General features: G+C 39.8%; 1 protein-coding gene across 2 annotated transcripts; it reads right to left on the bottom strand.

Annotated features, from left to right (window-relative positions):
• Positions 1-52,385: 52,385 nt before the first annotated feature.
• LOC126163103 (cofilin/actin-depolymerizing factor homolog) lies at positions 52,386-70,277 on the bottom strand. Of its 2 annotated transcripts, XM_049920022.1 has the most exons (6): positions 70,121-70,258; positions 64,373-64,441; positions 62,290-62,413; positions 61,131-61,249; positions 53,645-53,776; positions 52,386-52,851 (listed from the first exon to the last, which is right to left on the bottom strand). In XM_049920022.1, exons 2-6 carry the CDS (start codon positions 64,376-64,378, stop codon positions 52,783-52,785), a joined length of 450 nt encoding a protein of 149 aa, XP_049775979.1. In that variant the 5' UTR covers positions 64,379-64,441; positions 70,121-70,258; the 3' UTR covers positions 52,386-52,782. The 2 variants fall into 2 exon arrangements, with proteins under 2 accessions (XP_049775979.1, XP_049775980.1); XM_049920023.1 differs by lacking the exon at positions 64,373-64,441 and having other exon boundaries at positions 70,121-70,277.
• Positions 70,278-72,089: the final 1,812 nt, after the last annotated feature.

Raw genomic sequence — 72,089 nt, 5'->3', positions numbered from 1 at the left:
CTTAAATAAAGTTACTGGTAAAATAGTAAACTGTTCATTAAATAAATACACAAATATGACAAAATACAAGGTATTCATGCTCTATTTATTTGCTGTATAACTGTGGAAAATATTACGTTCTGACAAACTTTTGCGTGATGGAAAGGATGTTGTAAATCGGAAAAAAAAAGAAAAAAAAAGTAGATACAGGTATGTAGCTTCCAGGTATGATTGCTACAGTGCAATGCTATCATCTGAGACACCATATGTTGAAATCACATGTAGCATTTAAAAATTGTTAATTCAGAGGTACACTGTGAAAATGTTTATTCACTGTGAAATATAGCGCAAAGACTGTGCAAGTTACAGCAGTCAAATTTACCCATACTGAGATTATCCCTATTTATAGTGATGGTGCTAGTCTTTGCACCTGGTCTCACTTGTACCAGTCACCTAGCAGGAAGCCAGAACTGCCGTGGTGTGCCGTGAGACCTGGGCCCACTAGCACTCATCCACACAACAAACTCATCTTACCTCCTACCAATAGTGGGTGGTTGATTACCTCACCTAAATATGCATAATGTTACAAGATACTTTAGCCTCTCTCTTCCTCCACAGTTTCCACACATTACAGCTACCTTGAGCATCACCGAAGTTATTTCCTGATGTCTTAATAGATGTCCTTACATCCTGTCCCATCTTCTTGTCAGTATTTTCCATATGTTTCTTTCTGCACTGATTCTGTGGAGAACTTCTTCATTCTTACTTTACCAGTTCAACTAATTTCAATTTATTCTGTAGAAAAACACCACAAATTCTTCAATTCTCTTCATTTTTGGGTGAGAATGTGGAAGGAACAATGTTCTAGTAAACACAAGTCTATAAATGAGTCATTTGTGAATATGACTTCAGTATGAAATATTTTTTATTTATTTATTCCATGTGATCTGATAGTACGCAGCATGCTACAGATGTCAGACATTATATTTACAATCATTAGATTTTGATTTACAATAATGTAGTAGGTTTATATAAGGTTTGCTTCGTGTATTACATTTAAATACAACTAGCAAGTTTATTGTTCTAGTTAGTACAATTTTCATTCAAGTCTCCATCTAATTGAGCTCAGATTTCACCATCACACAGAGTGTAAGGAATTTGCTAGATGTATGATGAGACAGAGGCACATTTTGCTGCTGATGTATGTCTAATGCACCAATAAATAGATTGCACAGGATCTGTACCTAGGTCTCCGAGATCACCCGACTTCAATTCTATCAATTTTACTGTCTGAGCTCATCTGTAAAGTGAAGTGAACAGTTGGAATACTGGTGCAGCAAACTGTACAGTCATATCACCACTTACAAGATGATCTGAGTATGTTTGATGGAATATGTACCTCACTGCAGAGATGAGGACAGTCTCTTATTCAAATGGGAGAACAACACGTGGAACACCTACTTTACCTGGTACTGACTCTGCCGTAAACTTCAACATGTAATGTGATGAACCAATATTCCACTAATTGATAAGAGCTAAAGAGTGGTTATTTGTACCTCCAAAGGATGTAAGTCTTACAGTGCTGTGCAGTGATAATGAACCCACTGATGTAGTTATTTGTGATACAGGCAAGCTAGAACTTTCCTGGATATACCGTATTTACTCGAATCTAAGCCGCACTCGAATCTAAGCCGCACCTGAAAAATGAGACTCGAAATAAAGGAAAAATAATTTCCCGAATCTAAGCCGCACCTGAAATTTGAGACTCGAAATTCAAGGGGAGAGAAAAGTTTTAGGCCGCATCTCCAAATCGAAACAAAGTTAGTCCATTGTAATATGATAGACAATTTAGGTCGAATGAATGACGATACAGCTACAGTAGTTTGGTTCGAGTTGTAAGCTTAGCAGTTAAGCTTTACCACGTAGCCATTGCTATGCGTCAGGAGCTCCGTATTTATACGGATACCCTTCCTTTTTCATGTGCTTCGTCTGGTTTGAATCGATTGCTTATTTTGCTTTGATCTGATAAATGCCGTTTTCTTTGTTATAGGTGTTTGCGTCACTCTTAAGCTGAAAATGCATTACTGCACTGTGTCATGCATTGTTTGTCGCATTCTGATAGTGCGTGTTTACGGCCAGTCACGGCTCGCGGCATGGCTTGCTTTTGTGCACGCTACCGCCGCGTACAATTAAAAAAAAAAAAAAGAGAGAGAGAGAGGAATCGTCTCATTAGCGAAACAATGGCAAGAGATTGCTATTTGTTGTTACTTACACTGCTGCTTTCTTTGATAATGATCAACAAAAATCAAATAATAGACTGCGTATGATAGAACATGTTCTGAATGAGAGTTTGTGAAAATTTTTCTCCGTTTGAATATCTTTGCGGCCGGTTCTTTATTACATCAAATTCTGCACAGAAATTACAGTCATCTTAGATTTAAAAATCTAGTCACTTGCCGTGCTTCATTTCTGACTGTATCACTATTAGACATAAGAATAATACGAATATAAACATGACATGATATGTATATTCTTCCACGTTTGCTGTTGTCTCACTCTATAGTTTCGTAGTTTATTAGGCAGACAGGATTTAAATGAGATAGCAGCAAACATGAAAGAATACATGGCAAAATGTTTATATTCGTATTATTCTTATGGTGAAGAGAATACTGTATGTGATTCAAATTTCATCAGGTTCCTATTAGCAACCATCTCTTCTCACAGATAGGAAAAAATTCAGAACGTAGAGTTGGCCATATTGACAAACATCCCAAACAGTCTTGCCAGTCAGATTTTCGTAGTACACTGAAATTGTGCTACATTCGAAGATGAACAATACGGAATTTGTATTTACTTCGTTGGATAATGTATGAAAATGCAGTGGTCGAAACTCGCGGCGGAGAAAAAAAATCTCGTCTTCCACTTTTTAAAAAAAAAATTATTTACTGACGCAGAGGTTTTGGCGCCAGTATTTATCTTTGTGCCTACAAAGTATGCTTGCGTAGCGCTACATGTATTCGCCGGCAGAAGTTAGTTGTGGCGGCACGTACGAACATTTTTCATAACTTCCGCTAGCTTTGCACTCGATTCTAAGCCGCAGGCGGTTTTTTGGATTACGAAAATCGGAAAAAAAGTGCGGCTTAGATTCGAGTAAATACGGTATGTGGAGTGTATGTTGCCCGACAATTTTGATATAATCAGAGAATATTATTAGAACAAACATAACGAATAATGATATATTCCCAAACTGGAATATGGATATAGAGTGCTGTATTGTTAATCGAGAAAAATCAACATGTACTAGAGGTGCTGAGTTGCAGATAGGCACAACAAAATGACTGACAGAAAGTGAGCTTTCAGCCAAGGCTTTCATCCAAAATAGACAAAAAACCACGCACACTGAAGCAAATGCCTCTTACACATACATTCATGACCACTCTGGCAGCTGGAGCCAGAGTGCAAGCAGCAGTGCGTGATGGGAGAGGCAACCAGGTGGTGGGGGTAAGGAGGAGGCTGGGGCAGGGAGGGGAAAGGATAGCATGATAGGGGTGGCAGACAGTAAAGTGCTGCTTGTGGGAGCATACAGGGACAAGGTGGAGAGAGGGTAGGGCAGCTAGGTGCAGTCAGGAGGTTAGACGGAGGGCAGGAGGATGGGGGTAGTGGAAAAGGAGAGAAGTAAAAAGACTAAGAGTATGTTGGTGGAAAGAGAGCTGTGTAGTGCTGGAATGGGAACAAGGGAGGGAACTACAGCTACATCTACATCTACACAGATACTCCACATGCCACCATACAGTGCATGGCAGAGGGTACCCCATACTGTTACTAGTCTTTTCCTTTCCTGTTCCACTTGCAAACAGATTATGCCTCTGTATGAGTCCTAAATTCTCATATCTTATCTTCATGGCCCTTACATGCACTGTGTGTTGGCTGCAGTAGAATCGTTCAGCAGTCATCTGCAAATGCTGGTTCTCTAAATTTTCTCAAAAGTGTTTCTCGAAAAGAACCTTGCCTACTCTCCTGGGATTCCCGTTTGAGTTTCTGAAGCTTCTCCGCAACACTTACATGTTGTTCAAACCTACCGCTAACAAATCTAACAGCCCACCTCTGAACTGCTTCTATGTGTTCACTCAGTCCTACCTGGTATGGATCCCAAACACTTGAGCAGTACTCAAGAATGGGTCTCACCATCATCCCATATGTGGTCTCCTTTATAGGTAAACCACTCTTTCCTAAAATTCTTCCAAAAAAACTTGCAGTCAACCATTCACCTTCCCTACCACAGTTCTCACATGCTCATTCCATCTCATATTGCCCACATATTTAAACAACTTGATTGTGTTAAGCAAGACACTAGTAATACAGGTTTGATCTCCCTCCTCATTTACATTAACTTACATTTTTCCACATTCTGGGATAGCTGCCATGCATCACACTAACTGGAAATTTTGTTTAAGTAGTCTTGTATCTTCCTACAGTCACTCAACTTTGACTCCTTTCCATATACCATGGCATCATCAGCAAACAACTGCAGATTGCTACCCACCCTGTCTGCCAAGTCATTTGTATTTGTAGAGGACAACAGTGGTCCTATCACACTTCCCTGGGGCACTGTTGATGATACCCTTCTCTCTGATGGACACTCCCTATCAAGGCCAACATACTGTGTTCCATTAAGTAAGAAGTCTTCAAGCCACTCATATGTCTCTGAACTTTGTTAACAGCCTGCAATGGGTCACCATGTCAAATGCTTTGAGGGGATCTAGAAATATGGAATATGTCTGTTACCCTTGATCCATATTGTTTGCAGTATATCATATTGTGGTGGTTCCACCTGAATTTTATTTTTGTTTGTTTGTTGATTGTCCTTGGTGTCAACACACTGCGTTGCTACACTGGCTGAAAAATGCGTTGTGGATTCCGGCTCTGACTATTTCAAACGATGTAGCTGACAGGTGCACAGTTGTGTTTCACAGTACTTTAATTTCACTGTTCGTAACCCCCCAATAATACACAGTTATATGGCCAGTGCACTATTGTTTAACTTTTGATAAGCCTCATTAATAGTTAGCACATACTGCTAATAGTCAGCACATACTGCTATGATTAATTTCTTGTTGAACATCTACGAGCAGTAAAACCTAACCACAAAGTCCACCATTCTTGAAGAATAATCAGGTACGTATGGAGCAGACACTGTCACTGTTTTTACACATGGCCTTATTGTTTAACATATGGTGAGTGTTATACTTATAACACAGAAAACACCATTTACTTTCACTATGTAATATTTTTATTGGCACAAGATAAATCAAAACAGAAAGAAATAGTTTTCGACAATCACGGTAACAGTCATGTCGAATGTCTCACACCAACTAGTCAACAACCAAAGTAAGTAAAACAAAGTGCAAAAAAGCAAAGATATTAATATTTTCTGGCAGTTCTGCCACAGAGCGCCCCCCCCCCCCCCCCCCCCCCGAGGAGTGCGGAACGCATAGGAGGAGTGATGAGGAGTAAGTGATGAAGGGAAAGTAAACATTTAAGGCATGACATAAACTTGAAGTCTGAGAGGTGGCCGTACGGTGTGGCCAGCACAGGTGATAGCAATAGGGGTAGAAGGATTTGGGGAAGATGAAGGAGAAGGGGGGTTACACTTATAAATAAAACATTATTGGAGTCTACATAGGCTGAAATGTCATTTTGTGGAGTACCAGGAGCCACATTAAAGCACTGTAATAGCTTAATGTCTTTCTGGTCAGATGGCACAGAATTGTTTTGAATTTCAAATAAAAAAAGAAAAGTGTCCACAAGTTGTATTTTTATAGAGTCCACATCATAGTCACTCAAGTTCACTCGAAACACTAGTTCATTACTGCTGGCACTCGGAGGCGTGAAGTATAGAAGAGGGGAGCCTTGACTTGCAGAGAGTGTTTGATTAGCTTGTGGAGAAGGGAGAGGACAGGTCTCTGAAGTTCCCTGCAAAACAAATTCATTATCGTGTACATCGGTGTTGTTAAGGATCCATGCTGGTTTCAAGCGCTCAATGGACACGACAGATGGTTTGTTCTTAAAGAGGATCGTATAAGTATTTTCAGAACGTGACAGGACCCGGTATGGGCCAGTGTAGGGTGGAGCAAGGGGTGGATGCACGGCGTCTTCTCTAAGCATCACATAGTTACAAGAACTGAGGTGTGGGTGAATGAAAACCAGAGGAGTAGCATGCGATTGAGGTTGTGGAAAATGTACCTTGTTGATATGCTGTCGAACCTGTCATACCAACTCAGGAAGTTGATCCTCGGGAAGTAGAGGAGGATCATCAAGAAAATCCGCCAGAAGTGCAAGGTTTTCTCCGTATACCATCTCAGCAACTGACGCTTTAAGGTCTTCTTTGAAAACCGTCCTCAAACCTAAAAGGACCCAGGGGAGTGCCTCAGTCCAAGAGGAAGAGTGACACATGAGAGCGACCTTCAGGGTACGGTGCCATTGTTCTATTAGGCCGTTAGATTGTGGGTGATAGGCTGTAGTTCTGAATTTGTTGATACCACACAGTTGACAGAGGCGATTAAACAGATTAGATTCAAACTGTCTCCCCTGGTCTGTGGTAAGTGAAGTAGGGCAACCAAAATGAGAAAGACAATGGTGGACAAAAGCATTAGCTACAGTGTCGGCCGTAATGTCCGCAATGGGGATAGCTTCAGCCCAACGTGTGGTACGATCTATCATGGTCAGTAAGTAACGGAAGTTGTTAGATATCGGTAACGGACTGACGATGTCCAAATGGACATGACGGAATCTACCTGAGGGCACAGTAAATTTGCCTAATGGGGGCTTAGTATGTTTGCGTATTTTGGCTCTCTGGCAAGGTATGCATGCTCTCACCCACCGATTACAATCTCTTTTTACGTTAGGCCAAACGTATCTCTCTGTAATGAGGAACGTAGTCACGCGAATGCTCGGGTGAGCGAGATTGTGGATTGTGTCGAAAAAGTCTTTCCTAAGAGCTTTAGGGACTATAGGATGAGGATGACCTGTTTTAATGTCACAATACAAAGAGCAATCATCATTAGGGAAGCGAAGTAGAGCAATTTGTAAGGAAGTATCAGAGTCAGAGAGAAGGTGCTGTATCTCTGGGTCGGATAGCTGGAGCTCGTGTAAGCGGTGAGGATCAATAGCTGTCTTCAGGGAGGACAGGCGTGACAGGTAGTCTGCTGCAACATTGTCATTACCCCTGATATATTGAAAGTCTGAAACATATTGTAATACCAAATCCATATGGCGAAACCGTCTGGGTAGTACATCTAATGCTGGTTTGCGGAGAGCCTCGACAAGGGGCTTGTGATCTGTGTAAACTGTCACAAGTCGGGCTTCAATATGTGTACGAAAGTACTTTACGGCCTCATAAATGGCATAAAGTTCACGATCAAATGCGGACCACTTTCTTTGGGTTTTGGTGAGCTTTTTTGAAAAGAAACACAGGGGTGTAGTACCTGTTGGTAGGGTCTGTTGCAAAACTGTGCCAATGGCATTATCACTAGCGTCTGTGGTTATTGTCAGGGAGGCGTCAGGGTGAGGGTGAGACAGGGTAATAGCGTTCACCAAGGCGTACTTAAGCGAGTCGAAGGCTCGCTGCATGGTCTGATCCCATTCTATGTGTCTGTCGCCTCTGGTATTCTTTCCCTTTAAGGCCTCAGTGAGAGGGGCTTGAAGAGATGCCGCATGTGGAATGTGGAGTCTAAAAAAATTTACCATTCTGAGGTATCTACGTAACTCTTTATAGGTCTGAGGGAGGGGAAGGTCAAGTATTTGTTGTACTCTATCTGAGGTGGGACGAATGCCCTCATTATTGACCAAATGTCCCAGGAAAATAACCTCTGGCTTCTCCAGTTGGGATTTGTCATGATTAATCTCAACTCCATGTCGTGCCAATCTATGAAAAACCTGTTGGAGGTGTTGTTTGTGTTCCTCGGCAGTTGTGGAGAAAATAATAATGTCGTCTAGGTAGGCATAGCAAAAATTAAGACCACGTAGAATGGTGTCAATGAATCTTTGCCAGGTCTGGGCAGCATTCTTCAATCCATAAGGCATAAACAAATATTCATATAGTCCAAATGGGGTGATGATAGCGGTTTTGGGGATATCTTCTGGGTGCATCGGAATCTGATGGTATGCCTTTTTGCAGTCTAACACAGAGAAAAAATTGACATCGAACATGGATTGTGAAAAATTGTGGAGGTGTGGAACAGGGTAGTTATCAAGTATTGTTCTGGCATTCAAACGCCTATACTCTCCACAGAGTCGAAAGGAATTGGCCTTTTTGGGAATGACATGTATAGGGAAAGACCACACACCGTCCGAGGGGTGGACTATACCCAAGCATAAAAGTTCATTAATACATTCTTTGGCAGTGGTAAGTTTTTTTGCATTGAGGCATCAGGGGCGAGAACGGACAGGCGGTCCCTCAGTTATGTTAAGCCTGTGACAGACACCCGTAGTAATGGCCTTGATTTTGTGAATGGGTGTGGCCAAAATACGTGGAGGGACACAGGAAGGAGCGATGTTATCGTTGGTGCGTGGTAAGTATGAAAGGGAACTAACCTGAAATACGTTATCATTGAACAGTAGTTCAGTGAAAGCTGCAGTGTTGTCCGCGGAGCTGCGCTGTGTGACAGCCGGCGGGGTTCCATTGACTATGGTGTTACTGCACGAAGGAATTGTTGTGCGCACATGCACGGCGTCACCTGTAACAGCTGTCGCCTCTGTGTTTTGATGAAAGGCGGACGGTGAAGCGCATGGTGGGGGGTTGCTGGGCGGGTTGCCGTCTTCACTGTCCGGGTCGTGGCAGGTGCTGCTATGGCTGCATATAAACAGCGGTGCGGTATGCAGGTCCCATGTGGTTTCATGTGTGTTATTACTTTTAATCTTGATCTCCTCTCTAAACCCGCGCAATTCATCAGTCAGGATGTCACAACGTTGAAGTAGCTTTGCATTGTCTTCAGACAGTTGGTCAATTTCAAGGTGTTGTGCAACTAAGTTCACTACGGCAGCTTTGACCTCCTCAGATAGAATAGAAACTGTCTCTTTGTCTTGTTGACAGGACGTATTCGAGCTGCATTCTGTCGGCGTGGATGGGGAAAATCTCGCCAAAAATTTTTGTTTAAAATCCACTGAGCAGAGGGCAGGTGTAATTAAGTCCAAAGAAAAGTTATGAGCAGTTAAGAAATCCAATCCTAATACTGGCTCGTCGATTTCTATTACCGAAAATGTCCATTCATAATTATGTGTATCATCTAAGTAAATGCAAAGTTGCGTTACACCATAAACCTTTAATGAGGAATTGTTGGCTGCTTGGCTGCTTGGCTGTTTGGTAAGGCGAATGCACGATTGTAGAAGTGACCATTGAACGTGGAATGACGCTCACATTGGCACCAGTGTCCACTAAAAACCACTTCTGAGAAGCTATAACCTGGATATACAAACGTCCGAGAGAATAATTTGGAAGTACTAGCCCGTGATCTGTTAGGCGACTTGACGTCACAGTGCGGACCGGTGCGCCTATAGCAGCCTGCCGTGCATGTTTGGGCGCATTGCACAGGGTGAGCGGCAATTCCTGGCTGTATTACCGTAAATGGAGTGGTACCACCAGAGAGGATAAACTTGCTGATCTTGTGTTATTACCGGGTGAAGGACGTCACTTGAAGCTGTGGTCTGGGATGTTGAAGGACAGTGTGGAATCTGGTGCTCAGCCAGTGTACTCTGTCTGTTGTTTTGGAAAGATCGGCCTCCGCCATGTGGGGAAGGCATAATATCGAGGGGGGCACACATAGATAACTTTCTTCTGTTGATTATCTTATATGCTGCATCGGCCAGCAATAATTTCGCTTGTAGAGGTTCCTGATCGTGTGATAGGAGCTGCAGTTGGATAGCTTGCGGCAGCTTTGCAACCCAGAAAGAAAGTAAAGCTTCATCTGGTATAGTTTTGCTATCGAAGACTGCTCTGATACGTCGCCACAGTTGTGAAGGAGTCGAGTCTTTGAGATGTACATCTTGCAGTATGTATAAAACAGACTCTTGCGTAGTCTTAGCTACATGTTCGCAGATCTGTTGTTTTGCCAGTGCGTAATGATTTGTGGGGGCCGCTGACAACACTAAATCCTGTACCCACTCAGCATGGTCCTCTAGGGCATTAATAAGCGCTATAAATTTAACACTGTCTGAATCAATGTTTAGGGCGGTGAATATAGTCTCTGCCAAAATAAACCACGTATGTGGATTGTCCATCACGAACCTTGGTAATTTAGGAATTTTCTCACTCTTATGTTGTGGATGTAACAGATTTGATAGCACAGTGGATGGGAGTGGCGGAGTGTTTATGAAGCTGTCACTCGTGGCCGCTAGTTTAAACACGGCTGGCGTGGGATGCAGTCGGGGCTGCGGAAACAATCGGGGCGGGACGACTGTCCAACCAGTAATTGTTGTCACTGAAATTTGTACCCATCTGTTTTTGTAGTGAGAATGTGTCCAAAACCGTTTTATCAGCAATATATGGGGAGCTCCAAGTGATCTGTGGGCTCGAAAAGTCTGTGAGGTTCATAGTGTTGGGGCACTGTTGCACACTACATGTCACAGGAGGTTGTACATACAATGCACTGTGAGTCACAAATTTAGGCACAGCACTCATGATTGGTTTGTTATAGACGAACGTAGAAAAAGATTTCATAGCATGTGACATTACTGACAATGTTGAAAGAGTCCACAGCGGCATTGTTGATGACGGAGAAAACTCCACGGCGTTGCACTTATCTTCCAATTTTATCCCAGTTGTTGGTGGTGTTGTGCGTAGGAAACCATGGAAAGACACTGTAGAGGCACCATTAGTATCATGTTGTAGTCCGAAAGGAGCGGAAGGTGAGCGATGTGGAGATGTTGAAGTAAACGGCCACATTGTCGAATCGAACGTATGTTGCGCGTCGGAGGTCAGCAGTATGGCGAGTGTTATACTTATAACACAGAAAAAACACCATTTACTTTCACTAGGTAATATTTTTATTGGCACAAGATAAATCAAAACACAAAGAAATAGTTTTCAACAATCACAGTAACAGTCATGACGAATGTCTCACACCAACTAGTCAACAACCACAGTAAGTAAAATGAAGTGCAAAAAAGCAAAGATATTAATATTTTCTGGCAGTTCTGCCTCAAACACTTACTCCACAGTTAATTTAAAGCATAGTTGTTGTTCTAACCAGCACTGGTTACTTGTCTGAAACTCGGCTGTGGACTGACCAGCTCGTGACCAAAAATTGGGCCCTTATATATCATCACAATAATTGGTACTGAAACTACACATTGTCTGAAGTTAAATTTACAGATTACAATTAACACTTCACTCATTAAATTAAATGAACATCGAAAAATTGGTTCTTCTTGGCAGTTTCTTCTACTAAAAGCGTTAAGCCAAATTATTTGTTTACATCATGAAATTAACAAATATAATTATGAAAACAATACTTTTGACTAAACTGTTAATTACTTTGAATTAATTAAGGGCTCATTTTGCTAACATGTTTTCAAATAGAGCCAAATATGTACTTTAAGAATACTAGCATTTCATCTTCCAAATGTTTATAATTAGTACAGAATTTATATCTGTTTATACTTCAACAATAGAGTTTAAGTTACAAAACAATTACTGATTTCACCCTATAACAAAAGATACTAAGTAGGAATGGTCAAACTAAATTAGAAAATCAATTATAAAACTAAGCACAAAATTAGATCTGGTGTTATATTCTTTAAAAACTAAGGGCCAATCTTTCTCTTTTATGAAAATACAGCTTTTACTCACGTATGTTAATGTTAATTAAGTCAAAATGAAAAAATGAATGTCAAGGAGGCAGACAACAAAACAAGACGGGAATTAAAATTATCACAGATTGATTCATCACAATGTGAGAAAACGGTGAGCTGTTTTGCATGAGTGATGCTTTCTAAAACCATGCTTATTCATGGACACAAGCTTTTCAGTCACAAGAAAGTTTATTATATTTGAACTGAGAATGTGTTCAAGGATCTGCAGAAAATTTTGTTCTGTAATTTTTTGGGTTGGTTCTTTTACCCTTTTTATATACTGCTGTCACCTGCACCATTTTCCAATCGCTTAAGACTTTCTTCCGGGTGAGAGATTCATGATAAATGCAAGCTAGGTAAGGAGCCAATGTCATATAGTACTCTTTGTAAAATCAAAATGGGGGTCCATCAAGGCCTGGTGATTTATTTACTTTCAAATCTCTCAGTTGTTTCTCTACACCATGGATGCTTCTTACTATGTCGTTTGTGCTGGAGTCTCTCTGATGGTCAAATGACAGTATGTTTGTATGATTCTCTTGTGTGAATGATTTCTTGAACATGAAATTTGAAACTTTGGCTTTCAATTTGCTATCTTCAACTGCCACACCAGACTGGTCCTCAAGAGACTGAATGGAAGCCCTAGACCCACTTAGAATTTCCTCAAGTTCTCTGCCAGATCTTTTGCTAAGATGTGATAGTGGTAGTTGTATGCTTAGTGCATAGGTCTTTTCACAGAAACATGAATCTCTACTAACCTTTGCTTGTCATCGTTTGTGCATTCCCTTCTTTACTGCTTCCTCAGTATCCTCCAAATTTTGCTATTAAACCATTGTGGGTCTTTTCCATCGTTTTTCTGCTTACTAGGCACATAATTCTCCAGGCCATGATTTACAATCTGCTTAAACTGTCCATACTTCCTCTGCATCCACCTTACTGGAACTAAGAGATGCCAGTTCACTGTCTAAGTGAGATGTCAATAACCACTAATCAGCTCTGTCTAGTAGAAACACTCTCCTAGCCTTCTTGACCAATTTACTAACTTTCATAATCATAGTTGCTATAATGACATCATGATAGCTAATCTCCATTTCTGTAATGACATTGTCAATAAGATCCAGCCCATTTGTAGCTACCAGGTCTAAGATATTTGCATCGTATGTGGGCTGCCTAAGACAGTTTTCAGAAAACATGTTCAAAAGTATTTTGCATGTCTGTCTGTAACACCCACAATGAATCCATAGATGTCCAAGTCTATGCTCAATATGTTAAAGTCACCTCCAACTAGTATTACATGATGTAGTTATTTATGAAGTATTGACCCTAGACATTTTTTGAATGGCTGTAGAACTGTCACAGCAGAATCGGGTGGCCAGTAAAAACATTCAACAATTAACTTGGTTTTGTCTACACCTGTTATACATGATCAGATAACTTCACTGTCAGACTCAACCTCAACCTCCCCAAAGACAATGTTTTTGTCAAGTGCAATGAAGAGCCTCCCTCCTTGGCCTCTAATCTGTCTTTTGGATAAACATTTCATGACTTGCTAAATATCTCAGAGCTTTCCACTTCATGTTTCAGCCACGAAATATCTCAGAGCTTTCCACTTCATGTTTCACCCAGTTCTTGGTCCCAAGAATAATTCGATCATGAGAAATTTCCTGTAGGGCAGCAAATTCAGGAACTTTATTATGAATACTTTCACAGTTTACTGATAAAATTATTATAGCCAAAGTGTCTTTATTTTAAATGCTATCTGACTTCCTTTGCTACATGTAGATGGATAAGGACAATGACTAATGAAGATTGAGGCCAGGAGGGTTACAAGAACTTAGGATATATTGCAGGGAGAGTTCCCTACGTGTGCAGTTCACAAAAGCTGATATTGGTGGAAGGACCCAGATGACAAAGGCTGTGAAGCAGTCATTGAAATGAAGAACATCTTGCTGAGGACTGCTCAGCAATGGGATGGTCCAGCTGTTTTTTGGCCACAGTTTGTCGCTGGCCATTTATGTGGACAGACAGCTTGTTGGTAATCATGTCCATGTAGAACACAGCACAATGGTTGCACCTAAGCTTGTAGACCACATGACTGGTTTCACAGGTAGCCCTTCCTTTGATGGAGTAGATGATGTTTGTGACCTGGTGGTGGTGGTGATGGGAGAATGTATGGGACACATCTTGCATGCAGGTCCGTTAGAGGGATATGAGCCATGAGGCAAGGGATTGGGAGCAGGAGTTGTGTAGGTATGGATGAGGATGTAGGTTTGGTGGGCAACAGAATACCACTGTGGGAGGGGTGGGAAGGATTGTGGGTAGGACATTTCTCATTCCAGCACAAGAGAAGAGGTACTCAAAACCCTGGTGGAGAATGTAATTCAGTCACTCCGGTTCTTGGTGGTACTGAGTCATGAGGGGAATTCTCCTCTGTGACCGGACAGTGGCATTTTAGGAAGTGGTGGGTGACTTGAAAGATAAGGCACAGGAGATCCGTTTTTGTACAAGGTTGGGAGGGTAATTATGGTGTGTGAAGGCCTCAGAAAGACCCTCAGTATATATCGAGAGGGACTGCTCATCACTACAGATGCCGCTGCCACAGGTGGCTAGGCTGTGTGGAAGGGCCTTCTTGGTATGGAATGGGTGGCAGCTGTCAGAGTTCAGATATTGCTGATGGTTGGTGGGTTTGATATGAACAGAGGTACTGATGGAGGCATCTTTGAGGTGGAGGTCAACATCAAGGAAGGTGGCTTGTTGAGAAACAAGACCAATGTTGAATCCTGCCTGACTCAGTTCATGTTTCCATTCAACTGTGATCCATTCCTACAGCCCCCAGATCTAATCTCTCAATCCAAAAAGGTCTCAGAAGACCCTAATGGTACTGGCCAAATGCAGTGTCATCCTCAGCCTATAGGCATCACTGGATGCAGATATGGAGGGGCATATGGTCAGCATACAGCTCTCCAAGCCACTGTCAGTTTTCATGGCCGGAGCCGCTACTTCTCAATCAAGTAGCTCCTCAATTTGCCTCACAAGGACTGAGTGCACCTGACTTGCCAGCAGTGCTTGGCAGACTGGATGGTCACCCAGCCAAGTGCTAGCCAAGCCTAACAGTGCTTAACTTCAGTGATCTGATGGGAACCAGTGTTACCATTGCAGCAAGGCCATTGGTGCCTCCAAATCACCCTCTGTTAACTTTCCAGAATTTCTTACCTCGAACCTTGTCTCACCATCATTCTCCAAAGCCCTCAACATGCAGCTAACCTTACATCCACAGAAAGAACTACAGCCCACCATCTAAAAACTGATCCTGATCTTATAATCCTACCTGCAGACAGAGGCTCCACCACCATTGTTTTGAAGCACAAGGATTACCTTACAGAAGGACTCCACCAGCCGTCATATTCATCCACCTACAAACCCTGCCACAGTGACCTCATTCCAGAAATCCAGCAGGATCTCCAGTCTCTCCTCAGATTCTTAGTCCTATCCCAGAACCTCTTCCTGGAGTCCATCTCTCTCCTCACCTCTACTAATCCCTGCCCTCCCTACCTTTTTCATGCTTCCTGAAGTCAATAAACCCAACCAACCAGGATGCCTCATTGGGTTTGGTTACTGTGCCCCCATTGAGAGAATCTCTGCTCTCATAGAGCAAAAACTTCAGCTTATTACCCACAACTTCTCCTCCTATGTAAAAGATACCAACCATTTCCTCCACCAAATCTCCACAGTTCCTGTTCCTTTACCAAATGTTGCCCTGCTCATCACTATTGATGCCACCTCCCTTTATGTTAACATCCCTAATACCAATGGCCTTACCACTACTGAACACTACCTTTCCCAATGCCTGATGGATTCCAAACCAACAACCTCCTTCTTAATCACCGTTAACTGACTGTATCCTCATTCACAATTACTTTTCCTTTGAAGGCATTACCTACAAACATATCTGCGGTACGGCTATAGCACCCACATGGCATCACCCTACGCCAACCTATTCATGGGTCATCTACATGAATCCTTCCTAAACACCCAGAATCCCAAAACATCCTGGTTCAGATTCATTGAAGACATCTTCATGTTCTGGATTGAGGGTGAGAACACCCTATCCACATTCCCCCACAATCTCAACATCTTCTCCCCCATTTGCTTCACCTGGTCCTACTCAAACCAACAAGCCACCTTCCTCAATGTTGACCTCCAACTCAAAGATGCCTGCATCAGTACCTCCATTAATATCAAACCCAACAACCACCAGCAATACCTCTACTTTGACAGCTGCCACCCATCCCATACCAAGAAGTCCCTTCCATACAGCCTAGCTACCCATGGCTGTATCTTTTTACTTATCTCCTTTTCTGTTAACCACCCTCCCCCGCTCTCCATCTAACCACCCGACTGCACCTAGCTGCCCTATCCTCTCTCCATCTCATCCCTGTATGCTCTCAGAAGCAGCACTTTACCACCCCCCCTCCCCACCCCTACCATGCCCTCCCTCCCCCTACCTACCCCCACTATCCAGTTGCCTCTCCAATCGTGCGCTGCTGCTTGCAGCCTGGCTCCAGCTGCCAAAGAGTGTGGTCATGTGTGTGTGAGTTGTGTTTGCGTAAGTGTGGTGTGTGTATGTTGTCTATTTTTGACAAAACCTGGGCCGAAAGCTCACCTTCCAACAATGTTTTTGTTGTTCCTGTCTGCAGCTCAGCATCTCCGCTATATGGTGAGTAGCAGCTATCCTTTTCATAATGTTGTTACATTCCATCCTGAATTTTCCATTGTTTGATTTAATCAAGAAAAAATGAGTATAACAGAATTTACTTTGAATTTGACTGCTGAACATGTGAGAAGAAAGTTACAGTGTTTAAAAACAGATGATCATAAGTTGGACAAGATAGAGAATGAAATTTTGTATCAACAAAGGACTACTTTTAGCAATTTTTCATTACATAGTATACCGATTTGGAGTTATGTGGGGTCAAGTATAGTAATTATGATTGAGGTCTCATGTATTTGTCATCATTGTAAGTGTTGCAGATATTGTTTTTGGTTCATGTGTGAAACCACAGGTCACAACTGTTGTGGGAGAATATGTGTGAATAATAAGACAGGAAATCAGCATCCTTGTAAGGAGCTGATCAAATACCAGTCTGCTCGAAGAGATTTTGGAGAGAACCATGAAACTATATTTGAGAGAATGCCGATTATATATGAGACTAGGCATAGTAGTAAGGTAAGATATGAAAGAAATAATGTGCCAACAAAATATTTTGAAGATATACAGCTACATATATATACATATTCCACAAGCCACTATATGGGATGTGGTGGAAAGAACTCCTTGTCATTTCCTTTAATGTACCAGTTAAAAATAGAGTGAGGGAAAAACAATTCTCTATATGCCTCCAAAGAAGCCCTAATTTCTTTTATCTTATCAGAGTGCACTTTAAGCAAAATATATATTGGCAGCAGTAGAATTTTTCTGCACTCAGCATCAAATACCACTTTCTACAAATTTTCTTGACAGAATTTGTGAAAAGAACATCATCTTCCTTCCAGTGATTCCACCTTGCATTCAAAAAGCATCTCTGTAATACTGACTTGTTGAGTGAACCTAATGGTAACAAATCTAGCAGCTCCCCTCTAAATTTGCTTCACAGCCTCTAATTGCTTCAACATGACCTGGTGAGGATCCCAAACACTCAAGCACTAATGAAGAATGGTTTACACTACTGTTTTATATGTGGTCTCCTTCACAGATGAACCACACTTTCTTAAAATTCTCTCAATAAACTGAAGTCTATAATTTGCCTTCCCAACATCACCCTTATATGCTCATTCCATTCAAATCACCTTGCAACATTATGTCTAAATATTTAATTGACATGGCTGTGTAGAGAAGTACACTACTAATTCCATATTTAAACATTACGACATTATTTTTCCTACTCATCTGCATTGATTTGCATTTCTCTACATTTAGAGCAAACTGCCATTCATCACAAAAAACTACAAAAATTCTCTAAATCATCTTGTATCCTCCTACAGTCACTCAACGATGATACCTTCCTATACACCACAGCATCACCAGCAAACAGCTGCAGATTGCTGTTCACCCTGTCCATCATATCATTTGTATATACACTGATGATCCAAAATGTTATGACCAGCGACCTGTTATCAATATAAACCCATCCAGGGCATAGCAGTGTCACTTGGTGAGGAATCAGTGCTAGTCAGACACATGCACAGTGCAGCATGCTGTCAGAGTGTAGAATGGGGAAGGTGTGTGATCTATATGAGTTGACTGAGGGCAAATTGTGATGGCCCAGAGGCTTGGCATGAGCATTTTAAAAACTGTGCCACTTGTCAGGTGTTTGAGGAGTGCTGTGCTGCATATCTTCAACACGTGGCAGCCGCCTGTCATTAAAGATGTCAGATGTCGTAGGTTGGAGAGACTGGTAAAACACACAGGCAGTGAACTGTGGTGGAATTAACACCTGACTTTAATGTTGGGCACAGTACAAGCATGTCTGGACAAACAGTGCACCGAACACTCCTAACAATGGGCCTCCGCAGGTGATGATGCATTCATGTGCCAATGTTAAGATTGCAATATTGGCACTACGACTGAAATGGGCACATGGTCACTGGGTCTGGATGTTGGTGTAGTGGTAAAGTGTTGTGTGGTCTGACAAATCCCAAAACCTTCTCGATTGTGCCAATTGGAGGGTGCGAATCCATCATCTTCCAGGGGAACAGCTCATTGACACCTGTACTATGCAGTGCAGACAAACTGGTGGCGCCTCCATTATCCCCTGCAGAACATTCAAGTGGGCATTCATGAGTCCAGTGGAGCTTGTGCAAGGCACGATTATGACCAAGGAGTGTCATACACTGGTTGCAGACCATGTACAGCTTTTCATGATGAACATGTTTCCTGACAGTGCTGACATTTCTCAACAAGATAATGTGCCATGTCACAAAGCCAGGACTGTGATGGAGTGGTTTGAGGAACACAGTGGTGAGTTCCAATTGATGTGATGGCCTCCCAACTGGCCAGGTCTGAACCCAAGCAAATCTTGGATGTGACTGAACATGGAATTCATGGGAATTAGGTGACTTGTGAGTGCAGATGTGGTGCTAACTCCTTCCAACAACCTACAAAGGCCTCATTGCTTCCATGCCATGACATGTCACCCCTGTTATCCATGCCAAAGGTGGACATACCAGCTATTAGGTAGGCAGTCATAATATTTCTGGCTGATCAGTGTATACTCCTGATGAAATCCCTGTCTCCGATGAACACTCAGCATCGAGGACAACATAGTGGGTTATATTTCTTAAGAAGGAAGCAAGCAACACACATATCTGGGAAACTATTACATATCCTGGTACCTTCATTAACAGTCTGCATTGGGGCACCATGTCAAACACCTTCCAGAAATCTAGGAATATGGAATTGCCTGTTGTCCTTCATCTATGGTTCACAGGATATTAATGTGAGAAATGAGCAAGCTGAGTTTTGCATACACAATGCTTTCTAAATCTGTGCTGATTTGTGAACAGATGCTCTTGATGCACAGAGAACACAGCCCTTGATGTTACTGTCAAGAACAGATAAAATATAATGAGACTCAAAGTAAAAGAAAAGAGTATATTCTATTATAATCATGAGATTATAGCCATAATGGTATTGTGTGTACCCATTTTAAGAAAAGCTCATGATTTGTTCATGGGAAAATAGCTGCTTTGTGCAAATTTGTGTATTGTAAAAGAAACTGAGTAAATCAAGATGAAGAGGTATTTTGTGTATTTATAATAAAAGTGCTGCTGTGTGCACATGTAAGTTCTGTGAAAGATTATATGTAATTTAAAGTGAGAAAATTTGTGAAGGATACGTAATTAAGTGTGCACATAGTTAAATATGTGCTGCAAGACTGAAAAGTGAATATGTGTAAAGTGAAGGACTTAAGTGTAAAATAAGGAAGAGAACTGGTTATGTAAAAGAAAAATATATGAGAAAAATCCAAATGATGACACAAATTATGAGGCATATATTAATACAAATGACAGAAAAATTTTGCAGTCGCTGATGGCAGCAAGAGTTTGTCTCAGATGCTGGATTTGTGTTACTATACCCCCAGGATGGGACATAGTTTCTTGAGGCACTTAACCACACAGGCTACATGCAGGATTGTGCAACATATGGTCAGTGTGTTAGTCCTCATGGAATTTGAGAATAGTCTCCTATCCTACATTGTTGCTCAATTTCAGTTATTTATTAGAGTTCCTCATCATTTTCCCACTGAGTTTCCTTATTTGAACTTGTAATCCCAGGCATTTGGTCTATGAGCTGAACAAGCCACTTCACAACTGGAAAATAGCATCAGCTCACATCCTGATCTGCTCACAGGACATACAGATATGACACTGTTTCAGTTTTCACCATTAATTAGGGTACACCCTGTGTTTCCACTCCCTGTCTTCATCTATAATGTTTGCTCTCTGTGTTTACATTTGTTATTATGGAAGTTATTCCCTGATAACATAACACATGTTCAGTCATCCCATCATTTTTGTAGGTAGTCTTTCCCATACATTACTTTCCCCATCGATTCCTAGGAGAGCCTCATTAATTTCTTATCTTATCAGTTGATTTAATTTTCAGCAACTTTGCAGAACAAAAAAATCTCAAAACACACCAACTGTATCCGTTTTTGGTTTTTTCAGTCAGTTATTCACTTCTGTATAAAGCTGTACTCCAGATGTACATTCTCAAAATTTCTTGTTCATCCTAAGGCCAATGATTGCTATCAGCAGACATCTTTTGGTGATGACTGGTGTGTTTGCCTGTGCTAGTGTGCTTCTTATATTCTCCTTGCTGGGTCCATCATATGTTATTATGCTTGAGAAGTAGCAAAATTCCAACACCACATCTACGAGGGCTATCCACAAAGTACATTACATTTTGGAATTAAAAACAAATAAAGTATTGGAATTTTTTTTATTATATACAGATGAAGGCCACACTTAAATACTACTTTTCTACATAGTTGCCATTTAAATTAAGGCACTTATCGTAGCGATGGATGAGCTTGGAAATTCCTTCGTTGTAAAATTCGGCTGCCTGCCCCCCCCCCCCCCCCCCCCAGCTTGTGGGGCAGCCTGCATTGCCACCTGCGCTGCCCCTACCAGTCAGCCCGCATGCTATTCGTTTGTTCCTTTCGTCAGTTGACTCGACTAAATTGAGTTATCGAGTAGTTGTACTTTCCTATGTAGCATGCATGTCCGTGTCAATGTATTTTATACATTTCTGTCTGGCACATAGGTAGCTAATGCATACCTACAAGAAAAGTCGCGGCCATTCTAGTGATCATGATACATTGTTCTGTCTGGCATTTGTTCAAGAAAAGTCATGAATATTCTGCTGCTTTCTTGTATATGGATTATTTGCCGAATAGGAAGCTAGTTTACATAAGATGGCATTGTCTTGTATACATGTATAATCAGTTTAAATAAAACTTTCTTAAACTTTGCACGTGACTTGATTATTTTTTATTATGGTAAAAGTTAAGGTAGCTCAAGATATCTTTAGTGCCCCCTTCCTTGAGGTTTTTTTTTGTATCCGTCACTTGTCTATGTGCATATTAAAAACAGAGACTGACATCTCATCTATGTCTGCTGACTTTTAACTTCTGTGTTATCTTCCTGACTTCAAGCTCTGTTGTGGGAAACAACGTCATTGTGCTTGCTGTGTAAGTTGATATGGGTGCTGCATGTGTTTTAGGAACATTTTGTTGCTACTTTTCCACAATATCAGAGAAATAGTCATTTACATAATTTTCCAATTCCTGAGGATTTTCTGTTGTTCCACTCCAGCTTTGATGTGTATGTTATTTTATTTGTGTCTACCATTTCCAGTTTTATGACAGCCATGTGTGTGTGTGTGTGTGTGTGTGTGTGTGTGTGTGTGTGTTGTAATTTCATGTACTGACACATTCCATGACCTTGGAGATTTGTGCTCCTCAATTTGATCCTACGGAACTTGACATGTAAATAAATAAATAAAACAGTAGCATCAGCCGAGGTGGAGTGCAAGCCCATGACATACAGGTAATTTGACTGTGCAGCCACCACTAGTAACCACATGGAAAGATGGAAAGGACCCACAGAAAACAATTTAGTAATAATGAAGAGTAGACTGGAGTTTAAAGAACCATCAAGAAGAATATCATTCTTGTGATACAACTAGCTCTTTATATTCACAAAGTAATGAGTGCTATTGACAGGGGATGTCAAATTGATTCCATATTTTTAGATTTCCAGAAGGCTTTTGACACCATTCCTCACAAGCGTCTTCTAACCAAACTGCGTGCCTGCAGAATATCGCCTCAGTTGTGTGACTGGATTCATGATTGCCTGTCAGAAAGGTCACAGTTTATAGTAATAGACAGAAGTCATCGAGTAATACAGAAATAATATCCGGCATTCCCCAAGCAAGTGTTATAGGCCCTCTGTTGTTCCTGATCTATATTGATGACATGGGAGACAATCTGAGTAGACCTCTTAGATTGTTTGCACATGACGCTGTCATTTGCCATCTTGTAAAGTCATCAGATGATCAAAACGAATCGCATAATAATTTAGATAAGATATTTGTACGGTGCAAAAAGTGACAGTTGGCTCTGAATGAAGAAAAGTGTAAAGTTATTCACATGAGTACTAAAAGAAATCAGCTAAATTTTGATTACGTGATAAGTCACACCAATCTTGAGGCTGTAAATTCAACTAAATACTTAGGTATTACAATTACAAATAATCTAATTTGGAATGGTCACATAGATAATGTTGTGGGTAGAGCAAACCAAAGACTGTGATTTACTGGCCGAACACTTAGGAGGTGCAACAGGTCTACCAAAGAGACTGCTTACACCACACTTGTTCACCCTACTCTGGTGTACTGCTGTGTGGTGAGGGATTCGCATCAGGTGGGACTGACGGATGACATTGAAAAAGTTCAAAGAAGAGCAGCTCATTTTGTATTATCATGAAAAAGGGGAGATTGTGCCACAGAAATGATACGTGAATTGGAGTGCCATTTTAAAACAAATGCATTTTTTTTGTGACGGGATCTCCTCATAAAATTTCAGTCACCAGTTTTCTCCTCTGATTGTGAAAGCATTCTGTTGGCACCCACGTACATAGGGAGAAATGACCATCACAATAAAATAGGAGAAATCAGAGGTTGCACAGAAAAAAAGTGTAATTCTTCATGCTTGCCCAGCAATCTGTTGGCATCTTGGATATTCGGGAATCCAGCTGGATGTTCGTGTTGTTCTCTCATGATATTTCAACAGCATGCCTCGCTGTCTTCTTCAGGTGCTACCTGAGACTGGTCCTTGGGTTGATCAAGTCCAGTATTTATGCCTGGAAGGAGATGTGCTTTCCGTAATTGGTCAGCGCCAAGTCGAGTGTTCCATCTGTGGTACATGCCTGCCAGACTCTGCTTCAATGTACCCCTCAAGTCGCGGATGTTCCGACTGCCGTCCTCTCCCATTTCGGCCATCCTCAATGGTTGTGGTCGTCATCCGAGGTGTGTCAGATCTGATCTGAGATGTTGGGTACTCTGCCTCATGACTGTTACTATGATATCCACTTCTGTTTTGTGCTGGGTGCTCCATAATCGGTCCGCGCCATGTCGTGTATTCCATTTGCGGTCCGCGCCTGCCAGACACGTCTACATTGGCCCTCTCTGGTCTCCGATGTTCTGACCACTGTCCGCACCCAGCCTGGCTGTCTTCTGAAGTCGAGTTCATGATCTGGGATGTGTCAAATCTGGTCTCTAATGACCGACACCTTGTCTCACGGCTGTTCTCTCGGTCTCCACTTCTATTTCTTGTAGAATCCCTGAGTATCCTGCGATGAGTTTTCACAAGCTCAAGCACTGGATTCCAGGCAGTGCTGATTTGGTATCCCGAGTCATGGTTGATTAGATTATCTGTGCCCTTAATCTCAATGGCTTTTTTAATGACATTGTCCTAAAATCTTGAGGTCTGTGTCACAATCTTGGTGTCATAGTAATCAATTGAATGACCAAGTTCCAGACAATGCTCTGCTATGGCTGATTTAGTTACCTGTCTGAGTCTGGTGTGTCTCTGGTGTTCTTTACACCTGATGTCCACTGTTCTGGTGATCTGGCCAATGTATAACATCCCACACTGGCATGCTTTGTTGCATAGCCCCAGGTCATCTTTTACATTCCCCAGCATAGCCTTAATTTCAACAGATCACCAGGAAAGCATGAAGAATTACATCAGAAGACTCCACAGGAAGGAGATGTATTGCAACATCAAGAAGCTAGATAAGCTTCAACAAAGGAAAGGGAGGATGCTGAGTTCTCTCAGTTTTCTGCTGAGATGCTGAGAGGGGGAGGTAGTTCCAGTTTTTGCCAGGATCAAGCATCACATTAACTCCAGAGCGGCAAACAGGATCAAACACTGAGCTAGTCTTGCTCTGGTTAGAGAGAGAGTGCGTGACTTGCACCACCGACTGGATGTGACGTCCAGGGATTTGCTGTATCTTCACCTTACTATAGCAGCTTCCTTGACCAATCAAGACTGGGACCAGGTTGCCAGTGCCTCCTGGTCTCTAGCAGAATTCACCAGCAAGAAGTCAACGGCATGCCAACTATCCAAGTTTGAGTGCCTCAATAACAGGTATTCCGTAATGGTCCCATTTCTGGAGCAATATTTTGTGATCAACACAATGAAACACCTTATTTAAATCAAAACATGTGCCTAGCATTCAAAACCTTTTGGTTAATCCATCCAGTATCACACAGAGAAAAGAGAATATAGCATTTTCAGTTGTTAAATGACTTCTAAAGCCGAACTGTACATTTGATAGCAAATTATGTGGTATAAAATGATCAATCGTCCTTACATACCATAAAGACTCCTTTGAAAAAAAAAAAAAAGAAAATTTTTTTTACTAACACTACTACTAGGTTAATTACTGTTTAACTCTACAGGAGCTTTATACTGAAATGCTTCCCACACCACCTTGTATTGTCTTTCTATGTGTGTGAGTAACTGTATGTTTACTGTTGTGGGTAAATACATATAGCGTACACAGGGCAATGTGTGAAACTGATAGCGATTACACGCTTCCGCTGTTGTAGAAATCTGCTCTAGATGCTACAGATACCATGTTGAGCTGAAAGTGGTAACCAAAGTACGGAGAAATATTCTTCGGGGCTCTGTTGCATAGCAATCAGATTGCTTTCAGTTCTGAGAATTGTCCAGGTACTATTGTGGATTTGAATGATCCATGAAGTGACTTCTTTTCCGAAGAAAACATCAAACTATTTCACTAGAACGGAACGCTCCCGTCGGAACTGTTCTCAAGCTGGTATTTATTATTAAATCAGAATAGAATTATATGCTGGGTGTATAATAACATGTACCTTCTTGAAATGAACAATATTTTATTGTTCTATTAACTGATTTCCTTCCATATACACATATATTTTACAATGTGAATCAAAAACTCGCAATGGCATCGATTTTTACACCACAAGAATGGCTCTCCTCCCCTAAAATTTACTCTTAAGAAGAACAAAAGCTCTATATCGTAAGAATAATTATGTAAGCACTGACTGCCACAGAGTAATAAACATTATATTTGTCTCTCTCTCTCTCTGTCGCACTGTCACAGCAAGTTACGCTGCTTGATACATCATAATACACAGCTTTTTCAATAACTTTAGCAAACCATGATGGCATAGAAATAGGTCTAAAATTGTCTACATTACCCATTTCTCCATTTTTATAAAGTGGCTTTACTACTGAGTACTTTAATCAATTCAGGAAATTGACCATCCTTAAAGGAAAAATTACAAATATGGGTAAGTACAGGGCTAAAATGTGCAACACAGTACTTCAGTATTCTGCTAGGCACTCCATCACATCCCTGAGAGTCCTTAGTCTTCAGTGATTTAATTATTGACTCAATCTCCCCCCTGTCAGTATCACAGAGGAGTATTTCAGACAACAATCTTGGGAAGGCATTTGTCGAGAGATATATACGATTCTCTGAAGAAACTAAATTTTTATTTACCATACAGCTGAGTCGCAGATAGGCACAACAAAAAGACTCTCACAATTAAAGCTTTCAGCCATTAAGGCCTTCATCAACACTAGACACACAGATGCACACCCACACACACTCATGCAAATGCAACTCACACTGTGTGGTTTCAGTTGTCCGAGACTGCAGTCATGTGAGAGAGATGTATTTGCGTGAGTGTGTGTGTGTGCATATGTATGTCTAGTGTTGATGATGGCCTTAATGGCTGAAAGTTTTAACTGTGAGTGTCTTTTTGTTGTGCCTATCTGCGTCTCAGCATCTTCGCTGTATGGTGAGAAGCAACTTTCCTTCTCATAATTGTTACATTCCATCGCGGATTTTCCATCATTTGATCTAAATTTTTATTTACTTCACCAGCAATGCTCAGAAAATGATTGTTAAATACTGTACATATAACTGACTTATCAGTAACAGAAATATTTTTACTACGAACTGACTTTATATCATCGACCTTGGGCTGCTGACCAGACACTTCTTCGCAACTGACCACTTGGTTTTAATTTTATCCTGCGAATCAGCTATTCTATTTGTGTGCCACATCCTCTTTACTTTCCTAATAACATTTTTAAGCACATTACAATACTGTTTGTAATGGGCTACTGTAGCTTGATTGTGACTGCTTCTAACATTTTGATATAATTCCCGCTTTGTTCTACATGATATCCTTATCCCACTAGTCAGCCACCCAGGCTGCCTTTTACTTTTAGTACCCCATTTAGAACATTCTAATGGAAAGTAACTCTCAATGAGCATGAGAAATGTGTTAAGGAAAGCATTATATTTGTCATCTATGTTTTCGGCACTATAAACATCCTGCCACTCTTGTTCCTTAACCAAGTTTAAAAAACTCTCTATTGCAATTGGCTCAGCGTTCCTATGTAGTTTGTAATTGTAAGTGAGATTTGTTTGATTACAAAAACCTTTTAGTGTTAAAATTTATACATCACGATCTGAAAGGCCAGTCACCCTTTTACTAACAGAATGCCCATCTAGTAACGAAGAATGAATAAAAATATTGTCTATGGCTGTGCTACTGATCCCCTGCACCCTAGCTGGAAAAAACACAGTCTAATTCAGATCATACGAGTTTAGGAGATCTACCAACATCCTTTTCCTTGCACAGTCATATACAAAATTAATATTAAAGTCACCACATATAACTAATTTCTGGTACTTCATACAAAGTAAATCAAGAACCCTCTCTAGCTTGAGCAGAAGTGCTCTGAAGTCAGAGTTAGGGGAGCTACAAACAACAACAATTAGAAGTTTAATTTCACTAAATTCAACTGCCCCTGCATAGCATTCAAATATCTGTTCAGTGCAGTGCTGTGATACATCTTTGGATTCAAAACAGAATACTGTTTTTACATACATGGCCACTCCCCCACTGCGCAAGGAACTCCTTGAGAAACAGCCAGCTAATCTGTATCCTCGTAAAGGAAGCCTCTGAATTGTCAAATTATTTAAGTGGTGCTCTGACATACCAATAATTTCAGAGTCAATATCTATAAGCACTTCACTAACTTTATCTCTAATACCTCTTATATTTTGATGAAATACGCTACTTCCTTCTCTACTCGGAAACATGACATCCTCTTTAGGTGATTCCTTAGTTATAGGGACTTACTTTCAGAAGGTATACCTATCAGCTGATTTCAATGTATAAAAGATGTAGCTCTAACACCAACTACTACAGGATTTTTTCCATGAGTGATCCCACCACCACCCACTACACTGTCACCTATAATCTTTGCCAGCCTCCCCTTCCCATACCTACTGAGGTGCAGGCCATGCCTACTGAAACCTGATCAACTGATAGGCTCAATTGGCACCACTGCAATGTGACCCATGGCCTCTGCCCTCAGTGCCTTCTCCAGCCCCATGTTAACATGCCTAACAGCTGCGTTAAGATAAGGCCAATCATGAGGCTGAAACAGGTGTGCAAAATGCACATTTGTGGCACCATTTTGAGCAGCTATCTTTACCAGGTCACCATATACATTATATTTCCCACCCCTGCTACACCCACTATCAATACCTGCTCCTCTTTTGTAAAATTCCTACATAACTCTCCTATGCTGTCAGTCACCTGAGCCAACACTGCACTAGGCTTCATAATGCTGGTGACCTTCCCAACACTTCCTGCAACTGCTGGCCCACACCTCTACCATGAGAACTACCTAGCAGCAGAACCTTCTTCTTTCTTGTACACTTTGTAACTGACATAAACCTCCTAACTGCTGAGGACTGCTGTATGTTTCCTACACATACAGCTACAAGAGGCTCCTCTCTTCTCAGCTCTGACAGTTGGTCAAATCTACTGATTACATGCAAAGTACAACTGTCTGAATATCTCCTCCTCCTAGATGCCTTATTGTCAACTGCCAGTTTCCAGTCCCCAGCACCCTTCACCCTTTAGTTCCTCCTTTGCGTATTGTGACTGCACCTGAAGGCCACAGATATTATTCTCCTACTCCTCTATCAACTTATTTCTGCAACACATTTTGCATTCCCAGGAGAGGATCTCACTAGAATGCCCACTTGTTTCCCCTACTGCATTCTCCCCAATGAAAATACTTTGAACAAATTCCACACCATAAACCACTACTCACAAACCTACGACAAAGCACACACTTCTCACTCATGGTAAAATTTTACAGTTAATGGAAAAAAACTAAACATCTATGTTACCTAAATTCAATTATACCAGTAGAACTATTTACAGTGGTCACAAAATTCTCTCTCTACTAAGAAAGCAACAACTTTTATTAATACAACTAAACCACAACTAATACCAAATCAACAAAACTTCACTAAATTTATTAGTTAAAGTCAAAAATTCAAGTGGCCACTGGAACACTCAAAGAAGTTAAAACAGTGAAACAGATAAACTATCACATGAAATTTACTGAAGGACTTCAACACACAGAAAACTCTAAAAAACACAGCAAGTGACATTAATAACAATATTGATGGTGAAAGATATCAGAAGGATTTATAGATGTACAAAACAAATGTTTTCAGATATAGTTAGTTCTGGAAAAAGGAAATTTGAGGACACTGCATCAGCTAAGAACACTGGGAAATGAGGAAAAAGGGTTGTACAAGGGTAATGAGTACATACAGGGATAATGGTAATTCTTATTGTTGCTTTAGCAGATATCTCGTTACCTATCTTATGAAGCTGAAGATGTTATTTAGTTTTCTAATATAATGTGGGAGGTTGATCCAGAGCCAGGTTTCTGCTACTGAGAAGGACTTTGAGAAGGTGGCTGAACGATGGAGTGGGATAGAAAGGATTTTGCTATGATGGGAATGGGTATTTCTGCAGTGATGTTCAGACCAGAGCATTAAGGATGAGGAGAGGTATGAAGGACAGCGTTCATTGATAAGACAGTAGAGAAGACAGGGGGTACGGAAATACCTGTGCTTGTGTGCACACAGCCAGGATAACTTTGCATATGATGGTGAAAAGTGATCAAAGAGTTGAGCATCACAGATATAATGAACGCAGGCTTTTGTAACCAGTTCCAGGATAACATCACTGTAATCAGTAAGTGGAAGTATAAGTGTTTGTACAAGTATCTTTTCCAGGTCAAGAGGGAATAGCTTTTTATATGACTGTAGCGAATGGAGAGATGCTGATGCCTTCTTGTATGTTGCAGTTACATGCTCGGTTCATTTAGATTTTCATCAATTATTACTTCTACTCTCTCTGCTGAAGAACAGAAGTTGATTATTTGTCCCATTCCTGGTTAAAGATGGTAGAGAGTCCTGATATTTTGAGCTAATGAGGCCAGACTGGACAATGAGTACCACTTGGGTTTTGGATGGATTGAGCTGTAGCCCTACATTGCACCCATTTTGATAGTGCACACTGATCAGCATTGAGATTCTCGATTTGTTTCTTCAGGTTTATTCATTTTGCATTATGATACAACTGGAGGTCATCAGTGTACATGCTGTAGGACAAAACAGATCACACATCATTTAGGTACAATGAAAAGATTACAGGACCTAATATCACAGTGGGCACACTGAGTAAAGGGAACATTTTGCTCCATGACAATGCCCACCCATACACCATCAATCAAAATCAAGAGGTGATTGAATCATTTGATTGGGAACAACTCAATCAATCTTCCGTGCAGCCCCAATCTAGCATCCAGTGATTACTACATGTTCCAGCATTTGAAGAAGCATCTGGGTGGTCAGCACCATGATAATGATGACGAAGATGGCAAAATGATGTATTGCAATGGCTGTCTAACCAGATGGCAGATTTCTGAGAGGATGGTATTCAAAAGCTGGTTGTAGGATACTATAAGTGCCTTAATATTGGTGGGAGTCATGTAGAAAACTAGATTAAAGTACAGACTTTCAGGTATAAATAAAATTGCTTTGAAAAATCTTCTTCTTTTATTTTTATTTTGACAAGGTTCTTACTTAAAAAACACACATCATAGCATAAGCAATATATTGAGTTATATTTTATTGCATTTATATCTTGTACACATGTAACTTAAGCATGGACCTAAGTGTATTTATTTGTTATGTATATACCTAATGAAACCCATATCATGTACATGATCAATGGTTGACAAGTAAATACAAGTATAGAAGCTAACATGGAATGAGCACAGAAATATACTAGGAAAAAGAATGTAATCTGCACCTTATGCTCTTCATCATCAGTTTGTAACAGCCAGTATCTTGTGGTGACACACTGTTCCTACACACACTCAGTTCATAGGTATGAGATCCTTTTCTGGCATTCAAAGGCATAAAACAAGGACATAAATTTTAAACTGCAGACAAGGCCAGTAGGAATAATGATTAGGAGTAGTAGTCAGGAACACTATACATCATTACTTTAAATGCTGAACAATATGGAATATCCAGGATGGAATAGCAACAACTGTGTCTGGCCAACTGTTTGTGTGTGTGTGTGTGTGTGTGTGTGTGTGTGTGAGCGCACATGCATGCATGTGTGTGTGTGGAGGGGGCGGGGTGCCTGTGTGTGTTTTGTGTACTTGAAGAAGGCCTTTCAGGTGAAAGCTCACTTGTTTAGCAGTCTTTTCTTGTTGTATCTATCTGTGACTCAACATCTCCACTATATGGTGAGTAGTGATCTATCTCTTTCATAATATTGTCATTATTTTAAATACTTAGTATCCTTAGGGCACCAAGTGAGTGCATCTACCATCCTGTTGTATAAATCAGAGAAAAAATTTATATATATATTTCACTAATAGTGCTGTACATGATCGTGGAACAAGAGACAATTTACAGTTACATTTAGCAAGGAAAAACAAATAAAAAGCTCAAAACAGCAATTTTTATCATGGGATAAAACTATACAATAAACTGCCTAATGAGATGAAAGAGGTTACTGAAATATACGTTTTAAAAGTCTGTTCACACATTCTTTATAAGTAATGTATATTGTACAATTAATGATTGCTTAGAGGTCTCAGAGGTAGTTCACAATGAAAGGGGACAACTAGAACAGCCTGACACATTACACTACATGATCCCAATGTAATGCTTTTACAAGAAAACTCATGTGCCAAGAGATGCCGAGCATGACAGTAACATCTTGTCAGTCTCCTGAGCTCAGTATCTCATTCATGGTGGGGAGATGCTGACTCAGTTTTTTCAGGTGGACTGAGGTGACAACACCGAGCATTGTTTCATGTTTACAGGCCTAGTTTTCCAGTTTTCCAAACATATTGCAGTGAGTGCAAGCGGCATAGCATTATGTTCGTACCCCAGGAATCACAAGTGTGTGTCCTTAGTGTGTACAGTGTTGTAGTGCAAAACTATATTATATATTTAAAGTTATTTAATTGAGTGTAAAATCAAAGCATACTGTACAACAGGGATCAACTGACTGAGGCACTGCAGTTGTTGAGACACTGGCCACATATTTGGGAGGATGGCATTTGCTTTGACCAGCCAGTCTAATTTAGGTTTTTCTGAATCATTTCAGGCAAATCCCAAAATGGTTCCTTCAGTAAGGCCAAGGTTGACCAGCTATCCTATCCTCATAAAAAATAAATATACAGGGTGGTCAGAAACAGCTTGAAAAGCTTTAAGGGTGTTCCATGATAGGTTGTGCTGAGAAATAACTGTTACGATAAAAGTTCAATACATCGAACTGTTTGCGAATTAATTAGCAATAAAATTAGGCAATCAGGCTGTTGTGCATGGAAATTCAAGCGGCCCACCAGATACAATTGGTGTCAGTTATTCTCACAGTGTAGATGGCAGTGCACAAGTCTGCTCAGCCTTTGGCTTGCGTTCAATCCCTACTACCGTCCCATGTCCCACTTTTGTTTTGCAACACCGTCTCTGATGGGCTGCTTGAATCTGCACATGTGATGGCTTGATTGGATAACTTCAGTGATAATTAACTTGGAAGCATTGCAACAAATCAGAAGTTTCTCTGAACAATTATTTCTCAGCACAACCTACCCTACTACACCCCTACAATCTTTTCAGACAGTTTCTGACCACCCCGTATAGTCTGTGTGTACACACATTCTGAGCTATTTATTTTCATTGTATTATGATGGCAAATATTATATCATAGGGAGACAATCCCTGGATAAATAAATCAAATAGCTCAGTTTAGTCGGTTTTTCTCTCAGAAGTAGCTCTCATTGTGCTAATGTAAAGACAAAGTGTGTTGGCTTATTTAGTATTTTATCAACCATTGTCCTCTTATGGATTTATCTTCTTGGGCAGTTATGAGCTCACCAAGTTATTAGAAGTACTCTGCAGAAGTACTGAACCATGCTGCCACTATAGCTGTCCATAATTGCAAAAGTATTGCATTTGCATCATTTTGTGCACAGACTGACCTCTCAATTATGTCTCATAATGTTCAATGGGATTCACATGTCGGGTGATCTGGGTGGCCCTATCATTTGCTCAAATTGTCTAGAATGTTCTTCAAACTAATCGTGAACAATTGAAACCTCATCCATAAAAATTCCTTGATTCTCTGGAAACATTAAGTCCAAGAATGGCTCCAAATGGTCTCCAAGTATTGAAAGTAACCATTTCCAGTCAATGACTGATTCAGTTGGACCAGAAGACCCAGTTCATACCATATAAACACAGCCCACACCATTATGGAGCCACTGTCTACTTACGCAGAGCATTGTTGACAACTTGGGTCTATGGCTTAGTGGGGTCTGCTGCACACTCAAACCATACCATCAGCTCTTATCAACTGAAATCGGGGCTTGTCAGACCAGGCCATATGTTTCTCCATCATCCAGGCCCAACCGATATGGTCATGAGCCCAGGAGAGGTGCTGAAGGCAATGTTGTGCTGTTAGTAATGGCACTTGCATCTGAAGTTTGCTGCCATAGCCTGTTAACACCAAATTTCACCTCACTGTCCTAATGGATACGTTCGTCATATGTCGCACATTGATTTCTGCAGTTATTTTACACAGTGTTGCTTGTCTGTTAACAGTGAAAACTCTATGCAAACACCGCTGCTCTCAGTAGTTAAGTGAAGGCTGTCAGCCACTGTGTTGTCCATGGTATAGGTAATGCCTGAAATTCGCATTCTCGGCACTCTCTTGACACAGTGGATCTCTGAATATTGAATTCACTACCGATTTCGGAAAGTCTGTTAATTCCCATCATGCAGCTATAATCACGTTGGAAACCTTTACATGTGAACCTTTCCAAGTACATTTGTCCTTTTGTTGCTGACAATACAAATCAGTTTCAGCTGAACATTGATCTACTCATTGTGTTGTACTACAACAGCCTTAATTTGATTTTATATTATTAGCTACAAATATGAACAGTTGCAGAAGACTGTCTCTTTAATGCACATTCATGAATCCACGTTAACTTCCAATTTATTTTCTCTCGGGCCCACAGCATGGTAGATGTCTCGTACTGACATAATAAAATAAAAGTACATAATGTACCAGAACGCTACTATAACAGTTAGACGTTTTACATTAGAAATAGGCTTATTTCAGCCTTATCATCATCTTCAGGCTATCTGCAATGCAAGACCAAATTCACTAATGTCAATTAAAATTAAGCACACCTTAAAATATTACTGTCTGTGTAAGTATTTTTTCTTTTTCTTTTTTTGGTTACTGAGGAACAAAAATACACCCTTAAGAAGTTCTTACCATTAGTTAATGTTTTTGGATTCTGCTATTAGCTGCTAGAAGCATATTATTACAAAATACGGTTGAGAACCATGGGCTGCACAAACACTTGATTCAAGCTACACATGGCCCACAGACCACAGTCTGATAATGACTGCTGTAGACTGTCACTGGATAGTAGCATATCTACAGATGGTCCAGTTTTTACCTTTTGGAAACTTCTGTAAAGCCAGAAGTTGTTAGAATATTACCTCAGAACAGATTAGCATACATATACTGTTCTCTACCTTCTTTCCTCAAAAACATAAATAATTGTATTTGTTAGCCAATACCATGATTTATCAGGTATGCGCTCTGTATGTACCTACGTAGACTGGTGATAATCAGCAGATGTACCACTGAAGTAAAATAGTGCCAGCTGTACATGTACACCACAAACTGATAAATAAAGGGCCATGGCATACATCTCAGTCCCTCCCGTTGCAGCTTTCGATTTCTGAAGCGAACCAAATTCTTGTACCGTAAGTTTATTACTGTTTTCAGTGTTATTTTCATGGTTGCATACTGTTTCGTTTTCTTTCAGTAAGTTCCAACTTAATGGTATGGTAACAGAAGTTCACTGTTCTGGCCCTAGATGGGCCAATTGGACTGGACCAACTGCTATGTCATCCTCTGGGCACTGGCATCTTTGGGTGTGGTATGGAGGGACGTGTGGTCAACACACCATCCTCCCAGTCACTTTTGGATTTCTTTACCTAGGAACTACTAACTGACTGAGTAGCTCCTCAGACGGCCTCACAACATGTACCAGGAAAATTCCTGACAGAATCAGGAACTGAAACCAGTCTCCCCACATGACAGTCACCTGCACTGACCATTCAGCTGCAGTGGTGGAAAACTTATGGTTTTATGTAAATAATTTACAAGGCAGATAAACACACAAACATATTCACACACACACAACTCACACACAATGCATGACCACTATCATCTCAGGTGCTGTGGCTTCACTGTCTGTCAGAAGTTAGACAGCATGGTTGTGGAAGAAGAGAAAAAATATTACATCCCCTTTCCCACAAAGAAGTTTCATAGCTTGTATTAACAAACTTATAAAAACAAATAACTTAGGAGTAAAAAAAACCACTCCCTGTACAGCAGAAGCATGTGGGAGGGAGGAGTGGCAGGAGCATGGGCTGGGTATGTATACACAAGTACCAGAGCTGGTGGGGTGCAGTACCAGATGAAAGAGACGTGGATTGGGAGGGGGTGACAGGACAGACAAAAGCAAAACTGTTGAGTGATTGGTGTGGGCAGTGGATTAATGGAGATTAGGTTGAGGCCAGGAAGGTTACAAGAATCAAAGATGCATTGCAAGGATAACTCCTATCTGTGTAGTCCATAAAACCTAGTGCTGGAAGAAAGGATCCAGATGGCCCAAGCTGTGAAGCAACCACTGAACTTGAGCATGGTGTGTTCAGCTGCATGTTGTGCCGCTGAGTGATCAACTTTGTTCTTGGCCATAGTTTGGTGGTGGCCATACATTCTGACGGACAGCTGGCTGGTTGTCATACTGACATAAAAAATTGTGCAGCGACTGCAGTGGAGTTGGTAATGATGTGGCTGCTTTCACAAGTAGTCCTGCCACTAATGGGGTGGGGTAAGTCTTCACAAAACTGGAATAGGAAGTGCTGTATGGGTTGATTGGACAGGTCTTGCACGTTGGTCTCCCACAGTGGCATGATCCTGTGGCAAGGGATTGAGAGTGGGAGTGGATAAGGATGAATTAGGATCATGTGGACGTTTGGTGGGAAATGAAACATCATTTTAAGAATGGTGGGAAGGATCTTTGGTAGGATGTCCCTTATTTCTAGGCATAATCAAAACCCTGTCATAGGATATGGTTCAGTTGTTCCAGAGCAGTGTGATACTGGACGAGGAGGGGCTCTGTCTTTGTAGTTGATTGTTTGTAAACAACCTACGATTCAAAAATGGGTAGTCCAGGATAGAATATCGACAATATTATGAAAAACATATTAAATGAATTTGCAGTTGCGAATATGGACAAACATCAGCTTTAGAAGGGAATAATGACAATGAAAATTTGTGCCAGACTGGTAATCGAACCCGGATTTCGCACTTATTGTGAGTGGTCGCCTTACCATTTGCCTACCCGTGCATGACTCATGGCCAGATCCAAACTTCCATATGTCGCCAAGCATGTATCTACGACCTGCACTCTTACACGCATTATGTATATTCCTGCATGCATGTCCAAAGGAACTTTGCATTGTAATCAGAATTACAAAGTCACTGCAATATTATGAAATGGACTGCTACTCACAGTAAAGGTGATACAATGAGTTACAGACAGGTACAACAAGATTATACTGAGCCTTCAGCCAACACCTCCTCTGGTGGAAGGGGGAGGGGGGGAGGGGAGGAGGGAAGCCCCCCCCCCTCTCCCATCTCACACAAAAAGCACTCTTCATGCACACATGACCACTATCATTGGCTGCTTCAATATGACTGTGTTTGTATAAACGTTGTAGGAAAAGATACAATTGCTACTTGCCTACAGATGGCACATTAAATTGCACACAGGCACAATTAAAAGACACTTACACAAAGCTTTTGGTCACAGCCTTCATTAGTAAAAAAGAAACATACAAGCAAGGACACCTCACACACATATGACTTTGTACTCTGGCAGCTCAGGCCATATATAGGAAGTTCAGTGATCTTCAATCATATGTCCAATAAGCAGATGTAGTTCTCTTTGCTGGTGATGCACGTTTCAAATCAGGCCTTAATGCAGGCTCGTCCAAACTATGCCCCTGGGGCGCTAGCGCCCGCGATCACTCGCAGCCAGCGATCCAGGCGAATTCGTATGTTGTCGCAGTGGCCGAGCCGCGTCGCTTAGCTGGCTGTGCAGACCGCCTGCAGAGCCTCGCCATGCTGCTGTACGCAGATATTGCAACAGATAAAAATTTATTTTGTGACCACACAATGCTGTCCTTTTCAGCGGAACTGGGGGAAAACGCATCTAAATACAATCTTTTTTGTTAGTTTTTTATTTGAGTTTCAATGAATGAAACAATTAGTTGTTAAAGTGATAAAAGTATTTTAAAAACAGGCTTGTACAAAATTAATAGTATGTTCTTTTTTGACATGGTACGAGCAGGAAATAGGTGGGCAAAGTTTGTGCGCAAGTTACAAATGATCGCAGATAATTGGGAAAGCAGGGAAACCCTTTGCTGCTGGGAATCTCATCAAGGACTGCCTGGTTGACTCGGCAGCTTGTATTTGTCCACCAGACCTCACGGAAAAATTTGAAAAATTAGCTCTTTCGCCTCAAACTGTTGACACAGAGTTGAAGATATGGTCTCAGATATGGAGCAGCAATTAATGGAGAGAGCGGCAAACTTAATTTCACTTTCTATCGCTCTTGACGAGTCTGCGGACGTTGCGGATGTATCTCAGCTCGTCATATTCATTCGGGGTGTCAATGAGAATCTGCATGTCACCGAAGAATTTCTCGATCTTATACCATTAAAAAGACACAGCCACGGGTTTGGATATTTTTCTAGCCGTGGAAAACGTGTTAGAGTCAATGGGTTTAAAATGGGAAGCCTGACCAGTGTAACAAGGGATGGAGCCCCTGCGCTATGAGGGATACGCACTGGATTTCTGAGTTACATGAGGTCAAAAATGGCTAAGTTGGCTGTTCCTTATTCGTGACAGTCCATTGTATGATACACCAGGAGGCACTTTGTGCAAAGATTGTCAACATAAAAAATGTTATGTACACAGTTCTTCAAACGGTTAATTATCTTCGCTCGCATGGACTCACACATCACCAATTTAAAGAATTTCTGGCTGATATCGAAGCGGAATACCCGGACATCCCCTACCACACCGAAGTAAGATGGCCGAGCAGAGGAAAGGTGCTTCATTGGTTTTTCTCCTTGAGGGGCGAAATAAATACCTTTTGGTCATTTAAATACCTTGAACATTTCACTCCAACACGAAAATCACTATGTCATTGATTTAGTACAGACGATTCAAGCAATTGCGTGAGAAGAATTGTGGACACTTTCCTGCACTAGACAGCGTTAAAGAAGATGTGGATTTTTCAGATTATGTTGCAATCATTTGCGAATTACAAGAACGGTTTGAAAACAGATCTTTGGAGATAAGTGAGCTTCAATCAGCCTTAGATATATTTGTTCACCTGTTTTCCCTTCGTCATAGGACGTCTCACAAGTGCTTCAACTAGAGCTGATTGACCTGCAGTGCGATATCCACCTGAAGAACTGCTTTCTCATGTGAAAAACTTTAGATGACTTTTACAGCTGTCTTCCACGAGAGAAATATCGTCTTTTGCACAAGCACACGACCTAATTTCTCTCAATGTTTGGTTCCATGTGTATCTGTGAGCGCTTTTTCTCTCTTTTAAAGCTTGCTAAAAGTAAGAACCGTTCATTACTTGGCGATAAAAATTTGACTAATTCTTTGAGGTTATCAGTCTCAGGGAATACTGTACCGAACATTGACAAAACTGTGTACAAAAGTGTGAGAAAAAAGTGTAAAATGTTAATTGTCTTCTTTAACAATGTTGACTGTAAGAATTAAAGAGCTTTATAAACTTAATTCTATTTTTTGGTCGGTTTAAATTATTACGTACAAATAAGCAAACTAAGGATCCGATTTCTAAGCTCTGAATAGGGATACAAAGAGATGTAGTCCGAAGTATAACAAAAAATATTTACTTGCAACTGCTAACAGTAAGAACGAGAGTATATATCCCTTACATAAAGTTATTTCTAAAATAGAATATTTATGACTAGTTCATTTAAGAAACTGATATATTTTTCAGAAGACGCCTATTGTACATATGACGAGTGTGCATGTGCAGTACCAATAGATGAACCTGTGGGTCAGAAAACAACTAAGGTGTTCTTCAATTCTTGTTTTGGATATTGTTGTCTAAAGCTTTGCATAGAAATGCTGCCACATGAACACTAATTGTTACCTAAACAGTAAATTGTTTGCTTGTTTTACCGCTCATCGGCCTCTCTTACAGAGGTGCGCTTCCTTTGTTATTTTGTTGCATTGGATCTGACCGCGGGACAGTCCAGCGCAGAGCAGTGCTGTGCGGTCTCACTCGCTCCGCAGCTCTCTCTCTCTCGCTCCTAGGCCGACACCAGCGACACACGGTCGCGGACGGGGCGCTGAACTAGACTGCCTGACGCCCGCGGGTGCAATTCTTGGGTGAGCCTGCCTTAATGGAAAAACTTATACACTTGAAAATTGAAGTATACTGGGGCAGAAAACAAAGGAGGTCACTAACATGCACATCCTATAAATTGTATCAAGCATCCTTAAAATGCACAAATATCAGTTTTTGTAACAAGTGCACCTTGTACCCCATTGAATATCTGTAGTTTTTCTTTTGCACTATGTGGTCAAACTGCTGCAGACTTATTTGAAATCTGCTAGTAATTGCTTTTTACTATGCTGCAGATGATCTTCCATATTAGTTATTATATTTAGACAACAATAGTTCTTTACTACTTTTCAATGGAAATGAGATTTGTCTCTCCCTGTCCTTTCCACCATTGACTAATCTTCCACAAACACTAGTATTTTATCTGCCACTTCTTTCTCACTCTGCAAAATTCCTCGAGTTCTTTTCTGACAAAACAACAACTTTGTAGATATAATGCAATGTCTGATTTGTTTATTGTCGCTATCATTCTGCTTTGTATGAACACCACTAGCACTGTTGTGAGTTACTTGTCGACTAAGCAGTTCAATTGCACTCTGTGATCTCAAGCTGTGCCCACCGTTGGACACCTCCAGTCCTGTTGTCATTAGCAGCCAATATTGTGGTTGGATGGTAGACAGTATGTGGGACATCAAAAGCTGTATACATCATTGACCCTTTGTGACCTAGCACTCAAGGGGTTCCTTGTAAGAATCATCTAAATAACACAGGTGCGACATAAAAATTGTTTCAAATTTATTAAGTGATTTTTATAGTGTTTTCAATGCTGATTTTGGGAAAACTAGCGAAAAAATTCCATCACATACAGTTATTTCACAAACTGTTTGTCTAGTTTTAGCTATTTTTCGATATTTCAGCACTCTAGTAAGTTTGAATTTTGGTTTTTAGGATCTCCATAAACTGTTATTTAGCCGTTTTTATACTAGATATATGTAAAATAAATAGAAATTAGGAGAAACCAGCAGTATTTTCATGTCAGTGCCTGTCAGTTGTGCTGCCCCTTCCCCCACCGTCACCAAACAGTGAGGTTCTGCTATTGTCCTTTAGTTAACAGTACCTCTTCACTCTGTGCTGTTCACATGTTGTTACTAGTGCTTTAAAGTAGTGACTGTTTTCTTGTGTAGTGAAGTTGTTTTATGGACAATGGCTACCAGAGGATGTATAATTTCGCCAGATTGCTTCTGCTACATTTGTGATAACTATACTGTTAAAAAGCAACAAAGAAACATTTCCGATTTTATTGAAAAAGTATATTTTGCCTAATTTGGTATAACGTTAGGCAATCAAGACAAGCCTTGGGCCCCACACAAAGTTTGTTCAGTGTGTGTCGAAGAACTAAGGCAATGGTTTCAACGTAAAAAGCAGTCCTTACATTATGGAGTACCAACGGTTTGGAGGGAACCCAAAAATCATATTCTTGTTCTTGCAATGTATGAGGTTTCAATTTGAAAAACAAAAAGTATATTTCTTACCCTAATGTTCAATCAGCCATTCGCCCTGTTCCTCATGGACCTGAAGTACCAATACCCTCTCCTCTAGATTCTTTGGATGATATAGATGATCACAAGCCATTGGCTCAGCAAGGTGATAGTGAAGAAGACAGAGATTGCTACGATCCTGATACAACCGATCGAATTCCATTCTCACAATCTGAACTGAATAATTTAGTTAGAGACATAGGCCTTTCTAAAGAATCGGCAGAGGTTTTAGGATCTAGGTTGAAAGATAAACATATGTTGCCTCCGGGTACACCCTTTTCTTGGTATCGATCAAGGGAAAAGGAGTTTGTATCTTTCTTCTTTCAAGAAGGTGACCTGGTGTTTTGGAGTGATGTTCCTCGACTTACGGCACATTTCAAAATAGAATATGCTCCTGATGAGTGGAGACTTTTTATTGATTCTTCAAAAAGAAGCCTTAAAGCAGTACTTCTACACAATGGCAATAAGTATGCTTCTATACCAGTCGGACACTCGGTTCACTTAAAAGAATGTAATGAAAATCTTGAACTCGATTTAAGTAAACTCTGCTACTCAGACCACAAACGGACACTATGTGGTGATTTAAAACTGATTTCAATGCTGCTTGGTCAACAAAGTGGCTACACAAAGTTCCCTTGCTCTCTCTGTGTATGGGACAGTACAGAAAGAAAGCAACACTACATAAAAAAAGCTTGGCCCTAGAGAAAAACCTTACAGGTAGGGGTTAAGAATGTTGAGAGGAAAAGCCTTGTGGGTCCCAAAAAGGTGTTACTTCCACCACTTCACATTAAGTTCAGGCTGATGAAACAATTTGTTAAGGCATTGCGAAAAGGAGGGGAGTGTTTCAGATATCTATGTGGACAGTTTCCTGGTTTATCTGAAGCAAAGCTAAAGGAATGAATCTTTGTCGGACCAGACATTAGAAAACTAATGACAGATCCCAACTTTGTGGACAAAATGGAAACAAAAGAAAAGGCAGCATGGACATCTTTTAAATTAGTTGTTACCGGTTTCCTAGGAAACAAAAGAGATCCAAACTAAAAGACAATTGTCGCAGACATGCTTGACAACTTTAAGAAGCTAGGCTGTAACATGAGCATTGAAGTTCATTTTCTCCACTCACATCTGACAACTTCCCAGCAAACCTTGGTGATGTAAGTGAAGAGCATGGCGAAATATTCCACCAAGACATCAAAGAAATGAAAAGAAGATATCAAGGAAGATGGAACGACAACATGATAGCGGACTACTGCTCGATGATAAAAAGAGATGATCCTCAATGATTCCACAGCCGGAAAAGCAACAAAAGAAGCTTCGACAGAAAGCGTTATTATAAGGACTAATGAGCTTAAAGAGAAATGGAAGTGTACTGTAAATGTAGTTTAGAACATGATTTATAAATAAAATAAAATTTTATAACACTGGAAAAAATGTGATAAATTCCTCACATTTTGTTATTATACCCAAAAATACTCCCTTTTTTTGAGAAAACCTGACGTGATAGAAAAAAATGGATTGCATTTTTGAAATCAGCGCTGAAAAGTACATAAAAGTCGGTTATCAAATTTCAAACAACTTTCAAAAAATATTGTTTTGCAGACCTGTGTAATTATGTTGCCATACTTTCCTCTGAGAAAATTTACTATGCACTGTTGCTATAGGGGGCGTATACACAGACAAGGAAAAAATTTGGAGTTTTTTGGTTAAAAACTCTTTCCTAGGGTGAAAATATATTTTTCTCCACGTTAAGTGACAATATACTTTCTGTGGAGCTGTAAACGTTTTACACACTGGCATAAACTTCCTGGCACTTTACAAAACAAAAATATGAAAACAAATCCTGACGTGGTCTTTTTAGCATGTGTTACCCTTTAAAGCATATCAGTCACAAATGTGGCGCTAAAAAATTAAAAAACAGCAGAAATCACTGGTTTTCTGGGCATCAAATTTTTCTACACTGAAGTGCCAAATAAACTGGTATAGGATGCGTATTCAAATATAGAGATATGTAAACAGGCAGAATATGGCACTGCAGTTGGCAATGCTTATATAAGGCAACAAGTTTCTGGCGCAGTGGTTAGATCTGTTACTGCTGCTACAGTAGCAGGTTATAAAGATTTAAGTGAGTTTGAATGTTGTGTTACAGTCAGTGCATGAGAAATGGGATGCAGCATCTTTGAGGTAGCGATGAAGTGGGGCTTTTCGCGTACTAGTGTACCATGAATATCAGGTGTCCGGTAAAACATCAAATCTCTGAGGCTGGAAAAAGATTCTGCAAGAACAACGGCTGAAAAGAATCATTCAATGTGACAGAAGAGCAGTCCTTCAGCAAACTGCTGCAGATTTCAATGCTGGGCCATCAACAAGTGTCAGCATGTAAGCCATTCAACAAAAAACCATTGATATGGGCTTTTGAAGTCGAAGGCCCACTTGGTTACCCTTGATCACTTCATGACAGAAAGCTTTACACCTTGGCTGGGCCCATCCTTGATGACATTGGACTGTTGACAAGTGGAAACATGTTGCCAGGTCGGACGAGTCTCGTTTCAAATTGTATCGAGTGGGTGGACTTGTACGGGTATGGAGACAACCTCATGAATCCATGGATCCTGCATGTCAGCAGGGGACTGTTCAAGCTGGTGGAGGCTCTGCAATGGTGTGGGGCGTGTACAGTTGGAGTGATATGGGATCCCTGATATGTCTAGTTACAACTCTGACACATACGTAAGCATCCCGTCCGATCACCTGCATCCATTCATGTCCATTGTGCATTCCAACAGACTTGGGAAATTCCAGCAGGACAATGCGACATCCCACACGTCCAGTATCGCTACAGAGTGTCTCCAGCAACACTCTTCTGAGTTTAAACACTTCCGGTGGCCACCAAACTACCAGACATGAACATTATTTAGCATATTTCAGATGCCTTGCAACATGCTGTTCAGTAGAGATCTCTACCCTCTTGTACTCTTATGGATTCATGGTGTCACTTCCCTCCAGCACTACTTCTAACATTAGTTGAGTCCTTGCCATGTCATGTTGCAGCACTTCTCTGTGCTCGTGTGGCCCTACACAATGTTAGGCAGGTGTACCAGTTCTTTGACTCTGGAGTGTACATACATTGACCTGAAAGAGTTAAGTTTTGATTAAGAGTCAAATGCTATGTGATTTAAAAAATTCGTTGCACATTCTCGTTTGTATTACGATCTTCCATAAAAAGAAATTTACTTTTGAAGTAACACTTCCGAAACCACGATTCACAATATTTTCCTGTGACCTGTTAGAATTGAAAACAGTTGTTACTTCATGCTCTTCAAACGCGGTTTGTTGTTATGTAGCCTTTGTCGTAATTGGTACATTATGCTGTCAGCCGATACTTGTGTGGGGAGTGTGTGTTGTTAGTGGCACTTTCTTTGTAATTGATGTTTTATTTTGGCATTATTCTCTCATTCACTTTTATTGCTGCAGTGGTGGACTAAAGCAAAATTCTTTGTTGGAGCATTAGTTCTTAAGTGTCAAAGCGACAAAAATTTAACTGAAAACTGAAACGATGAAAAATTCCTGGAATTCTAAAAATTCTGTACTTTTCCCATGGTGTATACACATGCCCCGTCATAAAATCAACTTGCAAACATGTGTAAGATTTAAAAAAAGACTAATCTGAATAATGCTTGGTTTCAAATTCCAACTAAGCAAGAGAATTACTCCAACTTGGTATGGAAACATTCAGTTCTAACACACCCACATCAACAATATGTTGAGGTACATTTATTTTTACAATATCCTGAAATTCTGTTATTCGCATCTACGGGATCAGACTGCTGTGAATATCATTCTGACAAGACTGTGCTTTAAACAGGCGATAAAGCATAAAAGCATTGTGTTCTCTAATACTAGCAGATACTGCCTGCACAGAAATAATTGTCTTATTGATTTAACAACTTCTGTAACTGCAAGAATTTTACACATGTTCCCAAAAGGTTGCTCCCTACGAGTACAGTTGAAAAAGGGAACCCAACATCGTACCAACCACCATAAAGGGCCTTCACAGCTTTTCACGAATGATTAAAATCACAGTGCTGTGTAAATGTTAACAGCACTTCCATTAAATTACCCATTCTTATAGTTTCAGGCAGAATCCAGTTTCCTACTGCTAGAGAGCAATCATAGTAACATATTATGAAACAATGATTCTATTAGCACTACTGGTCGTTCTTCGAGTATCAATGATGAATCAGGTACTCTATAAAGGTACGTCCACACGATGCCTCTTTTGTCATGCACAATCACAGGCGCATGGGAATAAAGGGCAAACGCTGCCTTATTGCGCAAGCAGTGTGCTATGAATCCTCATCTTTGCTTGGGAGTTTGTGTTGTGTTTATTGTGATGAAAAGGTGACAGAAAAAGAAAAAGCAACTGTATGTAGTAAATAATACAGGTACGAGAAATACAAAATGATAACAATGTTTTGTCTGCAAATTTCAGGTCACGAGATTTTAGACTTTCTGCTTGGGAAACTGCAGCGATATGGCTGGTAATAGAATTTTGTTAGTAACTGGCAACTTAAACTTTTTTGAATTATTTATTCCTCATCTGAAGACAAATCATTTTAATTCTATCCAATTTGTGACTTGTAATGTGGAATAATTGTAATTTATTATTTGTTTTATACCTCTTCTCACTGTAGGAAATGCCTAAGCTTGTAATTATTAGCATTTTTGTTCCTATATAATATTACAATTTGTATCTATTAGCATTTGTAAGTTCTGTTCTCCCATTCCGTGGCCATGCAATTCTCTTGCATATTGAATCAATGGAGCACAAATCAATATACAGAAATTCTTAGTTGTTATGTAAAGGTCAATTTACTTCCAATGTGTCATTTGTATTTAATCATGAAATATGATCTGTAGATTAATATCCTCGGACTAGACAAATTTGGGAATTTCACAGATGGCCAGAATCCCCTAGAACAGAGGTTGTGTGTTTTCTGTTTCCCATCATCAGTGAGCTTCAATTCTATTTTTAGCAGGTTGTTGAGGAGCTACACATACTCTACCACCTCTTTTATTCAGATGTCAGGCTCCTCAGTAGTGCATTTAAGTTGCATAGTAGTTTTCAAACAACTTTAAATAAATTTTTAGCTTATTCTTCTGTTTTCATACTTAGAAACTTATGGTATATTATTCTTTACAGATATACGGTCAGAGAGACTAATACGTGATGCTCAGAGCAAAACATCTCGAATTTGTATTCAAGCAATCTTCAGAAGCAGTATTCCACATGACTTGACTTTTTGATCATCTATAAACTTGTGTGTGCTCCTTTTGGAATCAACAGACATTATTGCACACAAATCACTTTACAGCATAACCTCAACGCACTTGACAAACGCCTATGGGCTCCACCTGCCTGTTGTCTCCTAAAATGCACAAAGATTCCCACCAGAGACAGGTAGCAATGCACTTTTAAGCATGGCCTGCATTTCCAGGAAATTAAACATGCACAAATGCTCATGTGCAAAGTTGAACACAAAAAAAAGGCATGGTACTAAAATGTAGACTTTCACGGCCAGAAATATCATGTCCATTATAATTATCCGAGCTGTTATGCCGTGGTCGGTTGATGAATTCTGTGTCGATTCCCAACGTTTCTTCTCTGACTGCGGGAGAAATCTTCACGGGGATCCGTAGCTCAATGGAAGGTCCAACACAGTCAGTAGCGAGCCAGTGGGTGTGTTGGACCTTCCATCGAGCTACAGACCCCCTTGAAGATGTCTCCCGCAGTCGGAGACGAAACGTTGGGAATTGACACAGAATTCATCAACCGACCACAACATAACAGCCCGGATAATTATAATGGACATAAAAGGCATGGTGTAGACACACTTTAAGCACAGTGAAACAATACTGTGTAATCCACTTTTACATTCCCAGAACTAACATTTTTCTGCATTCTATGACATTTGTCACTCCTGACAAATACCTTGTTTCACAATGTTAATTTGCATCCAATTTTGTGTTAACATAATTTTACCAGTGATTTACACCTTATGAAACAATGTTCGTGGACAAAAAGCTGACGGAATTGACATAAAATGACACCAGTATGGCACTGGTCTTCTGGTAGTGTTTCATAAACGTTACACTGCAAAGTTCCTTGACACCAGGGTGCTCTACTCAACAGATCTGACTCTGTAAAAGTATTAACAATTCTTGCTTGTCTCCTGCTGCCAAGCTTTATTCTGTATAGTGGCTGGTGGAAGTAACTAGGTTTAAGTAAAGTAATCATGATTGATCACAACCATTTACAAACTGTCTACATACCACTTCACTTCATGATCATTGTGATTGTTGACACCTCCAAACACATTTCACACGTTTTGTTTAACCACCTGCAGCACTAGTCAACACCTTTTCACTATTTACATTGCTCAAATGTTTGTCATTTAAATACTGTACCACTGCACATTTTTTCAAGCTTAGCAATAGACATTTTGAGAATTTATTCTTGTCAAGTGCAAGTATTTATTAGAGTATTTTTTGTGATGTTTTACACAAAATGTGAGTGATGGTTTGCAAATGGGCAGTTTTCTGCATAATGGAGGAGGCACATTACCTTATAACCTCAACAAGATGACTAGTGCAAGACACAGAAAACACATGCATACATCACAAAAATACTTACTTAAATATTTCCACATAACAATCGTGATAGGCAAGAAAAAGTGCAGTGTTTCATTTGGTTAAGACAGTTGCGGGCTTCCCAGGCACACTGATGAGGCACAAAAGTGTTTCTGCTTCCCAGACAGTTTCCTGTTCCAGTTACATCACCAGTTAGATTACAAAATTCAGACAACCTTTATTGGATAGTAAACAAGTCCCCCCCCCCCCCCCCCCCCCCCCCCCCCGAGTATTTTGATGCCTATTATGTACGCATATTCATATATTACAAATATGCAAGGACTCCTATAAGTAACTTACTGCTTTAAAAAGTTATCTCCCAAATGTTATAAAGTCCGTTGAAAAGTGTAGAGGTGGGGTTTCACAGGAATCTACTCATCTGTAATTGCATGGGCAAGAGTTCTCATTCAAATAATTTTTCTAAAATCTACAAAAATTTTTTCCCCCTTTTCTGAATATAGAACAAACTATTAGGATATGCTGTACCTTTCCACAAAAAGTGGCCATGTCACTGCAGTACCCTATTCTCAACAAATTCCTCCTCCTCCCCCAAGCTCTATCTTCCAATCCAGTACAAAGCCTGGGTCCACACTTCACAAAAGCCACACACAAAATCCCAAGATCTCCTCATGGTACCTGACAGCAATTAAATCTTGCTGATTCACCCACACAATTTCATGAAGAGGCATTCGAGTGGTCAACATAATCCCTGCTCCCACCATCAGGGATCCTCCTTAATATCTCTCTCTCCACAATGTTTGGGTCCCAAAATTGTGTTCCACATGCCCTCCAGATGCAAATCTGTTGCGACTCCAGACCACATCAGGACTCATCTGCCAAAAGAATATTGGCACACCATTTAACTATTCAGGCAGCATGTTGACAGCTTCACTCTAGACATTCCCTTCTGTGATGATATGCCAGAAGCAAACATAGCAGAACAATAAAGACCACTCTGCTGAAGCCTTCTGTACAGTGTTTGCCTCGATGCAACATATCCAGGGGATACTGCAACATCAGAAGCAAGAGGCAGCGCAGTACTAAGACAGTATCATTGTGCCCTTACAGCCAAATAACAGTCCACTTCTAGTTTTAGTCCCTAAACTGTCGCCTAATCTGAGACAACATAATTCATATTAAGCCATCAAGTCACATCAGTTTGCAACTCTTCTGCTTCCATTCTTCCAAAGTTCCTCCAAAGTAGTGTGTCTGTAGGCGTCTGTGCCATACTGCACCGTCTGAGTACACAGTGCTTGTTGATGTGGGACTATCCTGAAAACTACCCCACTTGATAGGTTCCCTGACTGGTTGTTCGTAGATCGAATTGCCATCTTCTGTGCTGCACACAACTGAATGTCTGACAATTTGATTATATCATGAATTAGACACAGGACAAGGAATTAGTTTGTTGCTTTAATTTTTGACACCAGTTTACATTATTTCTTCTTAATATTTGGAAACCAACACTGGAAGATTAGCCAAGGACAATGATTCATAGAATTTCCTTTTCTTTGCATTGGTACCACTATAAAGTGGCAGACTACTTGTTCTAGTGACCACTTATCCCATATGAATTTGCCATAATAAACTGAAATGAGGGTACTATAATTAATTAAAATGAGAAAACTGTTCTCTCTAACTCACTGCACTGAAAAATATGCAGGGATTAAGGTGTTGTCACATTAGGGTGTAGAGGCACAACATTCCTGTTAGGAATTTACAGTACACTGCAGTCAACTGTAATTGAAAAAATGTGGCAAGAGTCCGATGACAAAAGTTATAGCAAGTGTTCTTGTCTCAACCATTTCATGCCATTAGTGAAAGTATGGGGGTTTCCTTAAGATTTATACCAAATCAGCATCAAGCATAAAGGATAAATGTGTTCTTTCTACTATATATCTCTATCAGAAGATTATCTTCATTTCCACAATTATTAAACACACACCTTTGCACCTAGAATTAAATTTTATTATTACAACCACCCATCACAATGTGGTGGTGGTTGGGGTGAAACATTCAATTTCCATCACAGTGCAGCATCAAATGTTTCCTTCACTTAGATTTATTCTGAAGCATTTAAAATCGTGGGAGATGCAATCAGCCCTCAAGAGTACAAAGGATGACTGCTCAATACAGTTCTCAAAATGGAGTTCCACAAGCTGCATCAGACATGCACTCAACCTGTGTGTTTGTAGTTGAACCAGGAAGCTACTACCCACATCCAGGAAATAACATTTGAGCCTACTGGAGATGATCTTTTATATATATTTTAAAAAGGCTTTATTTTGCAATATGAAGTCCTGAGAAAGAAACAATTTTGTGGACATTTTCCCCAATATTTTTTTCTGAACCTACATTAAGTGTAGTGCTCCTCAGGAAATGTGTCAACTTTTTGCTATAGTAGTTAACATCACTGTCTCAACACTGAGGCATAAAATTCTGTTGTGGCACCAGACGGAATCATTCACCAAACGCAAAATGATCAGCGAGTTTGGAAACAATTTTGAATCTACCAGAATTGGAGATTCAACATCTCATTGCAAGTATTTTCTTGGCCTCATACATTGAGAAATATAGCTGCTTAGCACAAAATACATAGTTTCAAGTGTTCTAAAGTTACTTCATGGAATAATGTGAGGATGTAGAAAATTCTCAATTTTTAGGAACAGCTTCACAAACTAAGTGTCAACTAGTACAACATAAGGATGATGCGTATGTAGAACAGGCTTCTTCACATACACTAATAAAACAATACCAACAAATTCATGTTACAGAAAGCGACAGGAACTGTCCAAAAACTTTATACAAGACTACAATGTAAAAGTCACTTTTTGCTGTGCTACCCCTTCAGCAATAAGCCTGAGTGTGCTTTACAGTGTTTATGTGACAGGCACAGGCATATCATGTGACGACACGGGCACAGGCATGTGATATTTGGCCCACTTCAGAGTTGGGTGTTATATCAGTGTACAAATTAATGTTTGCTGAAGGGGTAGCCTAACTGCAAGCTCTGGTCCTTATAACCAATTCGCCATATTGTTATTGACTAATGCTTCCAGATATGAGTCCTGCCTTCAATTTCTCTCTCAAGGCACCTTTCACAAACCCTAGAAGTTGCCAGTATAGTTTTGTAAACCCTGTATGTTGAGTTTTTTCTTGGATTAGTCACTGCACCAGTAGGAAATCTCTTAACTGAAACTCTTCCTAAGTAGCACAGACTAGTACACGGGAAAAGCTTCAGCCCGTAAATTTAGGATTAATATGTATATGAATTTCTTAATATAAGGCTAGGAGTAAATGCCTTCTCACAGAGTTAAGGACACCTTTTTGATTATGCGACAGGGAACTCAAAAGAATTTCTGTGCCTGTTGCAAATTTGTTAGTGGCAAAGGTAATGTATAAGTGGGTGGTGACAGTGGTACTAAACAAAACCCTACAACTCTTCTACACCATTTCCAAGTGGACCATCCTACAAGAAAACAATTGGCTGATGCAAACCTTAAAACTTTTATAACTCAGTATACAGTACACTCTTCTCCTGATGTAAAGTCTTAATCCAGGGTGCACATTACTAGGTGGAAAAATTTACTTGCATTCACAAACCATTAAAACCAAACTCAGGAGGCAGTTTTCTCTAGTCATCCAGTGACACTGTTATTTACATCTGACCATTCCACTTTTAAACGCCAGTTATTTGCCATTGCACTTACAGCTTACAACACCCTTACTGAAGATCATTTTGCTTTTACACTACAATGGGATATTTGTCCAAGATATCAGTGGGTACTTTGAGTGTGGCTTTTTCTATCAACCAGTGTCATTTAACACAGCTTTAAGGCTGTAATGGCTAACACTGAAGCAACACAACACTTCATTATCTCTGACACTACTGTGCACTGTTAGCAATGTAATTCATACCTATACAATTAGCTAGAGCATGTCTTGTTTCACAGTGTTAGCTGAAACACATCCAAAGTTTAAAAGAAGCATTGCACTGACCAATTCATTCATCACCCAATCCCAACCCAAAAAAAAGTTGGTGCTGACTGGGTGATTCCTGCAGCTAGCTACTTATGGCAGTCTCCAGTCACAGTCTGAACCAGCCTGTTTATCACCGTTGTTCCCACAGGTGCTGAAGGAAGTTTCAAGTATTGCTAGAGTTCTTGACTCGAGCCAGGTGCTTAAGGTGAAGTGTGGGTTCAGCACAATTAGCTGATAGCTAACTGGTGTGCATCCTTCCCTTTCCCGATGTTACCTCCCACTGTTTATTATAACACTAATACTTTCTCCCTACATTTGTTGCATCACTAAATTTATACATTTGTGAGACTGACATTACATACCTCATTACTTTTGTCAAATTTGGTATTAATCTTGGTAAAATATTACTTCCTGCATACTTTACAGCTTGACATCTATATTCACAAACAAAGGTGTTTCAAGATGACAGTTTCATATTGAACTCAGATTTTTCAAGATTTGTACACTGGCACCTAAGTACCTAATATTTTGAAAATGGAATAAACTGTTTTACACTGTATTACAATTTATTGTTTCCAAGAATGCTGAGTTTTAGAAGCTGAACTTTTGACTGCATGAAATTCAAGTAGTTATTAACATTTTGATTACAATGGCTTGAACATACAATATGAAATAATTTATACAAATAAAAACATTAAAAATTACTTAAGCATTTCTATACAGGAGAAAATTACAGCAACTGTGACTGAAATAAATAGTTCTCAGACGATAACTGGGTAATTAAGGTCATCACACCTACTTTACTTTCAGGAACTTGATAATGAACACACCCCCAATCTTCATTACAAATAAATTTAATACATACTCAGCAATGACATAAAAAATCCTACAAGAAGACATCCAATACAAAAATTTTCAGTTGAGTAGAATGGTAGAAATTAGCTGGAATCAGCAAATACTACCATTACAATAATTATGACCAATTTTTGAATTACCAAATATAATGATAGTAATTACATAGTTTAATAACGCCAACAGGCTTTAAATTCGAGTTTACCCCTCCCCAAGTCGCCTTTTGTTTTCTTCACTTTGTAATACAATACCATAAAGTATAAACTCCACTGACATGAAAACATTTTGCTCATGAGCCAACGAGACTAGATACTTGTTGGGCTCTGGATCATAGGTCCATCACGGGCAAGCAGTTTGTGGAGTCTTCAGAAGAAAACTGCGCCTTACTGTCTGTCTGTGGCACGAAGTTTCTCTTCGACAGCTTCTTGAGAAGCTTCAGACATGTCTGTGGCCTGAAAAACAATACTAAAATTAGATTACTTCGATATTAACAACTGCCATTTTTAGCCACTTTTACTTCAGAGACTTATGTTACAGCTTACATGTCTCAATTTAAGTCAACATTTTGTTCCCTTCCCAAATAAAATATCCTTTTTGTTAACTGCCTTTTTCTCAGATACAATTTTACTAGAGTACCTTGTGTTTTCTTGCAAAAACTAATCAAAGTTAAGTTCAGCCATAATTCTGAAATAATTATAAATACCATTTTCCTGATCAAGTTTATACATTTAATTTTTTTCTACAGTAACTACACGTAAAACTAGTAGTTACAATATGAGCCAGTTGTGTGCAACTTCTGTAAATATGTTGCAATTAAAATTTAAGTTCTCGTCAGATTCATCTACACAAAACAAGTTAAGCACAGTAACAAACTACCAACATGATTAATTTTTTAACTGGAATTCCAGTTACTGCATTTCTTACTGCCCTATCTTTCCTGTCCTCCAACGTTTTTATCTTTAGCAGTATTCTCAGGCCTCAAATTCCATCACACAATATCACTATCAGCCAACTGTCCTGCAGTAACAATATTTTAGGAATAAGGTTGACATCACACTGAACAGCAGAATGACAACCCTTCACCTTCTCATCAAGTAGTCTCTCTTACTCCTGTATTTACATACTATCTGAGCTTTCCTATTGTGATCAACAGCAAGTAAGCTTAATACTCTACAACAATTGGACATTAGCATACTGGTCTCAATTCTGAGACAGTGGCTACTATATTATTTATAAGAAACATACCTGAATATACTTCTGCACACCAACCAACGATTTCTTCAGAGCATCGAAGCTAGAAGAGTACAACATCTTCTTCTTGACTTTGGCTGTGTCTGGGCACCAGGACATGAGAAACAGCTTCTGCTTCTTCGAGGCCTGAAATATCAATACCAGGATGTTAGGAATGTACTTCATTTTAGTACATTTTATACTCAGTTTGAAAAATTATGAAGAACTGAACTCTTCAATTACCAAAACAATTTGAATTTGTTTAGCATTTCAGGAGAGCTAATTATCAATTATGAAGAAAATCAATTATATCAATGCTTCAAGCAATTTAAATGCAAGTCATAATATCAGACAACCTTGAGAAGCCCTATCTATATAGGCAACAGCAGCCAAGGACATATTCTGACTAGTCTCATCAGGATATCACACACACACACACACACACACACACACACACACACACACACAAAAAGACATTTCATCCTACATGGACATTAAATTTGTCACATGCAATGAATGAAGTGAAGTAAGGCTTTTAACAGATGGAGTTATCTATACTAAAGTACTATCTGAGAGATGCTGCATAAATATTCAGTCAGATCTTCGTAAGATTTCGAAGTGGTGCAGGGACTGGCAGCTTGCTCCCAATGTTCAGAAATGTAAAATTTTGCCCTTAAACTTAGTATCCTATGACTAATATCAATGAGTCATTGTTGGAATCTGCCAACTCATACAAATACCAAGGTGTAACCCTTTTCAGGGACATGAAATGGAATGTTCACACAGGTACAGTCGTGAGTAAAACAGGTAGCAGACTTCTGTTTATTCATAGAATACTGTAAAGTGCTACAAGTCTACAAAGGAAATTGCTTACAACTGATTCGTAAGACCAGTTCTAAAATATTACTCAAGTGTGGGAAAATTACCAGATAGGACTAACAGGAGGTATTTAAAGCCTACACAGAAGGGCAGCACAAATGGTCACAGGTTAGTCCATTGGTGGGGAGGCTTGCATGCCCCAACATTACAGATAGCCGTACTGTAGGTGCAACCACAACAGAGGGGTTATCTGTTGGGAGGCCACACAAATGTATGGTTCCTGAAGAGGGGCAGCTACCTTTTCAGTAGTTGCAGCTGCAACAGGCTGGATGATTATGTGGCCTTTGACACTATCAATGGCTGCAAGCAAGGGAAACTAAAACTGTAATTTTTCCTGAGGGCACGCAGCTTTACTGTATGGTGAAATGACAGTGTCCTCTTGGGTAAAATATTCCTGAGGTAAAACAGTCCCCAATTTGGATCTCTGGGCACGGACTACTCAGGACAACGTTTTCAGGAGAAAGAAAACTGGCATTCTACGAAGCAGAGCATGGAATGTCAGATCCCTTAATCAGGCAGGTAGGTTAGAAAATTTAAAATAGAAATGGCTAAGTTAAAGTTAGATATAGTGTGAATTAGTGAAGTTTGGTAGGAGGAGGAACAAGACTCCTGGTCAGGTGAATACAGGGTAATAAATACATCAAATAGGGGGCAGGAGTAGGTTTAATAATGAATTAAAAAATAAGAGTGCAGGTAAGCTACTACAAACATCATAGTGAATGCATTACTGTAGCCAAGATAGACACGAAGCCCACACCTACCACAATAGTACAAGTTTATATGCCAACTAGCTCCGCAGATGACTAAAAGAATGATGAAATGTATGATATAGAAATTATTCAGATCATGAAGGGAGATGAAAATTTATTTGGGTGACTAATTCGATAGTAGGAAAAGGATGAGAAGGAAAAGTTGTAGGAATATATGGAATGGGAATAAGGAATTTAAGAGGAAGCTGTCTGGCAGAATTTTGCACAGAGCACTTTGTTCAAGAATCAAAGGAAGGTTGTATACATGGAAGAAGCCTGGAGATACTAGAAGATATCAGATAGATTAATGGTAAGACATATTTAGGAACCAGGTTTCAAATTTTAAGACATTTCCAGGGGCAGATGCAGACTGACTACAATCTATTGGTTATGAACTGTAGATTAAAACTGAAGGAACTGCAGAAAGGTGGGAATTTAAGGAGATGGGGACCTGGATAAACTGACAGAACCAGAGGTTGTAGATACTTACAGGGAGCACATTAGGGAACAACTGACAAGTATGGGGGAAATAAATACGGTAAAAGAGGAATGGTTAGCTTTGAGAGATGAAATGGTGAAGGCAGCAGAGGATCAAGTAGGTAAAAAGATGAGGGCTACTAGAAATCCCAGGGTAACAGATTTAATTTAATTGATGAAAGGAGAAAATATGAAAGTGCAGTAAATGAAGCAGGCAAAACGGAATAGAAACGTCTCAAAAATGAGATCGACAGGAACTGCAAAATGGCTAAGCAGGGATGGATAGAGGACAAATGTAAGGATGTAGAGGCATATCTCACTAGGGGTAAGATAGATACTGTCTACAGGAATATTAAAGAGACCTTTTTTGAGAAAAGAACCACTTGTATGAATAACAAGAGCTCAGAGGGAAACCCAGTTCTAAGCAAAGAAGGGAAAGAAGAAATGTGGAAGAGGTATATAGAGGGTCTATACAAGGGCAATGTACTTGTGGACAATTTATTAGAATGGAAGAGGCCACAGATGTAGATGAAATGGGAGGTATGATACTGTGTGAAGACTTCAGCAGGGTACTGAAAGACTTAAGTCGAAACAAGACATCAGGATTGGGCAACATTCCATTAGAATGTGCTGACAGCCTTGGGAGAGCCAGCCCTAACAAAACTACCATCTTGTGAGCAATATTTAACAGACAGGTGAAATACCCTCCAACTTCAAGACAAATATAATAATTCCAATCCCAAAGTAAGCAGGTGTTGACAGATAAGTCATGGCTGCAAAATAATGGGGGAAATCAGTTTGGATTCTGAAGAAATGTTGGGACACTTGAGGGAATACTGACCCTACAAGTTACCTTACAAGATAGATTAAGTACAGGAATACATATGTTTCTAGCATTTGTAGACTTACAGAAAGTCTTTGACAATGTTGACTGGAACACACTCAAATTCTGAAGGTGGTAGGGCCGTCAAAGACAGGGAGCAAAAGGCTATTTACAAATTTTACAGAAATCATATGGCAGTTCTAAGAGTTGATTTGCACGAAAGGGAAGCCGTGGTTGAGAAGGGAATGAGACAGGGGTACAGCCTGTCCCCAGTGTTCTATCTGTATATTGAGCAAGCAGCAAAGGAAACAAAGAAAAATTTGGACTAGGAATCCATGGAGAAATAAAAACTAAAGTTTTCAATAACACTGAAATTTTGTGAGACAGCAAAGGACCTGAAAAAGCAGTTGAACAGAATGGGCAGCGTCTTGAAAGGAGGATGTAGGATGCACATCAACAAAATCAAAACGAGGATAATGGAATGTAGTCTAATTAAATCGGGTGATGCTGAGGGAATAAGATTAGGAAACAAGACATGAAGTAGTAAATGAGTTTTGTTATTTGGGGAGCAAAACAACTGATGATGGTTGGAGTAGGGAGGATATAAAATGTAGACTGGCTATGGCAAGGAAAGCATCTAAGAAGAGAAATTTGTTAAAATCGAGTATAGATTTAAGTGTAAGTCTGTTCAGAAAGTATTTGTATGGAGTGTAAACATGTACGGAAGTGAAACATGGATGATAAAAAGTGCAGAAAAGAAGAATAGGTTTTTAAATGTGGTGCTACAGAAGAATGCTGAAGATTAGATGGGTAGACCACATACCTAGTGAAGAGGTATTGAACAGAGTTAGGGAGAAAAAATTTGTGGCACAACTTGACAAGAAGGGACTGGTTGATAGGGCACGTTCTGAGGCATCAAGTGATTACCTATTTAGTGTTGGAGGGCAGTGTGGAGGGTAAAAAATCTTACGAGGGAGACTAAGAGATGATTACACTAAGCAGATTCAGAAATATGTACATTGCAGTAGGTACTGGGAGATGATGAAGCTTGCACAGGACAATAGCATGGAGAACTGCATCAAACCAGTTCCTAGACCGAAGACAACAGGACGTACTCTTTGCCATGCACCTCAGTGGTTTGCAGTGCAGAGATTTAGAAAAAAGAAAGAATGAATATCGCAACAGTTACACTTAAGTGTTTTGGAACACTTGAGGTCTTCCATTACATGAGTGGGTGAGGAAAGACAAATGACTACAAAACTTTAACACTTCAAGGGGTTTTGGCACTGTTTGCCTTCAAGATTTCAGGAACTGGACAGGTCCCCGATTTGCCGGGTAGGTTGTGCTGGGAAGTAATTGAGAAGTGTTTGGTACAGTGTTTCATTTCCGAGTTAATGAGCACTGAAGTTAATCAAGCCACAGTACACACAAATCCAAATCGCCCACAAGGGATGGTTATCATTAAATGTGTTCATGTGGTTTCCTGAAAACCAAGTGATACAATTATTGGATATGGGACAGTAGTAAGGATCAAACCCAAGTCAAAGGCTGAGCAGCCTCCTGCATTATCATTTACACTGTAAAAACTTACACTAACTGTTTACAGCAGGCCACTTGAATTTGCACACAACTTGATTGGCTAGCTTCAATGTTGATAAAGATATGTTGCACCATTTCATTTTATTGCTCAACAACCTACCCTGCAACACCCTTAAAACTTTTCAGGCTGTTCCTGACCATCCTGTGTAACATTTAAAAAGTTTTTGTACTATGATGAACACCCAACATATGTCCATTTGCATCTCTTTACCTGACAGCTTCAAATCCATTTAGAAACAATTTTGGGCTTTGCCATCTAAAGGCTGATCATCATATTAATACCTTAGTAATACACAACAATTTTCACATTTGGTGAGAGGAAGATCTGTTCTTACAGGCAACCATTTATCAAATTTTACTGACTTAACCAATTTTGTTGCACACAATCCTAAAATCTTTATTTTTCTAGAAATTACCAGACATTACAGGTATCTTACACCTAAACACAAAATTCATTTAAATAGCTGATCTCTGAACTTTCCATCTGCATAATCTATGTTTGGGGAACAGAAAATTTTGTTAACTGTCTTCCAGGCGAACATTGGGCAAATCAAAACAATCTGGATTTCTAAACAGAACAGCACATCTTTCCTAATAATTAACTATTTCTACCTAGTAAGTGGTAGAATTATACACAGATTAAGTGCATGACAATCATTACATATCGATTGCCTGCCCTTTGTCACTTCAATGGTCAGGATGGACACATTTACTACTGTTTCTAGAAGAAACCAACCCTTGGTCACATTGTACAACATACTTTCCTGAGATAATAATAAATAAGGTATCTACTCAACCTTACACATTTTAGAAAAATTTTTTGCAAGCTGACCTGTCTCAACTGGATGTACAATTTCACCGTTGTGGGTCCAAATCAAATGATTTTAACTGCTATAAATATTATACATTAATTACCAAATACTCCAGAATTTTTATTAATAAAATGCTTTCATTTTTGTCATGTATCACAGCTTTAAGTTTTCTACCTGCACTTTCAGTTTTAGTGCTCAATATAACTTAAAGAGTGGGTGACTAATCACACTTTCCAAGTAAATTCACGTAAATTTCAGCATAATTAAAGATATATCTCTAATTGGTTACCATCTTTTAAACTCTGTATCGATCAAGTAACAATGAAAAATTTAGTATTGATCTATCAGATTTTGTATGGGAAAGCTGACCCCACACAGGTTGAAAAGACTGCTCACTGTGCCATCTCATCCCAGCAGGGCAAAAGTAAACACAAATTGTGATTTGAACTGCTTTATCACCCTACTTTCCAGTTCTAGTCCCAAATTGATGTTCCCTCAGTTGAAAGTTGAACTCTGAGGGCAATTTTTTGTCAAGTGAAGAGGCTATGACCTGTTTTGCAAACAAGGACACTTATTTGGACAGGACAAAGATGGAAGCATCATTGGGAGAAGTGTATAGACTTCCAAGGAGATTACATTGAAAATTAAGAAAATTAGAAAAACATCTCTTAATTAGGTATGAAACTTTTCTAACAGTAAATCCCAATTTTTAAAGATTTACCCAGACTAATGTATAAAAACCTTCAAATGTGATTTCACAAGCGAGTTAATGCGTTAAATATTTGATAACCATGTAAGCAAGATGAAGTTCAAAAATCGGAATTACACTTCCAATCTGTTGGAAGCCACTATACTCCCATTCTGGAATATTGGATGAATAAAAGTCCAGGTATTTTTGTGCCATCAGTTTATGCTGCTCATGACTAATACTTGTCTTATTGTGTTAACTTTTACTGTTTTATCAGTAGGTTAAAAAAGCATTTTGAATTTTTAAATTCCATCAACGAAACAATATTTAACAAGTTTGCCCTGGAAGCCCATTAAGCAACCAGAATTAAGGAAATTCAACTCTTACTGTAAGCTAAACCTATCCCAACAGTTCCTTACCCCATACATTGGTAAATAATATGCTGATAGTGCCTTTCAACACAGACTGTTATACCAATTTAACATTTAAACTCTGTGGCTGCCCTTTAATCAACATGGCACAAATGTTAGAAATATATTAATAGTATCTGTAACTTACAGTGTGCAACTGAGCGAGCTGTGTTCATTCTGCACAAAGGGATTTAATATTTTGCAGCAGTACCATCATGTGTCCCGACTTCATTCCACAACTCCCACTCCAGCCATTGCTTACCCCAAGAACTTAACTGTGGTGAAAGCTTTGTATCAGGCCACTACTGCAACTGACAATTCATATCTAATTATCTATCAATTTTTAACATAATACTTGGGTTTGCTGTATGCCACCCACAAACACTAGGTAAGTTGGTTGGTTGGTTTGGGGAAGGAGACCAGACAGCGAGGTCATCGGTCTCATCGGATTAGGGAAGGATTGGGAAGGAAGTCGGCCGTGCCCTTTCAGAGGAACCATCCCGGCATTTGCCTGGAGTGATTTAGGGAAATCACAGAAAACCTAAATCAGGATGGCCGGACGCGGGATTGAACCGTCGTCCTCCCGAATGCGAGTCCAGTGTCTAACCACTGCGCCACCCCGCTCGGTCACTAGCTAAGTACCCTGCTCCTTGCCACTGCACATTGCCCCACTATCCACCTCATGTGCATACCACAGTAAGATTTATTGCACAACCTTCATTCAAATGTCTTACTTGGCATCAGAAAATGGTATTACAAAACAAAGCTGGGAGTCACTTCCTCCAAGCATTTTATCACACTTAATAGTAGGCAATATGCCCTAGTTGGGCATAAGTGCAAAATGATCACAGCATCTGACTACATGTAAGTGGCACACTACACATTCTGCCACATCTTATTTTATAAACCTCTTATATTACTTTGATACCATCTGCCACTAACACATGATACCAACAAACTTTTGAAAAATATATTCTAGCTCTGTCATTTGATTTCTAACCTTTAGACAGAAAACTAATAAGTTGTTTTGCATGGTAATTTATGGGATGTCATCTCTGCCTTACCTCAGAAGTGCCTTGACATTGGTGCGTGTATTCGAAGTCGAACAGACCATATCGACATTCACCAGTACCACCCTTTTGAAGGTCTTCTAGAAATTGATCGTATGTAGCATTGCGTTCACCTGATGGACAAAAGGATGCAGTTAATCATATGTAACTACATATAAATTAACACATTCACTGCCTTGTGGCAGTCTTTTCAACCATAAGGCATGCATAAATATTATTTAACTAACATTCCCTCCTGAGAGGAAATAACAGGCCTGGGTGTTTAAAAAAGAGCTCTAAATGATCTTTCAGCAAGTTATCAAAGTTAATGTGGTCTCCATTTTAAGATTTTCAAACAATGTTGCTATATCAATTACTTCAGAATTACACCTACACTTTTTGTAAACAACTGAAAACCAGCTGCAACGTGAAATTCTCCAATGTTACAAATTAGTTTTCACTCCAAGTCATTTGGGAGTATGCTAAATTTTTATGAAATCTTGGCAACCACAATTATCAAAGAGGATGTGAAAGTGATGTAAAAAACTTAACAGGTTAGAACTGTGCCTTTCACAGGCAAAGGTCCTTGAGCAGAACAATTTTAATCTGCCAGGCAGTAGTAACTATGAGGTAATTAGTTGCCGACTGCCACTAAAGTGGAACATGGGGTAGAAGTTTAATGCTGTCACTTTCATTTGAAGAGTTTCTTGCCTATACAGATTGAAACAGGAATGACAAGCACGAGTACTTTCAGATTGAGTTTAAACCACCACATTAAATGGATGATAGCAGAAAGCATTTCACAAGAACAACTAAGCACACAACAGCAACAGTCACACCACCATCAAGTGTGTGAATGATGCTTCTGACTTTACATGTCCAGCACATTCTCCAGCTTTAAATTCAGGTGACATACCTCATTGAATGCTTGGCAAGAAAGAAGCTGCCTTTAAGTTAAAACTGCTGTCTAGTATTTCACAAAATGCGTCAAATTTTACTTCGTGTTAGACCAATATGTAATGATGGAAACTCTAGAAATGGAGTTTTATGTCCTATAAATGTTGTTATAATTAAAATGCTGGCAACAATGCTGCCTGCTGTCATGGATCCCCACTTATGGCATATAGATCTACAAAACATTTTGAAGACGACAAGTCTTCAAGTTTTCACTTACCTATATATTCAACATCAATCTGTTTTTCATCTCTAATGAAGAAAACAACGTAACGATGTTTCTTATCTTTCTTTATTTCTTCATAGGTAGTTTTACACGCATCTGACACTGTTACCCCAGAAGCCTGAAAATAAAAAAATTATGTCTAGTAATACATAAAGTTCTAATAAAAATGGGCTACTACACATTTTATATGTGCATTTATCACCCTCAATCTATTTCACTATGTAGCATGTTACATAATTACTTTTTTTACATTCATTGTATGAACAAACACAGAAGCATTGCACACTACATGTAACTGTATGAGGGAGTACACTGAACACACACCTCGTACACGAGGATTGAGGTTCATGCTTTGGCCCATCTCCTGAATTCGGCTTTCCCAAATCACTTCAGGTTATAGCCAGAACAATTACTACAAGGTCAAAGCCAACCATCTATGTTTAGACCTATGACTCATATTAGCTGACTTAATTGTAAAATGATACTTGATCAACTAAACTGATCATGTTAATCTGGAGCAAACTATTTTTATTTGATCAAATTTATTTTTCAAGAAATGGGTATTTTAAGTCCTGTGAAGAAATGTTTTTATGTTAACAGAATCTTCGATCAGTTGTTGGTAGAACAACAATACGATAAATGAAAAGCACCAGTTTTAGAACAAAATCAAACTGGTGCTTTTCATTTATTAAATGTGTTTTTCTTAACTAAACACTTTCATCCACCATTTTATCAGTAAAACACCAAGGATATCCTTGTCCCAGCAGCACTAATTAGTCAAAAGATCTGTTTATTACATGAGAAAATTCCTGTACATGCATCCAGCTAATACATCTCTGCCCCCCTTTCCCCTGCCTGTCAAGTGATTCTTTTATGATTACTTCCACTTTAAATGCTACACTTTTTCCTTTGCACTTTTAATTTTCCATTCTGACCACGGCAATTCACTAGGTAGAATTAACACTATATCCATAACTAATTAATTTTTTTATCTGAAATGTCATGTGGTCCCTAGCAACTGTGTGTTTTTTGCAATCCAATGTACTAATACTACAAGACCAATCTGGAGCTTTAGTGCAATGGACTGTTACAGGAGATGAACACACACCACTACCTGTTAACCTCCACATATTTTTATTGTGTGGGGTACAGTTTTAAGCCTACATGTCTGACAAGTCAACCACACACATCTGCATGTAATTAACACCTGTAATTCTAAATTTCTGAATAGGAATTACAGCAGGGTCTCAAACTTCTTGAAATTTGGACGACAAACGTGGCTGCGAGATTTTTTCGTCTGCGGTGTACGCTAAATAACATTTTTCGCCGTCAAGTGCAAACAAAACCAGGCCACGAAAGCTCGGGGTCGTGTCGCGCGCTCCCCCCGCGGGAGGCGCTCCGTCCGCCCCGCCCCGTTGCGCTGGCTCGGCATTACCATATATAGGCAAACAGCGGCACAGAAGGCAGGCGCGCGTGTGCTATCGGCCGCCGGCTCCCGCCTTTCACTGCATTCCCCTCCCACTACGGCAACCTTGGCGTAGAGAAATCGCGGACGTGAGTCACCTGTCGCGTTGCGCGGAGGTGTGCGAAGTCTCACGCGACACCAGCCAGATTCAAATGCTGTACCAGATCGTTCAACGTTCGAAACAATTTCGCAGTCCAATCTGCAGTCTATGGTATTTCCTATTAATACGTCCGTCTTTATATGTGGGTGCAATATTTTTAGGTAACATATTCCTCCTACCACCTTCCGCTCAAATCTGAAAGATTTGGGTACGAGCAATAGCGTCGTGATGCGTCATGTTGATATGAGTCAGTCAACCTGCCACTGTCTCGCCGTGTTGCCACATTGTAGAACGCTGCTGCCTGTTTTACCGACGCTTTTCCATTACGGGAGGGAGCAATGCTTTTTCCTTACGTTCTTCTGGAATATGTAGAATTTCGCAATTCATTTACAGAAATTTGTGACAGACACGACTGACCATACTTAACACTAATAACTGGATGGGTCGATGTAGGGAAGGGTAAATGGATGCACACGGAATGCTGTTAACACACAATCCACATGCTTTTTTACCGGCATATCTAATCCTGCGCTTTCGGCACATTCACTGATGACCGATGTTCAGTCAGCCGCAACAATCTGCTAGAACAAGCACAATACATTCAATGTATTTGAAGCCACCAGTCCTACACCTCCTTAACAGTAATTTTTATATACTATGTGTGTGAAAATTAATTAAACCAACGAAATTTATGAACGCGTTGAGGTGTGTTCTGAAATGTTTACCTGTAAGTCAGCTGAAACAATTTCACATTTAACACTGAATTATTTGGTCAAACTGATACGCGATGATCCGTTTCTCAAAAAAGTTCTGGGGTTGAGGTTGGGTCTAAAAGAAGATTCCTTTCGCTCTATGAAAGACTTAAATAATCTTAAACATTTAGAATGAAAACCAAGAAGTTGACTTCTTCAAATTATGGTAAAATTAAGGTGCTCACAGAACTACCCCACCTCTGCTTACGTGACTAATGCGTCAGAAGGAGAATTCTGCGTGATAAACTGTTCTGGCCGGTACCTGTACGGCAAGAGTGGAAAAAGGAGCTTAGCATCGATGTTACCAAATACCTAGAGGCGGCACAGAGCGGTGTTCGAAGCAGTAAACGCAAAATTTTCGGACAAATGTACGACAGTCAATTCATTTTAAGAAACGATGGCGAAATAGTTTGAACGTTCCGTTATTTTACTGGACACAAGGCTAATGTGGGCTCTATGACTCAACCAACTATTCTAGTGGCTCCGTTCATGCACGTGCCTGAGGTCTACGCAGATGCTGGCCGTATTTCTAGTTTGAAATCACTAAAGCGGTCATGTCTCATACATTCAGCAATAAACATCGCTACGGCGCAACAGTTTCGTACCCGCTGTTATGGCGCTCCACTACTGCTCACGATATTAAGACATACTGTGTTATTTGGACATTCCACGCTGTATTCCGAGCAAAGTAAGTTTCATTGTCAGCACTGTTATCGACTGGAGCTCAATGCCATGACTAATCTGGCTGTGACATCACGAGCCATTCGGGGAATTGCCTCGTCGAGAAAAGTCACCACGCAACGACATCCTGGAATTCACGTCCTAACACGTAACGAGTGCAGAATCGGAGGAAGCTGCACCCTTTTCTTTAAGCATGTTGAAGTCATTGGCCTAGACTTGCGCAGACTTCGTTACGAAATCACCGCCCAGATAGTACTTTGAGACGAGTCTTCTCTACACTTACTGTGTGCTCAGTTCATTTTTATGAATACTTCATTCGTACTGTAGCCTCTAATACTGAAAGGTCTGGCATTGAGAAAATCTGGCATGTCCGAAGATGGAAGAAGTGTGGCGGCGTGTCTTACTACTAGAGCGTGAGCCCGTTTTAGCTCCGACGCGCCCAAACCGCTGCCAGGCTGCGACTATTTCGGTCGATCCCCCACAAGCCCGGCGCCTCCTGCCGCACTGCAGGACCACTCGCTCAGTCAACGCCCCTGACCGGTTAAGATGGCGGTGCGGCACTCTGGGGAAACTACTTCCACTTCCAGCCGCGTTTCCGCCGGAAGTACGCATCGACTGCTGCTCGGTGCGAACGATTGATCCTTGTAAACTGTAGCAAACAATGGGAGCTTAAGAACGTTCTGACGTGCATTTAACTGCACACAGCCTTATTACAAATGCAAATTTTTCACCTGACGAGAAATCCCTGACTAACATTTATATTAAAATATAAATGTATGCAAACTCAATTAAAATTAGGCCAAGGGATTACGACAGTACAAAACGCACTAGCATTAGAAGTATTTCTACATGACAACTTAAGTATCAAACTTAATGGCCAGACCACAGTTTTAAAACTTATTCAAATGTTTACTGTTATCCTAAATAGATTGGGATTCACTTTCAAAACTAGTCTCTCTCTCTCTCTCTCTCTCTCTCTCTCTCTCTCTCTCACACACACACACACACACACACACACACACACACAAACTTTGTTTTTCCAGCAAATTAATGCTCACAACTTACATAAAGATTTAACATGTTTTCACATTATATATAGCATATTCATTTACACACATGCTTGTGGACGTCTACACACTAGTCACATAACATGATGTTTATATGACTAGGTCTTTATGAACAAAAAATAGGATGCTCATTTATAGAGGGAGACCAAGGCTTCACATACTAAGCAGGTTGAAATGGATGTAGGTTAGGTTGCAATAGTTACACAGAAAAAAGGCATACACATGCACACATACAAGAGACTAGTATGAAGAGCAGCACCAAATCAGTCTATTGAATATGATTCTGTTGGAGGTGGTATGTAACAGCCTTCAGCCTTTGAACTGACTTACCCAACCATTAAGAGGAACCTACAGTTAAACTGACTTATCCACAACCCAATCTGGTCTTTTATATTGACTACATTACTGTAATACAGTCTTCCTAATATTAAGTCATTTCACTACATTGCACTTCTGTTGATCTTTGACATCCTTTTCCAGACACTATAGGATACAACTAATGCAACTTGACTAGTTAGACGAGAGGTGATGAGCAAAATCTTCTGGCTAAATTAAAATTAGAAATTGATCAAATTGAAGGTAAGTGAACTATGTTGGGCATCTTACAGCAGCATCCAGATATTGACCCTAATGTAAAAAAATCCATTCATCAGAACCCCCAATACCTTCAGAGGCACAAGGAAACAGCAAAATACAATTAAAGCTTTAAGATATTTTGCAATGCACCATTTAAAATCTTACACCGAAGTTTAACTACAACCCAAGGTCCTGAACACAAACTTAACAGGACAGCAAAAGAACTTAGCAGTTGCAAACTTTTCCCCACTTTTCAGTACTACCAAATAAATACAACTCCAAGGGGAATAATGAGCTAAGAAGGTACCATCTATTCTGTTAAGCAGTTTTGCTAACTTTTCAGCAGATTTATTGAACAGTGCAGAATTTCAAGTCCCAAAAAATTCCAATCACCAAGAAAATCCTACCACATTGGGGAAAAGCATTACCAATAGTGGACTCTATACGCTGAAGAAACTAGCAAGTTACAGCATCAAAACAAAGCACAACCTCTTTATAAATAAGGTTGCAACAATAGAATGTCCCTAATATCTTACAAATCATTTTTAATGTTGGTCCATCAATCCTCAGCTGAAAGCAACAAGTTTTAGGTTGTCAGCAACTGAACAGACAATTTCCACTTTGTCAGACATATTTCAGCCTTAATTACTGCAGAAACTACAGTGGCATGGATGGAACCTAGTTACTAGACCCTATGCATTTTTTCATGGCACAAACATCAGGCTTTCTACTGGTGGAGGAGACGAGAGTTGAACATCCTGTCGACAACAAGGTCATTAGAGACTAAGCACAAGCTTGGATTAGGAAAGGATGAGAAAGCATATAAGCTGTGGCCTTTGTCAAAAGGCACCAGCTTCACTACTGGTCCATTCGTTACAAAAAAATCTGCTTTCACATTCACTGGCTGTGCCAACTCTCAACCAAACTGTCACCTTCCAAAGTAACCTAGGCCTCAGTTTCCACTACAGATGTATGAACAAAGATTTCAGGGGTCCAATACATAACTTCAGCCACAGCATGAGTATACACTCAAATGCTGCACACCCTAAAAATTCTTGAACAAAATTAATTCACTGAAGATTTATACTACTTACTGTCACATTTGACAAGAGCATCCTTGATACACTCACCTGTGTATGCAACTCATTCATTAAAAAAACTGCAATTTCTCCAAGTCACAAATCTGAACATCTGTTTATACAGAACATACTATATGCTGTAAAGTTTAATTACATTGGGTTCATATGAACAGCTAACTTACCAAATCTACACTCAATAGTTCAAAGTCAGTGCCAATCTGATAGCAGCATTGGCTACCAATTTATGCTTATCCACATAATTTAGTTCATGTCTTCCTCATCTAGTTACATAAATGACACTGTCAAATTCTTTTGCCAACAAGAATTTTGCAACCATGCTCATTAGAGCAAAACATATCACTGACTAGCAAAATACAGCTAATAGCACATCTCCTTGGAAAGACCACTACTTATTTAAATATTGCAGTGAATCCAAAAACTCATTTTGTACTGTTTAATATACAAACTCTGATTTCAGGTCTGAACTGACATTTCAATGAGAGGGGAACTGGTTCTCCCAAATCAGAGGCCAGTGTACTATTCCATGTAAATGTGTCATTTCAAGGAAGTTGACTATTTGGCAACGGAAATTTGATGCAGAAAAGTTCTGCAGAGAAATCATTCCACTTCAAATGCAAAAGTGGTAACTTTAGTATGGAAAGATATGATGCCAAAGGAATTAATGGTAGACCTAGAATGTAAATTTCCATTCAAAATTTCCGCAGTGGGAAATAACTTCCCCTCTCATCCCATAGTATAACAGCTTGTCAAGTAGCATAACTGTCAAAAAACTTGGAATTTACAAAAATGAGAGTACCACATAAGATGAATGCTCTTAAAGGTATTGGCACAGTATTACTAAAGTGAATTGCAACTTTAGTTTGTCATCACTGACTTAGTTCACACTTTACACTAACTATAAAACCACAGTCCACAGCTAAATCAAATTATACAGCTCTTCAACCACTAGCAATCATTTTAACAATACAGGAGCACTGATGCTTAAACTGACTAAGCTAAGTTTGTCTCCATGAAGCAAGACTCGTGGAAAACTTGACTGCTGGTTGCAGTGGCAAACTTCAGTTTCCATTATTACACGAGCCTACATATATGTATCTATTGGAAAATTACGCGAGTCTACATATATATTTGAAATTGCCGGAAAAATAGAGAACATAGACTAACTCAAAATTACTACAGCACTTGTCAAACCACATGCAGCTAACTATCCTAACTTTAATCTCATATTACACAAGCTGATGAAATCAGAATGTGCTATTCAGCAAAAACAAATCCTACGAAAGTGCTCAACTGAAAACGTTTGCAGACATTCCGCGGTGTAAAGTTATACCGTATAATCATATGACAAGACAGCCAAACCAACCTCGTGTACACACCAATGCAGAAAACTTTGCTTGATATAAATTTAGGAGGACCGAGGCAAACGGACTTACTACTAAACATTCGCAACGTCATGAAACCTCCCTATGCCAGTAGCACACCAACATCAACTGAAATTAACGGCATTCACATGTTGCTAACACTCAAACCTATCAACACATCATCCAAAATTTGCGAATAGAGCAGGAGCCAAAAACAGATAATACGCTTTACAGAACTTTTAATTTACTTTTACCTATCGAGAATTACGGGCAGCTGAAACACGACACTGCAGAAGCAAGTAACGCTATGTTTAACAGTTTTCACTACTGAATTTTAAACGGCTGTATCCATACGTTCAAGTGTCAAATGACATCTAATTGGGGAAATTATCTGCAAATTGAACGATATATACATATTCTTTATTTAAATAAAGGCGCTAAGTTCAAGATCAATTATTAGAAAGGAAATTTCTTCCGGTATAACTTACGAAATATTTGCCATGACACCTGAGGTGTCAGGACAGTAATATCTTATAACTTAACTGACAGCTTGAATGACATTTCTCAGAGAGACGACGTAACAGCTTTCTAGGCCGATATAATATTATGAAGATGGCGGCGCCGGCGTGCAGAACCGGTGAAAAGTATGGAGGAAAAAGTACGTTACTCAATTTTACTACGTTCATAGACTATTCCTACTACAATCACGGAAACTTTTCTTACCATTTCCCTTCAACAAATTCCACTGCTCCGGGTAACGTGTTTTTTCCCCGTCACTGTACTACAGCACAAACTCTCCTTCACACACAAGATGAAAGGGTGTTCACTGATGACTGACCACTTTGCCTCTGCTGCGGAGTGTATCACTACGCGGAATCTATTGAGTTCGTAAGCTCGCCTCCTATTGGTCGACTCCGCAGCACGATTCAATATGCCACTGTCTTTGCTCTTCCAATGAACACGTATGACTCAGCAAGGCAAGGTGTAGGCCAAATTTGGCAAAAAATACTAGCCGTGAATGGTCTGAATCATTTTTTTATGTAATATACCGTTAGACTTTGTTATCACTTAAGATAAAAGTGTTTATATCCATGACTCAGTAATTTTTAAAGTGGGACTACTTCTTTGACGCCCACTACGCCACCAAACCAAGCGGTTTCCGTTATGACGAAACTGATGTAAGCGAAATGCTCGCATCCTTACGATTTTTAAATGAAATTCAGTACCATCACGTAACGTATAGTGAAGAATCATACAGGGCAAGTATATAGCATAATGAAGAAGAGAATCAGGGACATCTCTGAAACAGTCTGTTGTAAGAGGCAGTCCTGCTTTTTCACGGAAGATATTGCCATATATGGTAAGGAGTGGTCGGCAACCTTTTGCATATAGCTGCGTTCTTTGATTATTCTCCATTAATTTTCGGCCTCTTCAACAAATAAATTTGTATATTAGCCTGCGTATTTTCACGAACGAAATTACATTTCCTATCTGTGAAAGGTATTGTTCGTTTACGGTACGCAACGGCAACGACAACTGTGAAATAAATGTGGCTTTCAAACTGGTGTCCAAGATGCAGTTAGCAAAAGTAGATGTACTACTACTAGTGACAGCTGTACCTCACACGATATGGAAACTAACGAATATTTTAGAAAAAAAATCCCTGGCTCTAAATTTTATGAACAAAGTGCAACTATTGCCAGAGAATGTAAACTGCTGATTCGAATCTCGCGCGTAAACACCGAGGATTGTCGCTCACTGCCGAGCACACTATCGTCTTATGTTCCGCACAAACCTCATAAACGAAAATATGTCAGGTGCGGATGAGAAATCATTTGTCAAAAGCAATTTTACTAAATTTGCATAAAAGTAGAAAGTCATAGGGTGATAGGTTTAGAATTAATACCGAATCGAGTAAATTGTTACTAACAAATATTGTATTGGAGAATGAAAGTTGTTGTTGACTTTCCTAATAAACAAACTATTTCCATACTTATCGAGTGTATGTCATTTCAAAGCAGCAAAATGCCGATAGAGATTTAAAATTAATTGACACATTGTGCTAAAACGTGTGACCAACTTTCCATTTTTTTAAAACTAGTGAAACAGAACAAGACAGTTAATATCAGTCACACAGCAAACTGCAGAATCAATTCGAAGATTTTGCAGCGTAACTACGTTCTTTTACTCAGCAAAACTTTATCCTAAGAAGAACTCCTTGAAAGATTCAATTTCCTCTAATGTAACAGAGTTCTAATATATCATAACATGCATAATAATTATTTAATTGTGTAATAACGTAGAACAGCTTTTGAACACCTTTTATGGAACTACCAATGTTTGATAGCAACTTCACATTTAAAAAATAGTTTCCAGGGTTTTAATGCACAAGGTAGTAAACTTCGGTTTATTGGTAGAATAATGGGGAAGTACAATCAGTCTACAAAAGCGATTGCTTACAAAACAGTCGTGTGACCAATCCTAGAATATTTTTCAACTGTGTGGACCTGTATCAGATAGGACCAACAGGGAATTTGAACAGGTTTGTTTAATCCATAGGAGAGCGTGACAGAGTTCCTGAATGAACTGAAATGGCAGACTCTTGAAGGCAGACGTAAACTACCCTGAGAAAGTCCATTAACAAAGTTTCAGGAATCGGCTTCAAATGATTACTCTAGGGATACACTACAAC

The sequence above is a fragment of the Schistocerca cancellata genome, chromosome 2 (assembly GCF_023864275.1).
Source record: "Schistocerca cancellata isolate TAMUIC-IGC-003103 chromosome 2, iqSchCanc2.1, whole genome shotgun sequence".
Lineage (NCBI taxonomy): Eukaryota > Metazoa > Arthropoda > Insecta > Orthoptera > Acrididae > Schistocerca > Schistocerca cancellata.
Note: the sequence above shows the minus strand (reverse complement) of the source record. Positions and strands in the feature narration are given on the sequence as shown.

What these genes read in the sequence shown, in the direction of transcription:
- LOC126163103 (XM_049920022.1), bottom strand. An exon ending in GATTGATGTTGAATATATAG is followed by an intron (nt 61,250 to 62,289) that starts GTAAGTGAAAAC and finishes TTTGTCCATCAG; the next exon opens with GTGAACGCAATGCTACATAC. An exon ending in AATGTCAAGGCACTTCTGAG is followed by an intron (nt 53,777 to 61,130) that starts GTAAGGCAGAGA and finishes TTGATATTTCAG; the next exon opens with GCCTCGAAGAAGCAGAAGCT.